This window comes from Lepeophtheirus salmonis, chromosome 6, assembly GCF_016086655.4.
Source record: "Lepeophtheirus salmonis chromosome 6, UVic_Lsal_1.4, whole genome shotgun sequence".
NCBI classification, from domain to species: Eukaryota; Metazoa; Arthropoda; class Copepoda; order Siphonostomatoida; family Caligidae; genus Lepeophtheirus; species Lepeophtheirus salmonis.
Genome location: NC_052136.2, coordinates 41,377,752 through 41,449,840, shown reverse-complemented (window position 1 = coordinate 41,449,840; position 72,089 = coordinate 41,377,752). Strand labels below are relative to the sequence as shown.

The 72,089-nt window shown below is 30.8% G+C and overlaps 1 protein-coding gene and 1 long non-coding RNA gene across 3 annotated transcripts; one reads left to right on the top strand and one right to left on the bottom strand.

Annotated features, from left to right (window-relative positions):
• Positions 1–29,984: 29,984 nt before the first annotated feature.
• On the top strand, positions 29,985–53,797 carry LOC121120390 (uncharacterized). 2 transcript variants are annotated; one of them, XM_040715259.2, is made up of 4 exons: positions 29,985–30,258; positions 37,333–37,596; positions 51,662–51,973; positions 52,047–53,797. In XM_040715259.2, exons 3-4 carry the CDS (start codon positions 51,707–51,709, stop codon positions 53,226–53,228), a joined length of 1,449 nt encoding a protein of 482 aa, XP_040571193.1. In that variant the 5' UTR covers positions 29,985–30,258; positions 37,333–37,596; positions 51,662–51,706; the 3' UTR covers positions 53,229–53,797. The 2 variants fall into 2 exon arrangements, with proteins under 2 accessions (XP_040571193.1, XP_040571192.1); XM_040715258.2 differs by lacking the exon at positions 37,333–37,596.
• Positions 51,120–51,711, bottom strand: LOC139905787 (uncharacterized). The gene is made up of 2 exons (XR_011780835.1): positions 51,575–51,711; positions 51,120–51,508 (listed from the first exon to the last, which is right to left on the bottom strand). It is a non-coding gene; the product is annotated as an uncharacterized lncRNA (long non-coding RNA).
• Positions 53,798–72,089: the final 18,292 nt, after the last annotated feature.

Here is a 72,089-nt window from a genome sequence, read left to right as displayed (position 1 = left end):
AAAAAAATGTATGACATCATTTTTATAAAACTGTTGATTTTTCTAGACATATGATGACGTCAAAAAAAAAAACTAAAAACTACATACTTCATCACTTATACTAGTAAAAAAAGTCTTTATTCATACAAAAAGAAAAAAGAACTATTATTATTTGTCTAAAAATAAATATTTAAAACTTTTTTAGACCTTTACCCGCTGATGAGTAATTATCCGCAGGATATTTGTTTTTTGCGCTTAATATGCACGTATTTTTTAAATTGATGTCCGAGTCCACAGGTACAAGTATTTCCTTGAACCATCTCAAGAGGCAATCCATTATTATTAACACATGGCCGATGACGTCATACCATATACAAATCATCATTGGTCAACTATAGTATGACAGCCATTATGAAAACACCCTCCACTAGATGGAGCATTTATAGTTTTACCTACATACATAAGATGGATGATATTTAAAAGCCTTCATGCTTTCATCGAGGATTTTTAGAGACTCAGTGTAAAATATAAAGAGGTTGTAGTAGGATTCATTGATCGAATAATCTAAAAAAAGAAGAAAACTCATACTTAAGAATGTATATCTGCATGAGAAAGCACAATTTACATTACATTTTCAATTAATACTCTTTTGTTTTATAATAAAATAAAAAATAGAGTGGATACAAGAGGTATTCCCCTATTTCTACCTATGTAAGTATAACGATATAAAATTCGTTAATTTTTGTTCTTTATTTTATAGACAAAAAAATATTACATGGATATATTATAAAGGTTTTTAAGGTACATGGACTCTATAGTCTAATAATAAAGATATTGTATCTATACATTGATAGGATTTGAGAGTCTGTTTGATGGTAATAACATCGAATCTACTAGTACGCACAGGGTTGAGACTTCTAACTTTCGCTTTAAGGAATCACTAATGTATGCATACTCCAAAGAAAATCCATGACAAAATTATATTTTTATTACATCACAAATACATTAATTTAGTTAGCTCGTCACCATCATGGAGTAACTATATGAGGAATTAGTAGATATTGTTTTGAGCCAGGAGGAGAGGAAGTGCACTGATGTACACACCTTTGTCAATACAAAGATACAAAGTGGGAGATAGAGTGATGGGTAAAAATCAGAGTTTATTTTCCAAGTTCTAAGAAAAAAGGCAGTATGTCGCACAGTTAGAGTTGACATGTTTGTAATGAATAAACTCTGTTTTAAATTTTTTGAGAGTTTTTTTTCTTCTTTTTTGTACATTATTTAATAGGTGGTTGTGCAGTTAACTTCTTCCTTTGAAGTAAGCATTATCCCCAATTTTTGATGTAAATTGTTTTAAAACTGCATAATAAGTCAAATTCGTATATCCGAATTTAAATATAATTACAATATTTTAACTGCACTAATACTATTTTAATATAAAAGGTACTCCTCTTTTTAGCAGTAACTCATTTTCTCCCCAAAAAAAGCATATAACAGGCAGCTCATACTAACAAGGGTCTCAGTTCAGTTGTAAAATATGTATCGCTCCCACCATGTCCTCACGCTCTTATTCTCTTTACAAAAATGTCAACTTTACTTACAGGTCATGGAATCAAAATTTTGCATCACCGTGAGGATGTCATGTCTCTTTCAGACTGTTTTTAGGCCATGATACTACCTTGGATGAAACAGATTGGTGGCTATCGATCCTGGGCGTGATGGTAATGTTTTAATATTTGTTCTCCCTCATTTTGAATTTTAGGCGAAAGTTAGAAGTCCCAACGTTGTATGATGTTATTACAACATACAATATAACCAATAACAACATATATTCAGGGAGGAGAAAAAATAACAGACTGAGGTGGAGAAGGGTAGACATAAGTTTAATTACTCATATCTGTAGCTTGGTAGGTTTTTTTTTTTTTTTTTTCATGTCTTTAAAAAAAATGACTCAAATAGTAATTTATTGGCAAAATAACCAGAAAACTATAATTAATTAACATTGTCTTAGGAGAAGAAGAATAAAAAAACAAATAACAGACATTTTATAAACATAAATCACACACACCCATATAAATATAAGATGGTTAAAAAACCAACATTAATAATAATAATATATACACAATAAAATTACGGAAGATTTTTATTTCATTTTAATGTTTATAAAGGCAAGTACCTATGTATATATATGTGTATGTATAGGTACATGATTATTATTTATTGATGATGTCACGAAGCAACAAGGAACAATTACTCCCTAATAAACATGTACCTACAGTGTACGTGATCCTCCAAAAGCAACCCTTGAATTAACACTTTAAAACAAACATTATATATTGGAGGCCATTATATCTAACATAGGTTGAAATCCCTTACCTCCGGCAATCATGGTTCTTTTAGCCGTATGCTCGTAATAAAAGATTTTACTATAATTCATAATTGACTCCTAATATCAAACGACCTGATTCTTTTTAACACTACAAAAAGCCTCTATACTACTAGGACTCAGTGTCGTGTCTCCTACGGAAATAAAACAAAGCTTAAAATTTCATGTTTATATAACTGCAGAATTGTTACTACATTATTCTGAATTAATGTGCTAAATAGCCGGTTGTTTTTTTTAATATCCACCTAGAAATGTGACTAAAAAGAGGTATGATAATATCATAAATGTAAAAAAAAAATGATCTATTATAAAATAAAAGATAATAAAGAAATTTTTAAAAAAAAAATTTTAAGCCTGTTAATCTGAAAAGAACAATCCTAGTTAGGCCCTGGTCCTTCCTAGAATCCTCAGTAACTTTCCTTGGATATAAGTTTGATTACATTACTACTATGGTTGTATCGGTCCTCAATACAGGACTTAAAATTGGTCTTGTTCTTCCTCTTGTCTTCCCTTTTATTGGTCAATAAAATACGTTTTAAATTTTATATCGCACTCTAGAATGCATCTTTCTCACTAATAGTATAGTAAGATATTATCTCATTTTACCAATTGAATTAGTTTATTAAAACTGTAAGTATCTTTTGTGCACAAGAAAAATTAGTATAATTCTTCGTATATGTAACCCTATTTGAAGTAGTAATAATTTCATAAAAATTGGATCATTGGTTTCTAGATTGACGGAGGATGACTTGAGCTCATATCTATGATAATGACGTAATTCAGCAAAAAATCTTCTGTGAGATTACTTTTAGGCCCGATTTAGAGACGTTTTTAGGATTGAGGACGGGACATCAAAACTTTGGTATCGCTATAAATATCCCTACTCTTTTCATAATTGTAAATGCCTACCTAAATACATATCATGAATTGAATTTAAATGAGTCTCAGATACGGTACTGCGATGATTTTGAGTACAAGGGCTCCTCTTATATGTATGTATGTACATTGAAGATATTGGTTGGTTAATTATATTCAGTACCCCTACCTATCAAATACAAACATAAATCAAAGGTTTGTAACGGTTGAGTATTTGTGTTTAACTATTTTTGTACCTATCTATGTATGTATAACGATATCCATGATAAATGATTTGTAATTAATTACATTATGAGAAGCATTGAATCCAAGAGGTAATGCCCATTGGTGTATAAGGGATAAAATGTTGAGGAAAATGGATGCTGTGTAAAATAAAAGTGATTTCTAAATATTTTGTCTGCATTTTGTTTTATTCATATTTAAAGCATCAATTATAAAACCTAATTTGACAAAAAATTTAATGATATGTTTTTTTGTTGTTGTTTTTTATAAATGCAATGTCATCCAATTTAGAAAAAAGTAAGATAAAGTTATCCTCCATTTTTGAATTTGTGGGATGCATCCACTGTATTATAACCATGCGTGATAATATGGACACAAGACATAATTATAAAAATATAATCATTTTACAGTCTATATCGAATGTTTAGATTAATTAAAATTTATTTACAAAATTGTAGTGTAATGTACTTTACGTTGCAGAATAAACAAACACTACATTTATAAATTAATATTTGCATAAGTTGTCTCATAGTCTGTACTCAAGATTAAACCGGAGCCTCGCAAAAAGTATTCTATCTGTTTTAAAAAATAATTTTTTTCAAGGTATGAATGATATTTTTAATTTGGGTAACGGTGAGATCTAAAATGAATGAAAGATTGATAGTTCAAAGGCTCTTACATATACTTAGAGGCTCTGTAGCGTAGTTTTCCTTGCTGATGCTCCCTATGCTACTGTTTATAGTGCACCATGATCTATTAAAGAAGGTAGACCAAGTATAACCAGGTTTTCGGCCATCTTTAAATTATCTGGTTGTTCAAGCTTGATGAAGGGACAATAGGCATAGATATAAAACTTATCCATCTGACCTAACCAAGATATTTGTGTTCTAATGTAGACACAAAAATTTTAATTAAAGATATTATGTCAAAGATTGAGATTAATATTGACATACTTGGATTTTTTCAACATTGATCAAAGTTAATTTAAAAAAATACTCTATTAGCTCTTATTTCATATCTCTCTGGTTATGGAACAGTATATGACTAGTGAAGGGATTTCAAACTGTTTTCAAATTAGTTCAATTACCGTATCACTTATTAATGTTTAGAAAGACCAATAAACAATATGACTGGTTTCAAAATGCTTTAAGAGGATATTTTATCCTGTCCATAATCTTATCATTTGCCCTTACAACCATTAGCATATCCTAAGTAGAATCACATCCTTCCATAAGGAAAGAAAATCCCCTGATCTGATGGTCATTTACAAGTTACATAATCTGACATTACAATCTCTTTGAATATTCTTCACAACTATATGTTAAAATAATAATAATAAGACGAAGAATGCTCTTCTCAAAGTTAGATGAAGGTCAAATTCTTAAAAACTATAAATTTATGATCTCATAGGTTATATTTTGACATTTTTTTTATTCTTAGTCTTTTTTTAAAACGTATCTTCTTCTTATCTCACAGATTTGCTCATTATCCTGATAGTTGAATGCTATAGAAAGAGAGAGAAGAACAAGTCGCTAGACACAAATGTTGTCTTGAGTCTTTTATTTTGGAAAAAAAAAAAAAAATGTTAATTATTTCTTGTTAAAATGTTGTTTGAAAATATCTATACATATATTTTATATGTCTATGTACATATTTATACTTCTAAAATTGAAAGGGGACTTAGATGATATTTACAATAATAAATCAGAGAGAATGAGAGACTCTTGGAGCCATAAAAGTTTTCATTATAGATAGATGGATATAAAATCTAGAATAGGTATAGAAACAACAACAAGGAGCATGTATGGCATTATGCACTTTAAATTCAAAGCGTCACGAATATAGAGAGAATCACAAAAATAATATATATTATAGGTACTTATAATGTATACATATCTTATTTTAATCAAATGGAATCATTTGTGTCTAGAAAATCGTGTAAAAAGAAAATTAAACGCTTTTCAGCACGCAAATATTTGAATTTGCAATTAAATTTGTCTCATTGTCGGTGGGTCGTCGTCGCTTACTTTGAGTAATACTCGGGCTTGTGATTGTTTACGTATCTACTACATCTGCAATCAACCATGATTAGACCCTTGAATATATGTGCATTTCTCAAGGCTTCCCTGAATATGAGAATATCTAAATGATTTGTTTTCGTAAATAAAGAAATAACCAAATGGGTTCAATGCACATCTTAAAAGTCCTACATGTATTTCATTTCTTCCAGGATAAAAAAATTAGGGAAAAGAAGAAAAGCCCGCATCAATTAATGTTCCTTAAATAGATACAATTAGTGTTAGGATTTAATCTGATAGTCCTGGACCAATCTGACACTTTGGTTGGACTGAATTAACTAAAAAATCTGTCTCATTTAAAATTATGTCGAGACCGATTTTATAGATAAATCGTCATGTGAGTTTCCAAGTTGCGAATATCAGTAAATTACCCCATGTGAAGTTTTAAGTGACTTATATATGCATAATACATTATCTATAACTGGGATAGGAGTTAAATTGGTCCATATAGTGAAACCGAAAAAATCAATAAAAAGATCTGAGACGGGGAAAAACGGGCTTGGATCGTGTCTCAAAATTCGGCAAAACATAACAATCTAAAAATCTCCCAAAAAAGAAATTATTTTATAGCTCTAGTATACATGCAATTAACCCTAGGATTGCAAATCACTCAGACTTGATGGAGTGGTAAGTTATGTCTTTGCTTAATCATTTTAAAAAGGTCAACCCATTTTATCTCAAAGTACAATGATGCAAAAACCCGTCAGCTTCTTGTGACTAGACATGTTGATATATGTAATTGGTATCGAATTAAACATTGGTAATTTATGCTTAAGAAGCAAGATTTTGGTTATCTTTTTTCTCGAGCATGTGGATTACAATTTGCAAAATATATATTCATACTCAAAATGTATATCGGGTGAAAATTTAATGATGGCACACTTTCTTAAATGATTTTTTAGAAGCACCTATAATTAATCGCAATACAAAAAGTCATTAAAATAATAGTTGTTCAGCTGTTATTGCTATGTGTTTATAAAAAGTTTTCAAGTATATCTACACATTTCTTGGATGACAAACGTAACCTGTAAACAGATTGATACATGGTATACACCCATGTGAAAGTGTATGATATTTTAAAGGAATTAAACATATCCATGTGAAGTTTATATTTATGTAATAAAACAAATGTATTATGGGAGTAAAGACCTTGGCCCCTATCATAATGCTAAAATCCCCTATAAATTTTATGAAGAAAGTGCTTTTGGTTGTCCGAAAAAGTTTTGACCCCCTACTCGCCTGACCTCAGCCAACTCGAAGAGGATGTGCCCTATCCTAAACTTGTACCGAATTCGAGTTTTTGAAGAAATTAATAACTTAATTTGAGTTATACTATGTTATTAAAGTCTGATTGTTCATAGTTTCATGAAATGTTGGAGTGGTCTTGTAATATACATTTAATACAAAAATGTGTCATTAATCTAAAATGTGCAGTTTGGAAAAATATATCAATGAACAAAGAAAAGGCCGAAAAGAAATGACCATAAAACAAATATATATAAAAACATTTTTAGGTAGCTTTCCTTTCAACTTTAAAATCTTGAAAAGTTTCTTTAAAATAATAATTTGTAAAAAACATATTTGTTTTTTTCTAAATATGTGTATGTATATAGAAACATGGACTTACAAATCATGGAACAAAAAATATTTCCCGGTTGATAAAATCTTTTTCACAAACCATTTTACATTTAGGTTTTGTATGTAGGTAGATAGCAATGAGAATTAAAAATACAACCCTTGAATAAACGATTGGCCTAATGTAACATCTTATATCCAAACAAAAACAAAAAAATTCTATCTTTACACCATCATATCTAATATTATCACGAGCAACATTCGTAGTGTAGTGGTGCTCACTAATCGAAAATGACCCAATCTTGTTGTTTTTAGTAATACTTATACTAAAATTTGTTGCAGTGGTCAATTATCATTACCAACGGTTTTAGTTACAAGAAGTTGAATGATTATTTTGTCAGGGTGTTCATAGGTTCATTTGAGCATTTGGAAGAGTGGTTAAAGCAAGGAGTAATCATCCAAATAAATAAAAAAACCAGTTAGGGTCGCACAAAACTCACCTACTATTTGAAAAAAAAAACACAAAAGTAATTGAAGGTTGTATGATTGTGTTGGGATCAATATGTGACGTCATTTTGATTATTTAATCTTGTTTTCTTTATGTTTTAGTAAGAGATTTCTCAATTTATTCCCCACTAATATATTACCTCATGTACAAAAAATGTATATCCCAATCTAAGGGCTTGCTGTATATGCAGAATAAGTAAAGTCAGGGGTCTCAGCGGGTGGTACACTGGAGGACTGTAGCCCCACTCCCAATCAAGAAATTTTTGCTTTTACAAAAAAAAAAAAAAATTCAAATCATTTTCCAAATAATTTAATATTAAAAAAAAATGTATATTTGAATTTTTTTTTTTAACAATTTAATTTTCTGTGAAAAGTTATGGATTTTTAAAATATTTCAAGGAAAAATTTTATATTTTACACTTTTTTTTCAAAAAAGTAATTTTCTGTAAATAAATATGGATTTTAGAAATTTTTTCTCTTTAAATTTTCTCTTTTGAAATTTTATATTTGATTTTTTTTTACAAAATTTATATCTTTTGTGAACAGATATAGATTTTTTTTAAATTTAATTTTATGTGAATGGGTGTAGATTTTGAATTTTTCTTCAAAAAAAAAATCCTAAAACCAAGTGTCCCTTCACCTACCAAAAAAAAAGAAAAAAGAAATGTGTACACCGTTATAAATATGAGAGAATTCAAACCCTTATAATTGAGAAACAGCTATGTATTTCACTATAATTAATCAATAGGAAAAACCCTTCTTTTTAGGTATTATTATTTGAGTTGATTTATTTTGGTGTGTCTTTTGTATCTTTCTTACTTTCTGTCTCCCTCTCTTGCTCATTGAGGCACGTTTTCCGTTTATTATAAAAAATAATCATAATCATATTTTTAAAGAAAGAAAATAAAAAAATTCGGCAAAATGAACCCCTAGAAAAGAAGAATTATTATTATGTACATACATATCTAGGTACATACTCCATACCATATCATACTATACAATGATGATATTATTTCCTCCATTTTTTAACGCACGTGCGATTTTTTCGTTCTAGTTTACTGAGGATCAGAGAAGCATGGATTATCTTTCGGTCCATTTCTTGGTTCAATAGTACTATAGTAATAAATATACAAATATATTTTATTTTATTTTGAAAACAAATCTAGCGTAGAATAAATTAAATATGTAAAACAATTACGTAAATCGTCGAATATTAACAATTCAAAAAGAAGGGAAGAGAAATAGCGTTTGATGGATATTAAATAATTAGTATAAAATCTGATGAAAACAAGAAGAAAAAGGCACATAACAGCAGGGGCCACTTGACTCTACTAGCTTTGCCCGCACTTTACTTCATTTATGAACGTATATAATAGACTTCAATATACATTATGTATTTATATAAATTTACAGAGAGCTATTTATGATGTTTCTTTATGGTTATCAATGATTCTGGAAGAAAAAGAGGAAGATAAATTTAATTGGTTATTTATGGTTAATCATGATATTTCTTTTCTTAATTTCTTTTTTGTGTGTTCACTTTTGCAAGGAGTAAAACAATAGTCACATCAAAGCACAAATGGCCTACCCATAATTGATGATGTCAAATCCTGTCTTTCTCTCACTTTTCCATTCATTCATTAAATAGATTACACTTTATGAGCATATCCAACATGTATTATGTTGGATAAATGGGTGCAAAGCTCTTTGCATATTCATAGAGTATATGTTGGTATGTTACCTGTTCCTTTATTAAGTAAATGATGTACATACATCATGAAAAAATAGAAAAAAGCATGAGACCGACAATCCCTTTCTTTCTTTTATAAATATTTCATTTCCTATCATCATCGTCATTATCATTACCGAGAATCAAAGCAAAGACATAAGAAATTGCTCATTAGATGTAGATCTCAAAACTAGGTTACAACCATTGAGAGGGTAATTTCTTTTGTGCACATACCTACATAATATATAACATACATTTTTCCGCATACAAGGATGGCGACTTTGCAAAATATATCTACTTGGTGTCAAGGCTATTACTCCCACCCCTTACATCGGGACTTCCACCTATGGTCACCTCTGGTATATGTTCTTTAACTTTTCACACTCTAAGCTCGTCAACTCAGATGACAACGCACTTGGGAGAAATCATTATTTTGAACCCAATGTGAGTAGGTAATGAACCAAGTCGTTACCTAGAAACGGAAATATACTTTCTTTATATGGGTTTTAAAGAAAATTCCTAGGTCAGATGGAGTAAATGTAATACTGCAGTGTTTACATATACTTAATCAGTGCAACTCCATCTCACCATTAAAGAAACATTTAAAAAAAATCGTCAAAGAATCTCTATAAAGACTCATTGTTGTACAACAGATATCAATACATTAAGTTAGATGACCCATTGCCCTCTTTGGCTAGAACGTAATCTTTTTTTGTACCTCTTGTCCCCAGATTTTTTTATTTATTCTTGAAAAATCCGGTTTTAAGGAAGAATCAATTAAAAATCGACATAAAATATAAATTAAATTATAAAATAAAGAAAAATAATATATTTAAAAAAATATTTTAAACCCATGAATCTATTCTGTATTGACATTATAAGAGGCTGAAAATATACTATATGTATTGCTATTACAATTTCTTTTAACTACCGAGTGGCCCATTAACATCTGACCACTTTGAAATTTAAACTTCAACAAGATATAATTTATTAATTAACAATATCATTTCTACAAAATAAATACTATTGATAGATGTGTGTCCGCCCTTGGCGGTAATGATGGCTTCTAGATGGCGGATGAAGTGACTGCACCCCCTGCAGATGTATTCATCTTTCATGGCGTTCTAGTGCTTGTTGACAGTGGCTTTGAGGCCTTGGTGTTTGGGTAAATGACTCTATAAGCCTTCTCCTCAACATCCACACATAAAGTGTAGTCTAAGGGGCTGGCATCAGAGCTGTAGGGGGCCAAAAGTGTTTAAAATAACTTAAAAGACTTATTCAAAAGAGTCTCGCAACAAAGAAGATAGGTTTCTTTCGTTGCTGGTGTGAAAAAAAGCCTCTCTACCCTATCAAGGTTCTTTCCAATCACTTATTTTTTATAGCTCTGTGGACCACTTGGTACGAACCCCTGATATTTTTACTGACATGGGCCCTTCTGGACTTGAAGAGATGGGCCCGGGTGGTTTTCTTTAACTCCTACGGCTCCAGTTTGGCCTTTTAGACAGAGCCCTTCTTTCTGTCTAACGTTTCGAACATGCTGACGGCATAAATAGTAGTACTAGAGACGATTAACTCCTTGAATTGCACAAATGGAAATTTTTCGATCACGTTCAAGTGTCATTTTCTCTATTGTACGTAAGTTAGAGAGCTCAGGTTAGTTGTATTTTGTAACTAATTGTCTATACTTTAATATATCAAAATATGAATTAATTTCAATCACTCAACTTTCCTTAATTATTGAATTAGTAAGTGTTCATATTTCAATAGACCATCCTGTAAAACTAGTCAGAAATGGAACTAAATTAATAAAAATTTAAGTTTTTTTTTATAACAAAACAAATATATATTTTTTTTGTAACGGCGTCAAACAGAAGGGAAAGTAGTCAAATAAGTTACGGAGATACTAAAAATGTAAGGACCTTAGTAACGCCTTTATTCCAAACTCTGTTCACATCCAACGTATATATATGTATTATACATACATATAGTCATGCTTAAGGAGTCCGCTTTTAGTTAGTTTTCAGCTGATAATCACTCTTTCTAAATAAATGTTGCTCGTTATCGAAGCTGTACTCCATACGAGTATATATATATATATAGATACGTAATACAATCACATTTCCCAAAACTTTTTTCTCAGAAAATTTGCTTATCTTAATCTAAAGTAATACCTTCATTTATGAGACAGACTTCATCAGTGAGTAATACGAACATCAATTTGTAACTATAACAAGAATTTGGATTTACAAATCTTTGGTTTAGTCCGAGCATTTTAACCATAGAATAGAAAACTGATTCAATAATCTTTTAACTTATTGCTTCATTAAATCCTTACTATTGAATAATCGATTAATTTATACATTTGAAGCAAGCCTTGGTTAATGAGCGTTTTTCTAACACTGACGTCGCACGCAAGGCAATATATAAGTGTATTCTTTTGTCATTTCCACAGATATTGTTAATTAAGGGGTCTTCTATTTGCTTACACATGAATGAAATACATATACATATCTATGTTTGTATTTACACTCCAATCCATGGGAAAATCCTAATTGGCTATAAAATGGAATGAAAAATGATGCTGTTTTCATATTATTTACGATCCTTTTTTTGCCTGTTTTTTATACATATTTATTTATTTAAGAGGAAATAAAATCTGAGATATTTTATGTACATACATTCATAGGTACTCCAAGTGTCTGAGGCAAATCAAGCAGTTGGGTATTATGAACATATGTGCAAATTTGCATTTGAAAAGGCCACGAATGAGGGAAAACAAAACAAAACAATCAAATAGAAATACTCAATGTATATATGCACAATATATAGACAAACCAAATAATGACGGAATGAGTAAGTGAATATATTTTTAATCATTTCTTGGGAAGGGATTTTACTTAGTACCTACAAATATAATATGTTTTCTCTTTCTTTAGCTCTACCTAAGTAATAAGATGGTTCTAATCGTTCCTCTTCTCCGTTCTAGGACTGGACATATCATTAACTTGCTTTTTTTGTCGTGAATAACATTAAGAGGATGAAAAATAAAGAAAGAAAGAAAAAAGAGGTTCTGAAGAGACTCTCACACTCCTCTTTTTTAACTTTCTAGATCCTTATTTATGACTCCTGGCTATTTGAATCCTGCTGACATTTCTTTATATATATATATATTATGTAGGAATGTTTCCACATATGTCAATGATGGAAGAGTCTCCCTCTACGAATAGGTATAAGTACAAGTAGCAAGTGCATAGAAGGCTCTTATTGACCTTCTTATTTGTAGGACTATAAACACAAAAACAAGTACTTCCAAAACTTGGACCGAGTTAGTTTGGTCTCAAAAAATTATAAGGATCCTGGTTTAAGATTTCCGGACTCAAACCCTACCTACTTACCTATAACATAGATGTAACAGTCACTAATTTACAAGTCCATGACAAAGTATCAAGTCATTGAAGCTCACTAAGTATACTCAATATGTCTAATCTCCCTATTATATCTTTAAGCAAATGTTTCTATTTGCTTAAAATACTATTTTCAAAGTAATCCAAATAATATTTTGGAGTAACGCAAGATTCTGCCGTTATCTTTAGTATTGATTTGATAACTAAAGAGTAACAGTTCCATCTTTTAAAAAGATTGCTTTAAAAATTGAATAAATTTTGACTCGATATTCGAATTAAAGACAATTTTACATCCGGAATTTTTTTTTTAATTGTCATGAATATAAGGAATTTGATATGAACTACAAACATCGGAAAAGAAAAATGGAAATTCTCGAAAATTTTGCTAACTAATCACACTATCCAACAAAATAACACTTTTTTTATGCACAAGAACAGCGTATGCTTGACTTAGAACAGTTTGATCCCTTGATTCCAAATATGGCCTTATTTTTTTCTCTCATAGCCTCGTGGCCTTCAGAAAAAGGGCATACATTTTATTTTTTTTGCTATTTTTTATGGTTCAAAGCAGTTTTAAGTCCTCAATGTTAAAGACAGGGATATATTATATTTATATATTCTAAAGCCCAATGTCAAAAAATTCTAGAATCATTTTTCAAATGTCTGCATCATACTTTTAACTCGAGTTATCGTTGTTTAAAGTGGAAAATAGTTGATTTTTATTCAGAGGCTCATAGCATCAAGACGAATAGATTCAATAAGCTTAAAAGTGAGTTAGTTTGAAAGCTGAAAGTATAATCTTTAATTTAAGAAAAAGAACCTCTCCAAAAACACTCTATATCGTTGTCAATTTAAGATAAGGGTACGGCAATATTTCAAGGCTAAAACGGATTTTGGAATTGATCTCATAATAAAAGTAAATAATTATTCGTATGCCCCAACTACAAGAGATAGAAACAAAGAGAGAGAAGAAAAATGAGATAGAAACAAAGAGAGGGAGAAAAAAAGAGGAAAAAGAAAAGAGGTATTATACAATTTGTTTTAACATTAAGCCTAATGTCTCAAACTGTATAAATAAATTACTTCAAGCTTCATGAATACAAGAGGACTCGTTGCATATCTGCAGTGAGTAAGGGATTCCTAAAACCTGATATGCAAGGGAGTCCCCGTAGCAAATCCATTTTCTTTTTCTCTCTCCGTGTTTCAATCTCATTTTTCTTCTCTCTTTTCTTCTATCTGTCAAATCATGCCATCAAATTATCGACTTCTGTCCCGAAGTATTTCTTTTCAATATTAATCCTAGTAATTATTGAGAAAATGTAAGTTTGTTAACAAAGATTATTAAATTATCTTATATGAAATTCATACATTGAAATGTCAAATTTATTTAAGTGATTTATTTCCTTTAATTCATTTGATACATCAATTACAAAGGAAGATGGCCAAAGAACTATAAAAGGAAAATTATGTTCTAGGGCTCTCAATAATGAACGAAGGGATGGAAATCATAACTCATGTACTTGAACTAGACTGAAGTTGTCATAAGGACCCTAGTCTTTTTTGAGTCCATAAACTTTCTTTCTTTCTAATATACGTAACGTTAATTGAATGCAAAAAATCTAAAAAAAAACGAAAAGAGAGACTCTCAAATACAATGTTTTGAAGATACGAATGTGCCAATCAATGGGTTGATGTAACCATGCTCATATATGTACAAAATATGGACCTATTATGTAGTTTTAAAAATGAGTATATGTGTGTATATAAAATTATAGCCCTCTTGGGTCTAAAATAGCTTACAAACTTTGTGCCTATTCTAATAACAAAGAGTAAATTTCACTTGATGAATTTCTCTGTATTTTTTTGTTAAATATTTTTCTCCTGTATATAATGATTATACTTTTTTTCTTCGTCAAATGACCAGGTAAGGGGCATCAATTATCTTCTTTTCTTTTCTTTTTTGCCTTAATTAATACATGGAGACGTCGTACGGGAACAGAAGAAAAAAAAAAGTGTACAAGCTGAATAGAATCTCAAAAATGCACAAATGGGTCAAATGATCTCCTTTTATAAGTGACTGACTACATAACGAGGGATCAACTTGAAAACATAATTGAATGAGTAAAAAGCACTTTTTTTTTTGGCAAATAATAGGGATTGCATGTCCTCCTTTTATGTACATTCATTAGGGATGTATCAGTCCCAAAAAAAATTGATGTCTCATCCTAAATCTTAAGAATCCGTTCAAAAGGGAGTTAAGAGCCGCGCATGGCTTTGCTCAATTATATCTGAAAAATACATAGGCATCCGCCAGTGACGTCATCATAAAACTATGTAGCCTAAATCTCGGTTATATTGAATATATTCAATATTCATAAAAATGATAAATACTTTAACTACCTAGTTGGCACTTTTTTCCCCATAAAATTCAGCTATTAGAATGGCTACTGAGATTTTTTTAGCAAATTTCATAGCAATACGCAACTTTTAGCAACATAGTTCATGGTACTTTAGCTATAACTTCAATTTTAATGTTCTGGTAATTTGTTTGCGCCAACTATCAATAATTATATTTTCATAAAATTGAAAGAGTAAATACTTGAGGTTCAGAAGAAAATTAATGGATAAAAAAATTTCTTCCAGGGAGTAAATTCACAAAATGAGTTCTGCTAATGCAACAATAATAAGGAGTTACTCCACAACTTGTAGAAAATTGCCAGAAATTAATGAGCGCCAACATCCCCCTGGTGCTAATTAACTCTACTCTTCAGTAATATCAAACCATTCTGCGGGATTTGTCTGTTCCAATAGCTATAATAATAAAAAAGACATTAAACATTTAACTAAACAAATTTCCATGCATTAACTAAAAATCTTTACTGCAATCCAAGTGAAAATTATGTTGTTGTGTATTACAATTAAGTAGCGTCCCTCCTTTCAACGCCCTTAATATTTTAAGCCGTTTTATAAATGAGTTACATAAAGTGTAATAATCACCTATAAATATCCTGGTAGGCGAGTAACTGCCAGGTAGTATATCTATGTATATAAATATATCGGTACACATATACTGAAGAAGAGAAGGTGCAGATGCTCTAGATCGCAATGGCATATTTGGGGTCTGTTTATAGATGAGAAGATTCCGGGAGTGTGGGGCGTGGTTCCTTGCGTTCCAACGAGCCGATGCTCCGGATTGAGATTTTTTTATTTATATTCTTGTATACTCTCGGTGTGATTTGGCTTCAAATTATGTTGTGCCACTCTAACAGTGACTCTCCGTCAACAGAGGTCTTACAATGTGCACATCAGGAATTTTTTCAAAAATTGATGATATTAATATACAGAGTACAACAAGGAAATTCTAAAATTAATTTTTTTGCGCTAATTAAGGTATCAAGCGACATCTCAAGCAATGTTCCGGTACATGTGTTGTTTTTCTTGCACATTGTTTTGATTTAATAAAATTCGGACGAAAAATGAGTGAACAGAAATCAAATAGGTAAAGGGTTTAAAATGTTATCGACACGAATGTTGATCCAAAAAGAATTTTGGAATGTGAGGACAGTTTGGAACATAAGGGTGGCCAAGAGAATGGGAGATAAGTCTCCAAGGCATCTTGTCACCGACAAGATAAAGGCCTTAAGGCTTGAGAGATGCAAAAAAGTCCTTAATTACTTGAAGAGTTATCTACTGACTCTGAAGATCTTCACAGTCGACTAGGTGTTGAACTGCAGAAACGATAGATTTATAGAAGCATCACCTGAGGAAGTCCAGGTACCTTAAGGAAAAAACATCCGGCCCAAAAAAATGTGCTTCGGATTCGTGGCCTCTGATGGGAAGAAAATGGAACCCTGTTTCTTCAAGCCCAATGAGAAAATCGTGGATGAGGCCTACCATAAGGTCCTGAGGTAGAAAATCTTGCCCTGACTGAAGTTTTAAACCTGAGAACAACTATTTGTAGCCCCAAGACGCTGCCCCCAGCCATACGGCCTTGAAGAGGCAGAACTTCTACAAGGAGGCATTTGATGACTTCTGGTCCTCTTCCAGTCCTGATCTCAATCCCTAGACTGCAGTGTGTAGAGTGTCTTAGAAAACAAGGTTGGGAAAACATCACTTATAAATGTGTTGGAGCTCAAGGCCAACATCAAGAAGTAATGGGCCAATATGTCTGCCGATTATATTGTGGCAACCTGCACCAAGTTCCGACCCCGTGTGGAGGCTATGATAGAGGCTGGAGGCCAAGATTGATTGCTAAAAGTTTATTTATATTATTTATCATAATAATTTTCTAATCAAAAGTTATTAAGGTTTTAGTTTTGCTTCCTGATCGCGGAAAATTTATTTGTCGCAATGGACTAAGTGGGAAGGAACCAATTTAAAGTCTCTGCAAATTAGATACCGATAACAATATGTATTCTGTACTTTTGGAGTTTAGGAATTACGTTTAATGAAAGGGGGGTTTATGAGGAGGGGGAGGGGAGGGGTGTAACATAAGTAAAGAGAGAGATTTCTTGTAGCTACATGCATAGTGTACAATGTACATACACGGCTACATAAGTTAATATTAGCTGTACTTGTACAGACATCATAGAACGTAAAAGAGAGCCTCCTTATTTCTACGTATTAATGGTTATTCGTGATGTAATATAAACGTGATTATCATTTAATAAAGTGGTGTTAATGGACTTTGAGAGAGAGGGGGTTGAAAATATTAGAAGAAAAAAACTTTATCCTCTTCATGATTAGACCTTGTGAAAATAACAACAACTTCTTACTAATAGTATTTAATATTTACTCGTACGTTCTATGAGTATGTATTTTCCCTCCATTCACGTCTAAATGATAATGTATGTAGTTGCAATTCTTTCTTTCTCTTCTTGAGATAAGGGGGATTGCGAGTGTGTCTTAAAAGCATCTCTCTTTTCTCTCTTTTTTTTGCAACAAAACTATTATTATCCCATAATATCTTAAGACGATGTCCACTTGATGGGCAACCCCTATCATTAAATTCTATACATATATATTTATGTAGTATGTATATTAGTGATGCATCGAATACTCGTATCCACATTCGTAATTTATCAGCATTTCATAAATAATTGTATACAAAATCCCACAGTTTCTCTATTCAAATGTTACCCTATGTTCCCTAATGTTCCCCTCTACAACTGGCTCTACTTGCATTCACAAATTTAAATTTTGATATTCGCTATAGACATTTTTAAATAATATATTTTCTTTTTTAAAAAACCTAAAATGCTTCCTGTATTAGAAATAACGGAAAAGTGAAAACGGATAAATACGTTCTCAAACATCAAGTTTTTACCATAATATTTTCTTTTTAAATAGGATTACAGAAAAATGTGCTTAGAATTAAATAGTGGTGAAGTCTGTTGCATCAAAATTATAAATTTTACTTCATATAAGCAATTTTCATTAACAAATTCTTTAAATTCCTTTCTTGCAGCTTCTTTATCAGCACTTCCTGTATCCCCATGTCGTACAGCACTATACTTACTCTTTTTTTCTTATATCTATGTATCAAACTATATTCTGGCTACTCTAGATCTTCAGTGCAACTAAAATATCTCCAGCAATTTGTTCTTCATTATACAAGGATGAATGAATTTTGGTTGGATTCCAAATTTTTGTTCTAACTTAGAGGCTGTTTATATTCGGAATGTAATTACATATAATATTAACGCAAGCTTAGGAACATTTCAGAAGTACAGTGTTCTTGTCATTTTACGTCAAACTCTAATTATGTCGAGTACTGAGACGGTCGAGTTCTGGGGATTACCAAAAATATATATACCTCCACATAAGATCCTTAAATATCAATGTGAATACTAACCATTCGCCTTTCCAAATTATCAACATTCTAGAAATATCTCCTACTGCAAAATTTTGAGTTTTACATACATTACCCCATACTACAGGTATTTTTAGATATTCCATACTTGGATCCGTGTATTATTTGAATTTGGAAAAAACGTTGACTTTACTACTCAAGGTGAAATTTTCTGAAAATTATTTGAAAACGCCCGAAATATTTTTTTGTAAAATTCGACTTTACTTGAACTTCATGAATTAATTCAAACTCGAAACGTGCAAGTAATAATAATGATTGGCCCAATTTCTAGTATCACTCAAAAAGACAGTAACAAACTAAATACAAACCTATTTTTTCTTATTAATAGAAGAAATGAATAGTAAACATTAAAAAGGAGAAACCATATTACATTTAACTTTAATACTGTTGTATCTCAGCCATAGATTAGCCAGCACAAAAACGTACTATTTATGTTGTTCTCAGCTGACGATGTTTCTGCTTCTTTCCTCCTATTCAGTGTTCTGGTCGTTGATTTGTTTAATTAGCTTTCTTAAAGTTGTGAACAACTCCCATCAATTATTGAATAATAATTACATATTTGGGATCGGATTTTGTGTCTTTTTTCTGTTTTATTTCGGATTAACGGTTGCGTGATACATTAAAGGTATGAAGTAAAGGGAAAATAAAGATTGAGTACTGTATATAAGGACGAAGGACTAAGAAGTCACGGATTCGGGATCCTGAGTCTATTTCAATAGGACTTATTGATTATTGGCATCTTATTAATAGTAAATATCTTGAGAGGCTTGAACAAATGCAAGGAACTACCTCGATAGAAAGAAAGTTATGTTTCAATGGGAAAGACTAAAGATAAAGTTCGAACTTATAGTATCAGAAAAATCGGCACATAACTTGTGGCAAAATTATTATGTAGAACCCCGTTAAATTGTATGTAGAAATTCTCAAAACTCGATTCGGAAATTGGTACATTTTCCTGATACGAACTCGAATCCAACACTAAACATAAGTAAGAACTATGGATCATGTCGGCCAACAAACAAGGATCCCCTATACGCATCATCTATTTAAAATTCATTAATGCGGTGGTTCTTTTTTTAGATGAAGAATGTGTAGGTGCATCTTTTCTTTTTCGTCATCATATAAGGAAACAGGGGCCTCTCTCTTTAACATTCATACACACAAACATAAAAACCAATTAAAAAACAATTGAACCGTATCTTCTTCATCAATATTATTAAACTATGTAGTATGTAAACAATAAGAGATAACCAACATATTCCGTGCTACATACATACATAGATAAACATATAGATAGTACATACTCCTACCATCCCACGCATCAGGATATTATTCACAACTTAACAAAAAAAAATAATAAAATTAAATTTCTCCTAGTTTTTAATAATAATAATTAAAAAGGCATGTCATTCCCTCTAGGCTACTTGAGAGGAACAACTTTTTTTTTCTTTTTTGGATGTACATTGTACATAAGTATGGATGGATATTCTAGAGGTGTGAAGGTATGGTGTGTTTTTTTTAAATATATTTTTGGCTTAGAAAATGAGTACAGATGTGCAATCATTTACGTTTAAATACTATTTCTTCTTAAATTAAAACAGTAATGACTAGAATATTGAGGTACTTGCTATGCAAATGAATTGGACGCCCTTTTTTAAATTTGAATCATAAATAGTGATTCATATGACATATGAGTCGCTATTAATAAAAAAGGCCAATCCGTCTCTACATTGAGAACACCGATGTGAGATCCCTAACCAGCATATGGTGCAGTGTATCTCGAATCAAGGGACACTTTTTTAAAGAGTGACAGAGAATACAGATTTCCAATTTGAATAACAAGTGGTTTTTTGGATCAGTCGATAGTTTCCTTAAATAACTACCACTATCAACTTATGACTTAGACTACATACGTCACTGATTCAAAAATAAACCTCTAACAATTAATCAGTACTAATATCATTTGAGCTACATTTATTATCTACTGTAGAAGTATTTGATTTTAGTATTTACAGTAAAACTCAGTATAAGTGTGAACGTATAAATCATTAATAGTGGGTATCTATAAAAATCTAATTAATTGGATAAGGTAATTTGTTTTATCCCTTAATATCCCGCTTAATCGGGTTCTTCTTTATAATATTCAAAACGTTTTAAAATGTTAGTAATCAAAATTGACATCTATAATTACGTCACAGACATGGTCACTCTCACAAAGAAGGAAGTATTCGCCAACAAGATGTCTTTGCTTTATCGGAATGAAGCTGATGATACTGAGATAAAATTATTTTAGTACTAGGAGTCATTGTTGTCGGTAGATACCTGCATATTACATGCCTATATGATACAGAGCGATTAATTACTATGCAAAACAAAGCTCAATTGATCCTCTTCAATTCTAAGGAAATGTATTCTAATTTATGCTAATCGATTACTTATTAAACATCAAAGAATATTTTCATAAGCATATACTTACCTACTTACATAGGTAGGTACATATTTACCTATATTATTAGATGTACATTACGTTACGTACACGGACTTTTTATAAGATATTTATCTTGTTGCCGGTAGGAAATTATATACACACAATCCTGATGGATCTACCTAAATATTTCACGTATTTATTAGTTTACTGTTATGTTATGTAGGTACAATATACAACCTATCGAATGTCCTAATTTTTCATGGGATTGTAAATAAATGACATTTTTTTTGTTATGACCATATCCACCTATGAAGTTGTTTACTCCTCTACCTGTGTTGTCCAGGAGTTCAATGAGTGAATAAATAAAAACAAACAAACAAAAGATATCTATTTTTTTTTTTTAAAGATTGACATGTAATTACGACAAAATATTAAGTCGTCATTATATGAGTAGGTTAGATTCTCGGCTAATAACCATGAGAGGAGATATGTACTATGTACTTTTGGTCATTATTCCAAGTGAACTCAACAAATTGAATGAAATGATTTTCAATGCAAAATCTCTCAATTACCGATGTGAAATGTAATTGTATTTTAGACCGCTTTAATAGTCGTCCTTCATGAGATATGAACAGTAAATGTTCAAATTTCTACATGTAATAACTTTAACTGAATTCAAACTTTTGCTTCAAAAGTTTACCATAAAAATGGCACAAATATAATATAGAGAAGTGTAAACAGTTTTTAAAATTTTCTAATTTTTGAGTCCTCACCCTGTATATATGTATTTACAAAAATGTATAATAAGCTTCAAATAACACCGTTTATACATGAAAAAATTTGTCGAGGTGAGAAGTTAATTTCTACAAACTTTATTTTATCTACAAATCCAATATTCCATCGTCTTTTTGCATTATTTTGCTACGGAAATAAATACCCTGCAATTTTCACCGACTTTTATTTTTTTTTAACCAATTACTTTTTTGATTTTGGATAAATTTAGAAAACGTTCTTATCTGTATGTTTGTTTATCGAGACGCCAGTTACTTTTTGATTTAACCCCTATATTGTCTTCTTGAGCTCCAAAAAACAATTTTTGTGTTTCGATTAATAAATAAGTCTCCAATATAAGACCACCCCCAACTGAAAATCGGCAACAACGTTTTAGCCTGACCAAGTTCAAAAGAGTTATTTGTGCAAAGTTTTAGCCAAGAGTATTTTAAGCTTAAACACTCATCAAAAACACAAGCACACAAACTGTTTATATATATAGAGAGAGAGGGGGGGGGGGCGAGAAACCTGTCCTCTTACTCCAATAATATATCATTTGCGTCTTTCTGCGAAGTGTTTTCCAAGTTGTTATTGAAAGGTTACAATCATTGAGCATCAACTTTCCACCATCGCTGTCTCCAATTCCAAGATAGAAAGATATAATATGACGAGCAGCAAAATTGTAAGCCATAACCTTTAACAAACAAAATGAGTGTACATTATTTTAAATCAATGTCAATTTTAAAATTTATTCAGCCTTGATCAAATATTTTTTTTAAAAATCTAATTTCATTTTTTGACAATTTATTTAGTAGCGTAGTTCGAAATTTGACAAAAAAGACAGTCAAGAATAATATCATTTCATTTTTGGACAAATTTATTAAAAGTTTGACTAGGACAATTGTCTTTTACACTAAATATTTTGAAACTTGACTACAAAATATTAGGTCGATTTTTGGTGGAGCAAGGGGCAAAGTAGAACAATATTCCTATTCTTGGTATGGTTGTTCCTTAATTTTGTGTAGTATCATTTCATAGTTCTATATTGCCTCTTGGCTCGATACTCTACTAATGATAGATCTTAAGTAGGCATAGTTTGACTTTGGCCATTGCTTTACCAAAAAGTGACCTTTTGTCCTCCCACATTCACACCTCCATATAGTACCGTGCCTGTTGACAGTCACAAGCACTCTTGGTTTTGCAATTTATTTACAATAAGATTTTTTTTTTGATCGTATATAGAGTCATACGTTCGGCTCATGTACCAAAAACTATAATTTAAAAAAAGACACATTTTTTTCATGGTATGCGATTATTGTAAATTCGAAAAAAAGTGGCAGAGCCATGACCTCCTTGCTCCTATCCCCTTCTTGCAAAGTCCCTGTGAATACGTTTACTATAAATATTTTCTGAATTAGGACACTCTGTTATTGGTAAAGAGGTAACATTTTTCCATGATGTCAATTCAAAGGAGAGAGAAGTTTGTCTCTTGATATAATAAATTGATCAAAAAGATGAAATTTGACATTTATATAGAGGTATGAGAACCTATTTACCTATAGCAGACATATGTAGACATACCTACTAGCATATTGATTATGTTACTACTCGACGTATCATATTTATTATTTTAATGCTATTCTTTTCTTTACCAAAAAAAAAAAAAAAAGTTCGACCTTTAAGAAAATAATCAAAAATAAAGCCGAAATTCAATGCACCACGAAATGACATTCTCTACCTCAATACCTACATATTACAAAAAGGATTGATGAAGAGCTGTATTCCAAGAGTATGGCATGTATATAGATTTGAGACTGGGTGAAATCGACTTGCCTATTGATTGATGGTCACATTCTGTACATGTCATGCCTATACATAGTAATTATGTTCTGTCTACTCAAATATGTTTTGGTTTTTTTTAAAGGGACAATTGTGTGCCTTAGAAGAATTGTACGTACAACTCTGCTTTTTCCTCGAATACATTTTATTTTGCCCAAAAACAAGCTTGAAATGATGCATGATAGGACTTAAATCCCTTTATTTTTGAATAATTGTTTTTTGCACTAATTAAGATTAATTTACTTATTGTTTCTTTGGGTTATTTACATATACATAATACAGGAAATCCCTTTAGAACGAACATTCATTAACAATATATATATTATAAGTACAATAGATTCTTCATTTTTTGTTGTAAAATTTATGTTGTAGTACGGTAGGTATTGAATACATTAATAAAATACCTTTTACAAAATTTCAGGCTCCTTATGCTATTTTCGGCAGGGCTTTGGTACTTTTAAATATGAGAAAAATACTATTTAGGATTAAAATATGAGCAGTTTAGACATCTTGTATCATTATCATTTTAAAACTAAAAAAATACAGTGCGCCTTGTCTTCAAAAATTTAAGGTGTCAGACATAGGCTCAACAATCAAGTATTTAAACTGCTAATTTGATAAAAATATATTAAAGATAAATCAGCTGAAAACATTATTTTTATATCATTTGAATCAACACATAATTTGAATGCTTTTATAACATTTAAGATTATATTTGAAGTCCAATTGAACTCCCAGCCTTAATTACGTTTGCATATAATGTACCATAAGCAAGTAGAAAACAAAGCAATTTTTGCTATGCAGTATTAGGTTAACACAGCGTTTTTATAGGTATATTCTAGCGTTACCATTTGTTGACTTTTATTATTTTTTATCGGTTCCACATTTAATTGAAAGCAGATTTTTTTACTCTTTTTTTTAATACTAACAAGCAGATATAAATAAACTACGAGGTACCTATTATGTGCTTTTTAAAAGCTGGGTATATTTCAATTAGCTATACCTGTACTAGCGTTTATCATTCAAATGTTTGTTGGGGTTTCGTTTTTTGTTTATTAAGACCTACATAACTGGTGATGCTAATCGGGAGCATTTTAGGCGTATTAAAAAAAGAAGCCAAAAATTAACATGACAATTTGAAGATCGTTTTGGAAAAGAGCAGCTTATGTATCATGACGTTTCATTAGATCAGCTATAAGCAGGTAAAACGAGCGGGAGGGGGCATAGAAATACAAAAAGACATAGGCAAGAATAACTCCGATGTCAATCCTCAACTCTACTCCGTATGAGCACTCGCTAATTTTCAATCCGTTTTCGTATTTATCAATGACAGCTTGTATGTAGTAGAAAAGGAAGTTTACTCCTCAGGAGTTCAATAAATAAGACAACAGCTTAGTCTCTCTTCAATTTGCCAACTACAAAACAAACGGGCGAGCTCAAAATGCACCTTTTGTTGTCATTATATATAACGATAAAATCATTATATTTTGGCCAAAGCTTCAAAATTGAATTGATACCAAATGTCTTAAATGGGCAATTTTAACGCACAAATACCTATTTCTCTCTTCAAAGTCCTCATTCCACTATTTATCATGTCAAAAATGTTAGAACCAATTCATTAGTGAGGGCAGTATTATAAAAAATGGCGTAATAAATTATTGACCTTTGACGCTGCACAAGCAAAGAAAAGATCATAGGTACGTCAACAAACATTTAGCCTCAAACATGGAATATTTCAATGCTACATTTTATGTATGTAGATTATAGATATCTACAAACATCAAAATCTCTTTTGGTGGTAGGAAGAAGGAGATTGATGTGAAGAGGGATGGATATTTAATTCGGGTTGTCTCCACAAGTATCAACAATTCATCAATGTCAAGAAACGTTTTCCCTATTTTTGACTCTTTTTTTTTAATATTATTTTTACATATTTGAGCAGACAAAAAGTAGAGAGATAGAGAAACTTGTCTTATCAACATTGGAGGGGATGATGCTTTGGAGAGAAATAAATGAAGAACAGAGCAATAAATATATTATTACTTTTTGTTATTTTTTGAGTGAATGTCTTAAAACAATTTAGAAGATCATTATTCATCCAGGATTGTTTTTTTATTGTTATTATTTTCTTGCCTTCTCTCTCCATCATCTACATACATAGGTACATTTATCTACTAATGGAGAAGAAAAACAAAGAATTAGTGCACCCCAAGTGTTAATAGCGTCTCTCTCTAGTGAAAAAAATATATTATTATTTATATATATTTTCTTATTTTCTATTCATATTTTTTGGACAAATTTTAATTGATTTTCTCAACTAATGTTGGTACATACATAGGGAAAATAATCATTCTTACTACAAAAAATTTTACGTGTCATTCATTAGGGAATATGAGCCAAGTTTCAAGTATATTGAGTCCAAGTTAGTTTAATTGCGAGTGTTTATTCAAAGTGTAAAACAAGTCGATTCAATGTTTAATCGATGTAAAATAAGATGTGGTTTAAACAAATACTCTTTTAGAATTTCGATTACGGATGGTGCAGAAAAACTGTCAAATGGTAAGAAGGTAAGGAAGGCTAAATTTCAGTGTTTTATGATGTTTCCTTTAGGTAGCTCATCTCATTCAAAGTTTGAAAAGAGATAAAAGTTATTCATTTAGTCAATTACATAAGATTAAAATAACGCATTAAACATTATTTTGCATTTATTTATTATTATAAAAATTATTATAATTAATGAAAAATATTATTAATGTATTTTTCTAAAGCTAACCTACAGATCAAAAAGAGGGAATAGCGTAAATAAATTTTGATTTTTCTTTTCTGGAAATGGAGAAAAAATATGCTCGCCATTCGCGGATCATCAAATGTTTTTTTTTCCATCTGATTTTGTTCTATAACAAATACTAAAATAAATACTTAAAAAAATATTTGAAATATATTTTATAGATAAGAAAAATACCTATCAAAATGAAATATTGCAAAATAACTAAAAAATATCTTCTTAGGCTTATATCTGACTGAAAATGCAGTTTTTGCCTATGTATGTACGACCTATAGATGACCTTGTAGGACAATGCAAATTGGGATAGGTACTTTTCGCTACTTTTAAGCTCTAGCCATAATCAAAATTTGGGAAAAGTTGATCAACTAACTACCCTAATGTACATTCTACAAATCGTAAATGAATCTACTGATTGCTAGTTAAGCAAAAAATACACCTGTATATCCCAAACAGAATCTCAATTTACTAATATAAAGAGTGGCCCACGAAACTTTTTCTTTTTGATATCGCTATAAAAAAAAGACGGATGGATATTTTTCAATAATTTTTTTTATTTGAAAGCCTCAACATTCCGGTTAATAATGGAACACCACTATATTCATATGGCCGCCGTCGCTGGCCTTACAGTAGCCCATTCTGTCGACCCAATTTTTCAATACATTTTCGATTGTGTGAGCTTCAATAGCTGCAATGGCGACTCCAATTTCGTGTTTCAAATCGTCAATCGTCTCTGGATGGTTGGTGTAACATTTATCCTTGACAGTTTCGAACAAAAATAGTCAAACGGAGTCAAAACGCAGCTACGAGGTGGCCAGTTGACGTTGCCGTTTCGGCTTATGATGCGATTGTCGAAGACAGTGTGCAAAAGATCCACTGTAACGTTGGCTGTGTTGCACGTAGCACCGTCCTGTTGGAACCAAATGTCGTCGATGTTTTCCTTTTCCATTTGGGGAAAGAAAAAAATTTCCAACATGGCCCAATAGCGCTCATTATTGACCGTAACGGCAGCTCCTTGCTCGTTTTATCGTTTTTTCGCATTCGGCAACAGTAGCAATATTTTCGATTGAGCGCACTGGACGAACGCGTTGTTTTATCCATTGAAGAACTAGTTTCGCGCACACGCTTTATAATTTTTTCCACAAACTGCCTGGAAGGTGCTTTATTTCGTCCGACGTACTTTTCTTGCAGTTTCGTTTGAATACTTTCCTTTTTGGAAGTAAGTCTTCAGTATTACTCAATTTTCTTCGAGCGTAAACTTAACCATTTCGTAAGCCGGATACCTTTTACAAAATATTAGACACAATGAAAATGTTACTACAGCTATCAGACGTCAAAAAAATAGTAGTTCAAAATGCAACCGCTAGATGGGCCACCCGTTATGTATGATATATATGCAAGGTTGTGCCTGGTTCAGGTTCAGCGGTTCTATAAGTCTTCATCTCGGTTGTTTTATTTCAACGGTTTCGGTCTCGGTTCCGGTCTTCAGTCTCGTTTTTTTTAAACACAGGCTCAGTTTGCTAACATGCACTTAAAACAGGGCCTTTGCAAGAAAATTTGTGCACAGGAAATGATTTTCGATACAAACAGCGTCGCAGCTACATTATACATAGAGTTCGTTGTGCCTCAAGTTTTTGCAGGGGCTCCGAATACTAAGGTTGCTTGAAACAATTGTTTTTAAAGGGGGGCTGTGAGGGGAAGCTAGAGGGAGGTGCAGTAAGATTTGGTATTGCTTTCAGTTTACAAATACTTATTATACATGTTTCGTATAAAGGGGGCCTGAGCTAAAAATGTGTTATTGTAGGAGGTGCTTGGCATTGTAAAGTTTGGGAAACCCTGGCTTAAGAAATATCATAATTATCATATTATAAGGCCCCGGCAAGTTTAGTAGCAGACCTGGATTCATAATCCACCCCCACCCCTTCCCTCTTTTATTTACACCATCTGGTGCCTAAAATCATTGGACAAAAAATTAATTAAAGCTAATTAATCTTTATATATAATATATATTAGCAAAAGCACAAGAACCGAGACCGATAAGCACTAAATTGTGGTCTATATTTTTGGTTTCGGTTCTAGCGGTTCAAGAACCGAAACTGCTTGAACTGCAAGGCCGATAAAGCACAACCTTGTGTACATATATGTACTATACACATACAAATATTTAATTCTTTACTGAGGAAAGAATGTATTAAGAATATAATGATGATGCAAAAGAAATGATTTATGTGTAGTTCAATACATACATACAATTCACAGAATGATGTTCAATGCGCCAACCATTGTTTTGACCAGAGCAGAGACCTGTTTGGTAGTCAGATATAGATATGTAGATATATGGGATTCGTTCAAATGCAGAATTGTAAAATTAATTTATGAACGATGGAAGGAAAAAGAGACATGTAAGGAATTTAAATGAGAAGGAGGAGTAATTAGAAAATAGAGTTTAGATGAAATACACTAAAATTAAACCCGTTCCGAACTTGTTTTAACAAAGTAACTACTAGAGCCCTGATATATGTACTCTTAAATATTGATTTGGAAAAAGTAACAATTTGATCAGGATCCTTCACTGTTTTAAGAAAAATGTAAAAGTCAGAACTCAATTGGATACATTAACAACTCAAATTTTTACATAAATACAAAAATGGATATAAATATAAGTTTAAAAAAAAAAAAAAAAAACGTATAGTTACAATCAGTCCAGATAACTATTCCACGAAAAATATAAATGCTATGTGTATAGGAGATTGGACCCAAAGAATAAAATCCGACTCAAACCCAAGAGCATTAATACCCAATCCCACCTACCACACTTTTTACTAGTGCCGAAAGAACAAGGATGCACCCAAACGACCCGAACAGAATAAATAAAACCACGTCCGTAATTAAAATGAATCATCAGAGATACGTTCCTATGTAGTTGATTATTAATTAAAACCTTTTCAATTAGGCCGACCACTACATTTTCTAATGGACTTTTGAGATATTATTAACAAACAGAATGCAAATATTATAATTTAGGTGCCTTGGGTGTGCTACAACACCTACGTGTCTTTGATGATGATTTAATAATTATGTATACCTATGGTTAAAGATACAATACATAGAATCAACTCCTGTTTAGCGATTTTCTTTCCTATTTTATAGTTGGTTTTGGGTGATTTTTTTCATAGTGTATGTAAATGGTTTGAGGGGTTATAAAATTTAAAACATTAAAAAAAAAGTGTTTTTTTGGATTTTTTGTATTGTTTTTTGGTTGTGGTGGTATTAAACGTTCCCTTCTTTTACCAACCATTACAACGTCAAGTCCTAATACTTCTACTACAACTCCTTACTACACAGAATCGGTGGTGAGTAGAGTATTACTATGTACAAGTATGTAGTAGTAAGTCACATTCCCGAACTCTCTTACATCGTATGTAGTCACTTATGTGTGTAGCACCTTCACGACGGCAGCGACGCGTAGCAGCAGCAAAGAGCCCTACTATGGTTGTAAGTATGAAGTACGCTATTTACCTTTTTTTATTTTGGTTTCTTATTTAGTTGATGTTGTAGAAGTGAAGTGAGGAGAGGTCAGTCAGGTTTCATTACAGACTTTTCATTAAATATAGTATTACTATCAATTTAGGAAAAAAAATAATTAATAAAATTAAGTGAATAATCTGTTTTGTGCCTCACAACAATAAGGCAATAAAAAAAAAGTGTACAAGAAGAACGAAAAATCCACCTCAATGGAAGTGACTTAAAAGGATACAATCTAAGTTCATCATCCACTTACTTCTTGCAGAAATTTTACTCTAATCTACGGTAAGATACTCCATATTTACTAAATGTCAACTTCCTTAAGTCAATAATTTTTTGATAGTCATGGCATGGATTCCATTATAAATGTTTCTTTTTTTTTTGTTTTGTTTTTTAACATGAGGGAGAAAATGCTATTTTAAAATCACTTTAGTTGAGCAACAGTGTGTGCAATGTCCTATTCTTCGAGGTACCATTCTTTATGACCATAGTCATGTCCCTTTTACTTAAAAAAAAAATAGGTATGAGTGAATTGTCTTCACTTTTTTTTTTTTTTTTTTGTCGTTCCTTGTCCGTCTTTTGAAGAAAAGGAAATAATATAAAAAAGAATAGAAATACTTTTTAAGGTGGAACATCAAAAAGATGAAATCTTCTTCCTTTTTCTAAAAGAAGCAACTAATAATGATAAAAAAGAATTCCATCATGGTTTTCGTTCGAAAGTCCCCTTATTATTTGTCAAATCTTTTGAATTTACAGTTACACTATTAAATATATTATCAATAATAACATGAATGACAAATTGCGTCAATAGACGGTGTCTTTAGTGGAAAAGTAGTACTTACCGCGTTGTCCATTGAAATCTGAACACTTACTAATTCAATAATTAATAAAGATTAAGTGATTGAAACTAATTTATATTTTGATATATTAAAGCATAAAAAATTAATTACAACTCAAAACAAATCTGAGCTGTCTAGCTTACGTACAAGTTGGTAAAATAATACTGATCTACAAATTTCGATTCATGCACTCCAAGCAGTTGGGTGTATACAAGACCACCGTCTATGCCGTTAAATTCAGAAGCTTTGGACAGGAATAAGGGTTCTATCAAAAAGTCCAAACTGAATCCGGAGGAGTGAAAGAAAACAGTCCAGGCCCATCTCCTCAAGCCTCTGAGGGCCTGTCCAAGAGATATCGTGTATTCACCACCATGTTGTCCAGAGAACTATAAAATAATAGGCGGAAAGAGCCTTGTGAGGGTGGAGAGGCCACTCTTGACTCCAGTAATGAAAGAACCCTATCTCCTTCGTTGCAAGACTCTTTTGAATTCTAATTTTTGAGCACCCTATATACAGGAGTGCTATTCACAACTTCAAGTCAAGTTGTAATTATTTTTAAATTGAGACTGAGTAAAGTCTGAAGTAGCAGTGATCATTACGGGCGATTCGAGTTCAAGTCCTCAGCTTTGATATATGTATGAATAAGATATTCAAGTTTATTTTTTAGCCAAAATGATTTGAAATATTAATTTACACAATTGTGTTATTTTTGCCTATCTCACACATTTTGTTTTATATTTTACAATGTCCTTTTAATCCATGTTCAAAATAAGGTTATAAAAGTCTTTATAGAGTATTATTTATGGCCCTTCAATATAGATTTTTTTTTTTTTTCAAATATCTTAAAAGACACTAGTGTGTGGAGTTTAGTTAGGAGCAATTACCTAAACAAAACTTTTTACAAAAAAAAACTAGGGCCTTCCTACTATTAAATAGCTACACATACTAATAACCTTTTTCCCCTAATTTTTTTTTTTTTTTTTTTTTTTTTTTTTTTCAATTATAGAGTTGAGACCCTCACATCAATTCGTGTGTTCTTTGTCTGAGGCCACCCAGAAAACGAATTAATATATATACAATTTATATAGTTATAAGATAGGTATACTCAATTCACCATGGTTCAGCCAAACCCATCACCTTGCCCCCTCCTCCCCATATAGACTTTTTTTTTACTTATACAGCAATAATATGCACCCTTGTTTTAGCTGTTAGCTTTTATCTCTTAAAGGCTTGACTTCTATTACTTTTGTCTTTTTTTCTATAAAACATTTCTTGTTAAAAAAGAGTAAAGCTTAAAGAAAGGAAAAATAAAAAAAAGTTTCACTCTACTCAATCAATTACTACTCTCTTCAATAAGGTTCTTTGATAATAATTTAGTTCTATTCTTTTGAGTACTACATATGTACCAGGAGGAGAAATGCATTTCTTCACGACGCCATCCATTACCCAATGATTCTTAGTTAGTATACATAGAGTTCATACCCTATAAGGCAGGTTGCGTGAATGTTTAGTCCAATTTGCACAATATTCCTCTTTATCGACTTATGTATTTACTTGTGTTTCCTATTCCACAAGATCCCGGAAAACCAATTTTATAAATAGATTCCTTACTTTAACCATACTTCCTAAAAGACCCAACCCTTTAGTCTCAGAAGACACGGATGACAACGAATAATTTTTTGCAATATAAGATCAGTGATAAGCACTGCCACTAAGGATTTCTCATTTACCGGGAAATTGTCCTTCAGTGAGATCCCATCAAATTTATAATAAAGCATAAATACTATGAAATTCAAGTTAATTATATTTTAACATATTATAACATTCGTGAAATATCCCCAATTAGTTAAGGCTCCTTGGTTGGAGGGTGAAGTTATAATTGAATTTTTTATTTGTTGATTTTTTATTTATAGGTACTTTGTTGGACATGGTTTTTTGCACTGTAACATAAATTTTTAAAAGCTTTATGTCAAATGAATCTTCCATATATATTTAATATTTCATTGATTGAATTACATAAGCGACCATGTATGTACGCAAGTTTTTCGCGTTTTTTAATCCCCCTTCTCTCCCCACTTTTGCATTTGGTACACATAATCAAAGTTCTTTATTATAGCTGGTGTTCCCAATTTTATAACCCTCTTTTCTGGGTGCCTACATTGTACATAGCCACTAAAGGGATCTTATATTTTATCAAATAATGACATGTGAGATTTCCCGGGAATTTATCGTTACGGTAAAATCCGAGATGTCCTTGGAGAGAAATCCTCTACTATGTATTTATCTATATATAATGACGTATTTGCGGCATAATTAGTACCCGACGAATATAAGGAGAGAGAAGATCTAGGAAAGTTGAGCTGTCGCTGTCGTCGTGAAGGGAAATTTTTATTTATTTCTTATAGATATTAATAAATAACAGGGATAACTCCGGGGTTCCCTGGTGAGAGGGACCCTTGTGTTGCAATACACACACACACATACCTAGTAGTTTAATGTCTATGAATATTTAACTAAGGAAAAGAAGAAATCTTTAGAGGAAAGAGAAGGAATAACCTTTCCTCCCTCGGTTATGGGTACATAATTTATATTATATACCCATACAATAGTAGGTACTCATTTAAATAATATATGTTTTGAAAGAAGACAAAAAATGTCTCTTTGGGGTTGTCAAATATTTAAAACGATGAAGGAAGTAGGAAACGACTTGCTCTGAAATGATGAAAGAAGGTCCTCTTATGAATAGTTGTGTTCGTACTATTATTTCTCTTCAGTCCAACGACCGAATAATAATATTTTGATTTTGTATTAAAATTATATAGATGTTTCATACATTAAATAACCGTTCCCCTTCAGGGCAACGACCAACCAACCAAGCAAAGCTGTAAAATCTACTTTATCAACAACAATAACTACTACCACTATGAGAAGGAGAAAAGCGATTGAAAAAATAAAAAATCTCATTTTTTATTTTTTTAGTACTTTTTTGACTATTCTATGTAAGTGAAAAAAACTCTACACCTATAGGAATGGCTGTTCATAAATTCAGTATTATTTTCTTTTTTTACTTCATCTTATATCATTTGAAATTAAGGCAATGGATATGTAGAATGCCATCTAGTGGCTTGATACCCTACTACTATACAACCACAAATTATAATTATCATAAATGTATATACATTTCCCCAATAATAAGAATAAAAATAATTGAATCTCTCATTAGAAAGTTGGGATTTTTGGCAAGTCTTATATTTGTTTTTTAACTCTCCAATGTGTGGAATGGCAATTATTATTATCATTATTCCTATTTTTTCATCAATAAACTTGCAATTATCAAAATAAAAAAGATAAAAAAATGAAAATTCAACTGATGAAGATTTGCTAAAAAAATATCTTCCGGACAAACTACATATAGCAAGCTCATACTTGTTATTTGAAAGCAGAGGTGAGGAAAAGTCCTCGTACTGCAGGTACAAGTTGAGTCTCAAGTGTTTGCCCATAAGTTCAAGTCCTCGAATATTTTCATCGAGTCGAGTTCCAGTCCTCAGATTTATTTTGAGCTAATTTCAAGTCAATAATTACAATATAGAGTCAATATGTTGTATTTCAACTTTTATTGAGTTTAGTTTAAAAAAGCTTTCAAGTCCAATTCTTGTTGCGAGTCCAAGCTATCGGTACTGAATGAAGTATCGATTTTTTGATCGTCATATCAAGTCGTGTTACAAGTCTTCAAAATATAGACTCAAGTCCATGTCGAGTCCAAGTCCCCGCCTATGGTTGAAAGAACATATAGAAAGCTCAAGGATCACATAGGTAGATTTAAACACTCATAAAAAGAAGATTGACTACATACAAATCTTTATTTTTATCACGAATTTCCACCATTTCAAAAGAAAAGTGGAATGAGTTGACAATTTTTTGATATGCGCTATTTGTATATTTATACTTTGGGCGTTAGGAGAAGGGTAGTATTGGATAACGCCCAAAAATAAATTTATTATTTGGTTCTTAAAAAAAGAATAAGATAATCATATACCCCCATTCACATTTTATTCGTATTTAATTCAACAAAATGAAAAAATGTCAAATCTGTTAGTCTCTTCTTTTTGATTTAAAGTACAACGTAGAAAGATGATTGTGCGTTTGAATCTGGATGAAGGTCTCTTCATTTTTATCACCACCTTTTCTTTTCCCTTTCTTTTTGAGAAGTTTATTTCATTTCTTTTTAGGAAAAAAAAAAAAATACTGCCAAAGATGTTTGTATTCAATTATTAATCGTGCAAAAATAAAAATCTTGTATAAACTCTTTCTTCATAAATATAAAGCTAAATGTATAAACATACATTTCCCTTTAATTCGTGATTCTTGAAACTGTGAATTTTACTTATTTATTTATTTAAGATGGTTTTCTCTCTTCTTGTTTTTTACTCTCTTACTGATAATGATTATTGTTTATGAAATGTATTTTATGTAGAATTTGGTTTTTTCATGAAAAACCACCAACTCCCCCCTCCCACCTTCCCAAGTGTGATGTTGATAATGGCCCTCCTCAAAAGATAGCTCTAAAGAAACAAACAAAAAATAATAATCTCATTCATTCCCCCATTACTCAGGATACCCACATATTAACTTATACAATGCTTGTACATAAAGCACTCTTTTTAAGTACATACTCTTTCCATTATGAAGGAGAATTTTCTTCTATATGTTCTGAGCTGGTTGATATTTGTATTATGAAATCATACATTGATACGCTCCTATGTTTGTAGTTCTATGGCAAAATAGCCTGAAGAAATACCGTAATACAGTATATGTATGTACATTGTACAGGGTGCCGTGAAATCATAATAAGTAAAAATATTATTTGATGATCTCATGCATAGATAGATTTACAATTGCCGCCTCAGGAATGAGTAAAAAAAAAAAAAGCAGTAAAGAAAAACAAGATACAATTTTCATGCTGTCCAGATATTATTGAAAGCATAGCCCACGTTCCTATATATTTGGCGTTATTTCCCACTTTAATATCAGTACCAAACATGTTATCTATATATCATTGAAATCGTGGCCCACGTACGTAGTAACCTCTGGCTGTTTATGAGAATGTTTGTAATCTTTCCCCATTTAATAAAAAGTATTATTTATATTAATCTTATGTGCCCCCCCGAACACAAAAGAAATCTATAAATAGTTTTCACATAATTGAATTTAATAATCATTCTGATTAATCTTTTGGAAATGACTCATAAAGTAGCAAAGATGTATCCTCACAATGAAATAAATTAGAAATTAATCAATTATATTTGAATCACTATATGATCAAGGCCAAATTAACCTTCTCATTAATCAAATGAAGGTATCTAAAATATAATTAACATTCTAGTGCACATCAATTTATCCCAAAAATTTAAAAACAAAGCTATTTTTTTTCTTGATTTTTGATCAAAAATGGTTTTGATTTGGTTAACTCGTTTCGTATTATTTACTTGAATAAGCCCAAAAGACAAAATATGATAAGTCAACAACCATATTTAATACACCGTTTCACACGCTCAGAAAATATATTTAGAACATACTTATAAAGGTGCTTTTCTTGAAAGGAGAAGGTGATATGTTGTTACCTTTGGTTGCGTACTATATACGTACCCACTAATAATATAATATGTAGTTAAGGGAGGGAAAAGGGTTGGGATTGTCTCTCATTCATTTTTTTATAATATTCAACACTACCAGCGCCTACTCATGCTTTTTTTTCTTCCTTATGTACTCAGTCCCCCTCATCATTTCCTTTTAAATCCTGACATAATTCAATTCTTCCTATAAATGAATGAATTACACCATGCAACAGAGTTTCCACACGTGTCTAAAACCCGCACTTATTATTGTTATTAAAGCCGTAGAACATCAAAATAAAAATTAAAGCTTTCAATCCCCATAGGGTTGGTCTTAAAACCCCTTTTTTTAAATCACGTTGTAGAGTATGATTTCAATTCAGAGCCATATTTCGAAATGATAGCGAATCGTACAGTAATTGATTCCCATGTACAATTTCGCCCAGATTTTTCGAAAATAAAAGATGCAGAGGATTGAAATTTTTACTGATTTATTGGGATGTAATTAGCTGTATCATTTTCATATTGGCCTCCCTTGACTGCCAGCCTGGCCTCGATCCTGGGTCTTTCTCACAAAGTACTCGCTGAAGTTCCCACAGCTTTCAGGGACTTCACATTGGGTTGAGAGGTCACATAAGCCTTCCTCTCAATTGTGCCCCACGCACAATATTTCAGGGGGTTCAAGTCAGGGATTGACGGGATCAAAAGTCCTTTGACCAGAATTCCTTCAGGAGTGTCTGCAGGATTATAATTTACGAGGGGCTTGCTTTTTGGATTTAAAAAAATAAAAATATAAAATTTTTTCAAAAAAAATTCAAAAATGATTTTTTGGATTTTTTTTTTAAATTCATAACTATTTACAGAAAATTATTATTTTTGTAAATAAAATTTCCAATATTAAATTTCAGAAATTGGCCATCTTTGGCATGCTCTTCATCGGGCTCCTGTCTATCTTCTCCTGCACCGAGTCCAAAAAGCCTGGAGACCAAATTTTGTTAAGAGTATCCCTGCCAGAACTCCATGTAAGGCTCAGGTCATCCTTTTTTAGCTTCTTCCCCTTGAAGACGAGCCTCTCCAAGCAGCCGAGGATCCTGACAATTCTTCCACCTTGAGATGGCCGTCGAGCAAGTTGGATATCCTTTTTCTTTGAACATCCATCATCGTTCTCAATCGTAATTCGAATGTTTTTTTTTGTTTTTTTTAAATTGTTCGAATTGGATTATAGAATTAGCCCATGAAACTTAAAATAGGTTAAAATAAGGGGTATGAGCTCTAAACAAGTTTAAATACTACTACATGATTCGTTGCCGCACACTCTAACAATATAGATGGCAATTAAAATAATAATAATTGATAAAAAACATTCCAGTATTTAAAAGATAAAATATGTATTAAGTTATCTTGAATACAGTTCCTACAAAATGGGTCTAATCATATAAGTAAAATGAAGGATCCTATTTGGAAGTTTTTCATTTGTTTTATATTATAGCTTAAAATAAAGAGTAAACATTATATTACAACTTCAAAAGATTTGCTGTCAAAAAAAGTTTGATTTTGATTTATGTTTTCAGTTTAAATTTTAATATTTTTATAGAATATTTAATAAATAAGCACTGTAATGTAGAGTGAAAATGTTTCAAAATTAAGTATTTAAGTCGATTATTTGATTAATTGTAATACGTTAATAACATTTTAGAGACAATTACATTAACTCTAATTTAAGTATTTAGTCATATCCAATTATTTGATTAGTATTTGTTGCAGATTTAGTCATCAAGTCTACTTCTTCTTCTTCTTTTTAAATTAGTATTTAGTATTTACTACTTTTTTGAGTGATACTAGAAATTTGACTGTCCAGGTAATAATCAAATCAAAAACAAATGAGTTATGATTAAAAGATGCTTTCATAGTCCTAGATATGTTTTCCCTTACTTCAGGAGGAATCTCGTACTCCTTAAAGAAATATATGAATTTCCGGTTCCGGCTATACTCCCTCTTATAAGTAGATAATATCAGAGTACTTAGAGAAAAGTCATCAATTTTAATTTATTATTATCCCTGCATGGAGTGTCTGATCGCGGGCGATATAGGTATATAGTCCTTTTGCGTAATTGTAAGATTTATACTTATTACGTCACAAAATTAGGCGTGCTTTTTAACCTTTTTTCGTTGAAAACAGTCTCTCTGATATACCTTGTCTCTAAATATCTTAGATATGATAAGGAGTAAGGACACAGGCCTTAGGTAGAAAAAAGAAAAAAAAGAAATGGAAGAAGGTGTCAGATTTTATTTCTATTTTTCTAACAGCTATAATTACATTGAAAAATAAAAATAAAAACATTATTTTCTCCTTCGTTTAAAATATCTTTTAAACGAAGGAGAAAAAATGTTTAAGTGTATTAGAAGACACAGAGATATATGTATTTTTTTAGGTGTATTTAGTTAATTAGTATACATTGTTTGTTTGTTTGTTTGCTTTTTTTTCTTCTTTTTGTATTCTCTAATTGTATGCTAAGATGATGAGAGTACAATATGTTTTTATAGTAGGTATATTATGTACCTACCTATAATACATAATAATATTTAGAAAGTGAAAATGGTATTAAATATCCATACTTCCATATCTAGGTATAGATGGAAGTAAAAAACATCAAACAGAATTGATGGGTCCATTCTCACTCCAGTCTATTGTTGTCGCTGTAAGGGATGTTATTGACTCTTTTTCCAAACAACAAAAACAGGAAATGAATAAAGGATTCGTTTCATTTTTAAAAAAAACATCTCTGCTCCTGATTTGAGTTATATTGTCCTTTATCTCTTTGTGAAAAAAGTGTGTTTCCATCTTATGTCAGTCATCTAAGAGGCATAAAAATCAAATTTTATATCACTAAAACCCCATTTTCCATTAAGATTCAGGAAGAAAATGATGAATTACTGTCGTGTATTTGGGTGGGAATAAAATTACTTAAACCATTAATGCCTATCATAAAAATATAAAATAATAAAATATATACTCATAAATGTGGCTTCTGTGATCTTGTTAGAGCGAAAGGTTATTGTAGAAGTCCAAAGAAAGTATTACTTTTAGAAATTTTGCTCCCTTTCTCAGATGCAATTAAATTCTTTATGAAAGAAGTGGGAAGATTTTTTTTTTTTTGAAATATGGGGTTTATTTAATTTCTCCCATCATTAGGCTAGGGTTTGATATCTGTATCCTTTAGAGATGAGGTTTAATTTTTGAAGAGTTTTTTGTATCGGTTTACTAAGAATTAGTATCTACCCCTTATTTTTGTTAGGAAGAAGTTCAAATCTAACGTCTAACTTTATCAATTCTCATACCTGATTATGTTTTAAAATATCTTATTCCAGTATAATAAATTCTTATACAATAAATTAACTATTACATATTATTCAGCAATGTTTAATTATGACAATCTAGTCATTTCATAGGTATTTTCAGTTCTTAAATATTGGATCTTATTCCATTATCACAGTTTTTATATGGAATCAAGTAGTGTTCAATACAGACAAACATCTATTTAGATATTTTTAAAGGTTTTTGATGCAGTTGTTAAATATTTTTTGGAAATTTGATCCTTTTTTAAATAAATAGAAAAGAAACACTAAATTCACTTTAACTCTACAATATATACATAAAGTTAAAATAACCCTATTTAAACACTACTACATATATGCCTACATAGTTTGCTATTCTTAATAAATAATGCAGAATTTTTATTTACATAGCATAGGTGTAATGTATATTATAGCATAACTACCTACAAACGTGTAGGCTGAGGAATGAATCCTCTCCTCACTTTCATGATTTATAACCTTTTTAAATGTACACTCACATATTACAATAATTGTAACTAATTGAATGATTTTTGTTTTGTTTTTTGTATTAAAGCAAATATGTTCAAGTTGTAATTTATATTGAGTGTAGTATATACATAGGTACAGACTGTTGCAATCAGAATTAATATGAGATGAAATATCGTTTTAAGTATATGAAGAATTTATAGTGAATAAAAAAAAAGATGAAGAATTTCAGTAATTATGTGATAACTATGGAATGCAATGTAATGATTCAAATTCCATTGAATCAGGGCTTGGCAACATTTTGAGTGAGACAGGGCAAATTAATTCATATAATGCAAATCAATTTTCTAAAACTCAAACCACTTTGTCAAAATGAATACAACAATTTTATTTGAAATGCTTCATGATAGATAAGGAATAAAATACTTAACCTACAAAAATTGTATCATATGCATAAGGAGCCACTGGACTATGCCGTTTCTAGGACTGTTCTTCTTTTCTTTTGGGGAGGGAGAGATATTGTTGGGTGACGAATATTTAACAATTTTAATTTAAACTTTTTTTTATATCAGACAAATTTTAAAAATGACCTTTTATATATAAAAAGAAAAAAAACTCAACAAAAGTTTCAAATTTTGTCATGCTTTCATGTTTTGAATACCTGCTGTTGATTATATGGGCAATAAGTTAATGAAGAAATACATCAATTCTCATACAACACTTGCTAAATATTCTATGAGACATCATAAAATGTCCGTCATTCCCATAGAGAATATATGAGTGATCAAGTTTAATTTGAGAGCGCTATTATTGCACTTTTTCTTATCAACTGTTGTTGAGTGAATAGTTCACTTACGAATTGAGTCATACAATTTTGAATAAGAGGAAGTCGAAAAGTTAAAAACGCTCTATCAATGCCGTTTTTTATTTCTTCAATAGAATGAATTCTGGAAGTTAACATCTTGAACATTTTAATTTCAAAAATACTTTAAAAATCACTTGACAATTCTTATATAATACGAAGCAATGTATCCTTTCTTTAAATTATATCATTTGATTGTAAATTTAGCAACACCTTTCAAGTGTTTTCAAGCAATTTATATGTATTGCTCCTCTATATATAGGACATTATAAATGAATTGATTTTAATAGATCAAAATAAATGTTAATATCTATTAATAGTTGATTATTTATATATAACTGGTGTTCATAGGTATGAGACGTTCAAATTGCAACTTGTACACAGCACACATACTAACATACAATTTATCAAAACGTGATAAAAAATTCACCCTTGTCATCTTCCATGTGTGAGTACATACTACAATATGATGACTGACTTAAAAATGACGATAAAATATATAATGTTCATTTGGCTTTGGCAAGAACCAACAACACCTTCATTATGATTATGTTTTTGAACATATGGTCTTTGTTTTCTATACATACACATATGTATATACATAGATTGTACAGGTCACGATATTATGTATGAAACATACGACCATCCAAGTTTGAAATGCAAACAGGAAGATACATAAATATACAAGCATTTATAATTGGGGTCAGAGTGGATAAATATATTGTACATATACCTGAATTTGTCAAGAGAAGATGATCATCTGAGAGTTTATAATAGTATTGTCACGATATTATTATTTTCATACAGGTTCCAATACTAAAATTGGTATCGTTTTTTTGATAACTTACGATGCTTATTCGGCTAAAAGAATATTTTGTAAAAATGTAAATACAAAAACACTAACGACCCTCTCTTCAGGATTTTTGGGGACTAGCTCTGAAATTTGATGAAGCTTATTTTTAGCCCCTCAACACAAAAGTAAGCTAGAAATATTTTTCTCCACATTAATATGAATTATTGTGATTTTTATACACAAATTATTCTGGTTACCCCTTTGAAGATGCTGCAAATTACGCTTAAAGTAGCCAAAATGGATCTTCACAATATAACAATAAGTAATTGATATATTTACTTTAAAAGGCCAGTCCCTTAAATCCTATAAAGGTTATAAACAATAGCTAAAACTCTTGGGTATTATCTCGGTACTTATCCCCCAAATTGGAACACAAGGCTTATAATAGACTCAAATATATTTATGATTGTGTTATATGCATATATAAAATAAAAATAAATTGGGAATTTCTCTTTTTCTTGATTTTTGTTCCAGATTGATTTTATGTTGACGCACAACATTTATGAACGACAATTTTCATTATTGTTTTTGTTTATACAAGACATTTGGGGGGCTGGGGAGGGAATATGCAGCCAGACAATTGTATTTGAGATTGTACCGATTTTAAAAACGAATAAGTATAGTACTGTTTCAAATGCGTCATTGGGCCGGCAGGATAATATTACCGGTATAGAAAATTATAACATGTACGAGGCTTACAAATGAGAGCATTTCCGTATAGAATTTGCCAATCTTGAAATATTTTAAAAAAGTTAAATAAAAGGCGATGGAATTTACTGTCGACTGAATTGTATACATATATTTTGCAAACACCTACGAATGACTTTGTTATCTCCTGACTTCAAAGTGATACATATCATATTTACATTATTATAGATACAAACAAACAGAGTAGTGGGTTGTTACTTACTTATGTTCTTACTTGGGATTCTCATATAGCTAAAAAAAGCACCTTGAACTTCCAAAGTCAGTCATACAAAAATACATAATCAAAATGCTTTGATATGGTTGTACAATGTACACACATATATATTATGTAGATTGTAGACGTCGCCTTACGTTGCTACGTACGTATATTATTATTAGTTTACAAATGTATAAAGAATGCCAAATTTCCCCTACTTTTTTTTGTAATTTCCTCAACTTAAATGCATGCTATATATTTATATATACCTATATTTTTACTCACCGCCCAGGTGATTAATCAAAAAATAAAGAACAAAATGACGACGTTTTTCTTGGGAACCTTTGCTATTTGTTTTTTGCGGATATGTTAAAATAATAACAATAAGAATTAAAAACTCCTGAATACGTGTTGTTCTATCATTATTATTGCCATTATCTCTCTTGGTGTATTCATTCTTAACAAATCATATTCACCTCCAAAAGATCATAAGTAATAGCTCACTCACTCCTGAGAAGGTCAGACATTTCCCACGTCTTTGCAGAGTCTTTGTCATTTTCAGATCTTTTTTATACATATACGTATATGAATATAGTTCAACTCTCAAAACACATTATACGAGGGGTAATTGGGGTTGGGTCTGGAAAACTTATACCGGTCTGAGGCCAGTATGATTATTAAATCCTTTAGAGAAGTTCTGTCAGGAAAGGTCATATGAAAAATTCCATCTAGATCAGTCACATACAAAAATCAGTCTAAACCGATTTTAACGATGAACGGCTAATAATGTCACTTGTATTTTCAAATTGTTAATATTTTGTCGGAACCAAAAAAATATGTCCTTTAAAGAAGTTAGGTCTGGACTGTTCACTAGAAAAAGAGAGTCTAGACCAATTTTATAAATTAATTCAAAATAGCGTAAAATGAATTGTTTTCAACTCGTATAACTTGGATGGGGAGAAAATTAAGACTGTGAAGTGAGACAGAATATATCAGTTTACGGTCTAACCCGGAGTTTCGATCGAAGTATCAGTCTTAATCGTTCTAGAAAAATAACTCACTTTAGACGGAATAAAAAAAAATCAATTTCTTGCCGAGTATCAACATTATTGCAACAAGTTTCATTTTTTTAAATCTCTATAGGACATGCATTGACGATAGATATAAATCATCATGGAACTCAGAATTCATACAAGCATATGATGTGATGCTACAGAGGTTCTAAAATGCGTTTTTTCTTCAAGCTTTAAAAACAGAATGAAATCCGACAAATGACTTATTTTTATAACTATTTATAAAAAGACAAATAAGCGCTCGCTGCCAATTTATCTTCGTCCGACTCTTTCTTGAATGATTTTTATCTTGATAACTACATACACACATATTACGTAGGGTTATATATCCCCTGATGGATCTCTTAAAAGACGACAATGAGTTGTAATAATAAGTACAGCTCTACAGAATTAAAAGAACAAATGCACATTTTTTTAATAATATATCTTAAAGGCATGGAAATTTTTCACCAAAAAAAAAAAAAAAGTAAATGCATGCATATTATAAGTATGTGGCGTTAAGCGGGAGTAATTGTAAACCTGTTTCCCCTTATAATAATTCCTAAAACCATAATATGTAGTACGTAGCATTGTTAGCAACTTCCATAATATAACATAATATATATAAAATCAAATTTATTTGTCAAGGGAGACAGAAGAGAGGAGGTTCCCATAATAATAATTGCTCTCTACAACTAAATAAGCCTATATGTATGTGGGTACTACATTCTACATAGATACCTTGTGGTTTATGTGGAACTATGGATAATTAACAATGAAGGAGGAAGACCGTATATTCTTATTTCTATCATTTGACCAAATTCTTGGGAACAAAATTGGGAAAGAATATGAAAGTACATTTCATGGGGTATATACAATGGTCTACTTACCCATATTACATACAATAGAACACGTGCGATCCAGAATCAAATCTGAAACCTTCGATGGTCCTACATATTTTTAGTAAAGAAGGGAGGGACACGCCCGATTCTCCTCATTTCATTTATAAATACATAATATTATATATTTATATAATACGTGAGAATCTACCATTTATCTATCCACTCATTTTTTGTTTTGTTTTTTGTATCATGATGTAAATCATATTGCTCGTACATCAAGGTTCCATGTAGAAGGGGTTCTACCTATACATACATATGTAGGTATACACACTTTAAGGATGATGACCTCATTACTTTATATTCTTTAAATAAGACTCCTCGTGTAATATTCTCGTTTAGATTAAACCTATCCATCCTAGCTATCTCATCAATAGACTGTTCTTCTTTCTTTCTCTCTTGTTCTCAATTAACAATCCATCAATTTCAAAAAAAATATATATATACTTCCATAGTCTCAACCCCTTTTTTGAACAACTTATTTAGTTATTAGTTCATTTTATTGCACGTTATGGAATCCCATATTAGCCATCTTCATTATAAATCCATCAACCAAATTTTCTTCGTCAAAAAGAGAAGAAAGAAAAAGGCAAAATCAGTTCATAACAGTTAATAATTTCTTTATTTGATAGTACGTAATTCTTTACTACTTAGCGAGAGATAAATGTGTGCCACCAATCAGAAAATGGACACCTATAAGAATGCATAGGAAACAGCAGCAGCTCGGTAAAATCCATATTTACACAGTTTTTTGTAGTTATCTATCAATTTTCCCTCTTCTTTACCCCTAATTACTGTTTTGAACGTTGATTGGTTAAATGTTAATGATCTTTTGTCAAACTGTGAACAGTTTTTTAGAATTATTAATCTATCATTCCATAGTTGGGAAGAATTGGCAAACTTCTACCAACTTTTTGCCTTTCTACTGTTTCTTTTTGGGAGTAAAGTAGGAAGATATAATAAAGGCAATCACGTGGGCTTAACAAGAAGTTATTCGAGTTCAAACAATCAGCATTAAAAATTCTAGAAAATTGAGAGCTGGGAAAAAACAACAATACTTAGGAGTTGTTGATGTTTTGGAGATACAACCATAGTGACACACCTTGGGGTGGAGATCCTCATCACATCTTATCTTTCCTCGTGTGTTGTATATTGGACAGTGACATAAATCACATTTTTTCAACAGGAGGCGGCTTATGGGACATTTAAAAAGGGACTCTGCAAATGGATATCCACATTTCTTCGTTTTTTCTTATCTTGCCTCCTCTTCCTCCATCATTGGGTGGTCCATCATTTTTCGAAGCAAAAAGTAAAATGTTTAAAAAAATAAACATCGAAGATGAGGAGACTCTCATCACGATTTTTCTTCATCTTCTTCAAACGATAACCACTACTACTGGTAGTAATGGTTATTTTTCTTCCATCTATCTGAGAAGAAGGGGGAGGGGGGAAATTAAATTCATAGTCACTAACTCATTGGGAAAAAATACAATATTATTACTACTAGTAAAGGCGCATATATTCATTACCACACATGAAGATTCAGAATAGAAGGAGGAATTGACGAAATAATGATTATATTATTATTACATCGTTTCGAAGAATCTAATTATCTACATATATTACAAAGCTTAAATAATAATTTTATCATTATTCACATACAACGGCATGATAAAATATATTTATCGTCATACGACATACGAAAAGAAAGAAAATAACTTTGTATTTATTCTTCGGCGGTCAAACATTTATATAAAAATATATATACATATATATTATGCCCCGAAAGATATAGAGTATATTATTTTATGAGTCTATAAACATTATACATAGACAGCTAGTGTTGAGAATTGGTCTGAAACTAATTTTATTTTTGGGTTAGGCCTCTTGTGATTTTTTATAGAGCTATTTAGACCAATAATTTATGAATCACTCCATGTATTGATTTTCTCTCCATTCCAGTTATACGAATTGTTGTACAGTAAGACCCTCTTTAAACTTTATATACTAAGTCATTGTACCAATGTTTTCAATTTAGAAACACACATGATGATGCTATCAACAATAAATTTAAAATTCGTTCCAGATCGCATTTTAAGTAAGATTGATTTTTTTCTTTGTAGAAATGATCTCCACCGAATTTAATTAAACGTCTGTTCCAGGAAAAACTTTCTTTCATCAAAGAATATAACAATCTCAGACCGGTCTAAGATTTTTAGACTGAATCTGAACACTAATAGGTAGTACACATATGAAACCCTTCATTCTAGTAATGTTCACAATTTAGAAGCTCACGTGATTCATCTATAAAATTGGTCTGGACATAATTTTTCAATGTGATTGATCCAGAATGAGTAGTTCGGTCCCAACCCAATCCCAACACAAGTAATGACTACTACACGTTCTATGTGGCTGCTATATAATATAAATACATGTTTAGAAAAGCATACTACTTTTGGTGTAATCATAAAATAAACTATTAACAACTACCTTACTTCTAAAAACAAAAACAAAAAAACAATGATATACCCACAATATATTAACGTACTCACAACGAGACGGATCACCTTTATAAATTATACCTTCTATGTACATAATAATGCAGAAAATAAAATTTGACTAAATAATTTTCAAAAGCCACAAAGTTGAAAATCATTAAAAATAAAAAAAATGAGTCAAATTCTGTCTCAGTAAGTAATAAAAAACGGGATTTATATATTTATAAAATATTTCACAACAAAGTAATGGAATAGTTAGTCAAAGCTGATCAATCAAACGTGTCGTTTTATACCACAAGTATACATTTGTATTTGTATGGTAAAAGAATTTTGTGATTATACGATATACAATATAAAAAGACAAAATCAAAATTTCATAAATAGTTTTTTCTTTTCATCATCAGTATGATGAAAATGCTTCTTTTTAATAATAATTAAAAAAAAGGTTTATATAGCAATAAAGCAATTTCATGGTATCATCATGTACTTTTTTACGAGTTGAGTCTTGAGATTCCATCAGTCTTCTCTTCTCCGGCCCTCGAGTATGTATTTATTTCTGAGGGTGATAATTTACAAATATTAAGGTTTATTATTATAAGCGTATAAAAGAAGAAAGGGGGGAAATCATACTTATACTCATAAAAAGTGAGTAAGGTATTATTAGCCAGGCGGAGTAGAAGGAATATGATTAACAACTTCTCTTCTCAAAAGCCTGAGTCATTTTTTGGATGTAGAGCCCTTTTTTTTTGTTCTCACTGCAGTAGCGAAATATTTAATTTATATTTCTAGATGCCTACTAAGTTGATTTCGTCACATTTGGTCCATTTTCGTCAAATTTATTTTCGCCTTTATTTTGTCAAAAAAAGACAGATAAAATAATGAAAAAATGTGTTTCGTTTCATCTATGTATCGTATTTATCATGCAAAAAACAGTATTTGACTAATACGTTTCGTCTAGTATTAGCTGATAAAATTAACACTAGCTACTATAGCATATTACATATATATATAATCAGACATAACTTATTGGGGAGCGTTTAAATTGGCTGATTTTGAGCCGTTTTAGATTAATGGGTAATTATTATTATTATATTCCGCCGTGATTTTTTTTAAAGTATGTTTTTTAACCATAATTAATCTTTTAGACCCACGACATCAATGTAATTTAGGGTAGCATTTTCAACTGTTACCTCTCATGGTTTTTTTAAAATATTATAATTATTTATTAAAAAACAACAAAAAACTCTTAGATTTAAAGCTTGGCCTTAAGTTAAATAAAACTGAGTCCACAGTTTAAAATTATAAGGCTAAAAATTCTGAGGGACAATTTCTCTAAATCATTTTGACAGAAAGCTTTTCTATATTGTTGATGATATATAGAATTTTCTTAAATGGCAGTACACGGGCATTAGTTTTATAGTTTTACTAAAATATTTAAGCAAATTTAAATTTCTTCTTTTGTAACCTACAGAGTGCAAGACTTCATATAAAGATTGATATTTTAGTATTTTTTCAAGTAACAAATCTTAAATACCTTTTAAAATGGAAAAAAAAAAGTTATGTATTAATGTTTTATAAATAAAGTTGTATTTTTGAGACGAAAAATACTACCACATCATATTAAAGTTGTGAAAAATAATTTTGAATAAAGATTTTGTACGCCATAAAAGCAGAAACTTCGACTTATACATATTATTTTCTTGTTTCTCTAAGTAATAGTCTAGAAGGACACCCCATTTCAATACAGAGGAAAAACAAACCTTTCAAACAATTAATCTGCCCAAAAAAATCAATATCTGCCGGTTGTTACATACCCCATCCAAAAAGGTAAATGATCTATTTATTATAGATAAGAAGTCACAATGAAAACGTGATTTTCGCAAAGCTTCGTCACGTATGAGAATAATAATGATGTGAAGGTTGATCAAATCACGTTTAATAGAGAGGGAGGGAGGAGGACTTTCAATCAAAATTGAAAAAAGAAGAAGATATAAATACTTGTAAATAGAACAATTGGTCCTTATATTTTATGTTCTATTATGTACCTAAGTATGTCGTTTATCAATGAATATTTATTTTATATGTTGGAAAGCGTTCCTTCATTTAAAATCGAGGTCCTGTATTTAGCTACTCTTATTTCCTTCCCTCTTCCTGTATAAATATTTAGTATTTCAATGTGGCATCTATAGAAAAGGGGTTTGTAATTTTGTCTGTTTATATTACTTCCTCTGGACTCGCATCTTTTCTTTTTTTTTACCCCCAAACCAATTTTTTTATAAAAAAAATTAATAAAAGGAAAATAAACCCAAAATAAGTAGGGTATCAAATCCATCATTCACAAAAAAAAAAAAAAAAAAAAAGATTTTTCACATTATACATCAACATAAATAACAATCCCATTCATCATATCTCTATACCACTGCTGCTCCTGCTCCTACCCTATGATCAAATTAAACACATGGTATGGTACTGTTATTTATATACTATTATTTTTCTCTTGACGAATAAAATTGTTTTTTATTTCCTTCTATGTAGGTATATTATTATAAATTTCCATGAATTAAATAATATATTATAATGCTTGTTATTTTACACATAAATAAAAATAGAAAATATGTTCCTATTTAGTGTGAGCTTTGCAAAAATAATAACAGTTTCTACACATTTGTCATCCTTGAAGATGATGATGATGTTGGAATTCTCCAAAAGGGGATAGAATTTTAAGTTTTTTTTCATTTTCATTTGACATTCGTCGCTAATGGTTGATAATGAAATGCTCCCAATCTGTACCTAAAATGTAGGCTCAAGGTTGGGGGGGGCTGTTTCGTATTTATAACTATGTATGTAAGTGATCTAGTACACAAAAAAAATTACACATTAATTATAACCAACTCGAATAAGAATTAATTTTTAACGGGAATGATTCTTGCTAAAAAAAATAAATAAATAAAATAACTCAAAGAAAACCATCTGATTTTAATTAGTATTCAGCATTTATCTTTTTTTTCCCCTAAATCAACGGCTGTCTATACGTATATTAATTAATTTTCACCTCATATATGGTAAATTCATGAATTATTATGAGTCTTTCCTTTTACGTTTGGTAGTCCTGTTTGAGTTATGGGATATTTGTCCAATCATATTGATTCTCCTTCTTTTTTCTTTTTTTTAATTAGAAAAAAAAAAATCCTGCGAAATTTTAATTAATATGTAAAAGGAAGGGGAAAATAAAAATCGAGGATGACTTTATATACATATGTATGTATATATATAGATCTGATTCAATGATATGTTCATAGTAGAAGTAGTTTCCTTATAATCTAATGTAAGGAAATTCAATTAGGCTTCCACTTCCCTCCTGTGCTATGTTATATGTACCTACAAGGACGTGCCCATTTTCATATCCTCCTTGAATCTACTGGTCTCATCAACTTCTTATTTTTTTCATGATTTGATGTTGTTATTATGTATAATGACGTACATAGTACGTTACATTTATAAAATGTGGTTATGAAATGTAATACTAATCCACTTTCATTTTTCTATGTATGTATGTACTTTAATCTCCCGGATTATTATTTTGATATACTTCCTCAAAGCCTTATATATTATATATAAAGGTATTCAATTAATAATTATTATCTTAAAGGTAAATAATAATAAAAAATCTGAGGCATTAATTTCCATCTCAGCATGTTCTAATTGTCTTCTTTTAATCTTAATATCTATAAATAATTTGAGGGCTAACCGTTTTTTCTCTTCTTTTCAATGTAAATAATATTCTGGAGCAATGTCAATAACTAAATCAATTTAACGAATTTTATTTTTAATTAAATCTCTTTTATGTATATATACATGCATGCTCTTATATAGGGCTTATACATACTTAATATAAAATAAGAAATGATAATATTTTTAAACGTTCTTCTTTTTAAATTCTCTCTCTCTTTCTCTTTTTTTTAATCATGATAACCATTTTAAAGAAAAGGGTGTAAAATTTCTTGTGTAAAGTGGAGTATTTTTTTTTCTTCCTTGGTTGGTTGTTTGTGAGAGTATTTGATTCTTCCATTTAAGGTGCTCCGGAGAAATTGTGATATTATTATTTTTTTGTTAATATTATAACATAGACTCTTACCAGAATGGATCCATCTTGACTAAGACAAGCCCAAATCATGCATAAATATATGTATATATCTAAAAAGAGTTGACATTTTGACAAATTAATAATTCATTTAATGTAAAAAGTAACGCCCATTTTACTTGATGTTTTATCATTTATAATACATATTTCATACTTTATAGCCCATTGAATCTTGTTAATATGACGTCACTTTCTCTTTTCTTTAGGGACCGGATGTGAAGGGGCAAGGGAAAAGAGCCCCGAGGTACATAATGTCCAATAGTTTCGACCCCTGTGAACAGACTGAGAGCGCAGAGATTCCTTTTTGGGTCGGAGGTAATCAAAAGTGGATATCTGGGATCCGGAACATCACTACGTGCGGAGACATCCTTAAGGCTCTCCTTAAATCCGATTCCAAATACGCTCATCACACAGATGTTCTCCTCAAGTTTGTTCTGGTTGAAAGATGGAGAAAAGTGGAAAAACCACTTCGGAGTGACTCAAAGATCCTCAAAATCTACCAGGCTTGGGGTCAAGAGGTATGTAGACTTCGTTCATTCATGATATCACAATAAGAATTGATTAATCATTACTAAAATGTATATACTATAGATATCAGATGTAAAATTTGTGGTCAAACGATTGCATTCATCCAGCCGTTCCTCCTCGGGTAATAATACCTCTTCTCGTGTGCGAAGATCCGATTCCAAACTATGGCGACAGAACAGGATCGGATGTTCAACAGACACCATTCATCCAAAATGCCTCAGCGAATCAGAGGACGACAGCAAACCTCTGAATCCTAGAGTTGAGAAACTCATAAAGACTATTTTAGCTCAAGGAGAGTCTATTCAAGCAGAGTTACTACGACTTACCTCAGTGGCCTCCAGTAATAAATCTGGTGACGACAAAGACTATTTACTACAACACTACCTGGGCTCTATTCCTGAGAAACCTGAAGACTCGGGTTGCACCTCTGAAGAAAGAGATGATAAATCCCAAAGTCCACATCTTCGCATTACTCGTCAAGGCGATGAGGACGAGGGAGACATTAATGAGGCAGACATAAGCTTTCTTAAAAGAGATGGGGAGGAGGAGGATCCAGGAAATACAACGACATCGAGCATCGATCCAGGAGCCATTCACTTGTGGACCGAGCTCTTTGAAAAAATATTTAATATGAATCAAAAACTCGCAGTTCAGGAAGATGAGCTTCATAACCTGAGCCGGAAGATGAAGTCCTACCTAGACGCACCACCTGAGTCCATAGTGGACTTGGAACTCCAATCGGCTTCTGCAGAACTTTCTCAGGCGACAGAATTGAATTCTGTTTTAGGAAGAGAGATCCGTAGGAACGAAATAGCTTTAGGCCATTTGGCCAAAAACTATGATGGCCGAAAAGTATTTGCTAATCGACTAGAAATCGACGTGAATCGAGCCGAGTCCTTTTCGATCAAACTCAAAAAGGAATTAGCAGAAAGATCCTCACCTCCTGGAGAATCAGGAGAGAGTCATCAAGTACCCACCAAAGTTTCACACATAGAAAAAACAGTACGATTTAATGATCGTGAACAAATCCTAGCTACTCCTGAGCCTCCTCCAAAGTCAGTCCAGACTTGTTCTTCGTCTTCGCCCGTGAAGAAATCAATTCTGAAAGTCGGGCCGGATGGGCATCCACTTGATGCGGGGGATTCCAATTCTGATACAGGATTGAGCTCAATGCATAGTTCCTCTAGTGAAGATGGATCTAGTCCAGTCACAACGGCAGGCTATGGTCTAGATACCCTGGTCTAAAGCACTCAACTACTCGCTTGCTGTCTCTCTAGTCTCGTCTTCCTCACTCTGCTCATACGTGTATCTGTGATATTACCTTCAATTACATACATACTCCATACTATTCACCATGGTTCATTTAGCGTCATTTAGCTTCAAGGAAGATTTGAATTGAAGCTAAAAAAAGAAATATTAATTATTCAAGGATGCGCAATGTTTAACAAAACAAACAAACAGCCAGAACCAGAAGAATTATAATAATTATTTTATTCCTCCATTTCTTTGAATATTTATTCAAACAAATATTGACGGAATACAAATTTAATTAATTTTTTTTAACCCATATTTTCCTTTTTTGAAAAAAATTATTTAAGAAGAAAAGCCCCCTATATTTTAAACGTGATCTTTTTCCTAATTTCTTTTATTATTAAATAATTTAGTATCACGTCTGTAATTTATGCACGATTTTAAATACACACCCAATTTATCTATCCCTCCATGTTTTCCACCAGATTTTTTATATTTTTATTATATTATATAATATATCAATACTGTTTTAAATACATGCGTACATAAATAGTTTTATAATATAATTATTTGCAAAAGATTTATCATTTAAATAAGGTGTTTAGGGATGGAGAAGGAGGAGGCTCCATGAATGTCGATGAAAAAAAAGATTACAATAGCTATAAATATAAATTACTACATAAGAGTATATATGTATTTGAATACTCGTTTGTCAAGTTTTATTATTTTAGACTTTTTATTGCTTACGATCATTCTCATTTTAAAAAAAAGTGTTTGAATACATTAGTTATTAGCGCAGAGACTCGGTCCGAAACGATACTTTTTTTTTTTTGTGTTAAGTGTTTTTTTCCATACTGATTTGAGCCAATATTTCTGCCCAGTCTGTACTATTAGACTATTGAACAAAATTTAATCCTTTTAAAACCGTAGAACGATTTTATCTTTCTCAAGATAAGGATGGATTATTATTATTATTTTTGTCTCATGACTAGAACCAATTTTCTCCCCTATCCTAATTTGTGAGTTCTACACATTAAAAAAACACGTTAAAATTCATATGAAGTCATTTTAGCGGTGATCCCAATTTGTAAACACACATCTCATCTTCAACAGTTCACCTTGTTAGAAGGACCGAATAAGTTTAATCCATCAAAATTTATAACGATGTCAGACAGGTCTTGGATTTACAGAGCGAACCCCAACACTAATATAAATTGAGTGTATGTATCTAGGTATATTTTAGTAGTCCAGGTGACATTAATCATGGGAGATTATAAGTAATCTCCCATGACTCAGATTCTTACGCACCCATCTATACAACTTATATACCAACATCATAATTTTATGCATTAGATAGGTAGAATCCATTATTGGAAGTTGCATTCCTTACAAAAATCAGGGATTTATCTACTTCTATAGAGAATGACATTATTATTCGTATGTTCATTGAGTTTTGACTTTGAGATGGAATTTGTACCTTGTGTACCTTCTAGTGTCAGTTTTAAAAAGGGCGCAATTGGAGGGCATGCCTAAATTATAAATTGGGAGGATATTTGACATAACAAACCATTGTACATTGCCACTTAAAAATAAAACAGATCTTAGCTGAACAAGGAAATGACACTTTCAGACTTTAAACTTTGTCCAAAAAGAAATGAGTATAATTTTTAAATTTACATAACAGTAAATAAATACAATGAAAATAAATATGGGTTTTTATGAACATAGTACATTAATAAATTAAGCTGCTATTGACATATATGAACAAATAAATTTACAACGTCATTCAAATTGTAACAACTACAAGTATATAGACATCAAGCAGACAGCAGATATTTTCTCAAACAGTCCCAGGTTCTAAGATAGTTAGATTGTTAGGTCGGAAACTTTTCAGACCACTCTCGTATCATTAATATTTTGTCTTTGAGGAGATAACGTATAAGTATTGAGTGTGTAGCTACGTGCTCATGAAAAATTGAGAGTAACACTAAGGATTTTGTTGGGGGAGTTATCTTCTACAACTTTTAGAACAAAATTTGTAAGTTCATCGACGCCTAATAATTCAGGTTAATGCCCGGCACTTCCGCTAATAAAAAAATTCATCACTATCCTCTAGTATCTAAGCAAACTACTTATAAGTAAACAAAGCTTATGTCCCATTCAAAATTACTTCCTCAAAGTAAAAATAATATGTCAGCCCAATAAGTAAAAATTTATGAGAATCTAGTCATCCCTCTATCCTTATAGCCTCAAGCCCCACTCACAGTACAGTCGGCCTTGATGTGGGGTGTATCTAGTCAGTTACTTAATTACAAATATTCTACTCACCTACTATACCTAGGACCCCTTTGGGAACCAGGGGTGTCGGAACCCAACCATAAATCAGGACCAGTTATATAAAATGACGTCACATATTGATGACAGTACTCTCACGCAACTTTTCATTGTTATTGTCTGAACCAAAGTCTTCAGCCGGATAAAGTAACTTAGGATAAGGCATATTTCTTTCTAAAAATAAAAGACACTAGTGAAAAGAAGATCATGCAGAAAATTTTACTTGACATTCAGTCAATTTTTTTATTATGGTTGTACTTGTAGACCAATATCTGTCTATACTTTCCTACTTTTCTCTAGCAATGGTATTCCAAAACTTATTTGATATTAACATCAGATCGTAGGACAGAAAGAATTTCAAACTATAATAAATAGGATATATAATTTCCAGATAAATATCATCATAGCCCAACCTTACCTTATTACACCCCTCTTCATAAAGGATTTTCTAATAGGGGGGGTAAAAATACTTTATATTAGGGTCATCTTAAGAGACTCTGAGAAAAAACAAAGGACACAATTGAAATAACAATGACACAAAAGACATTTGATGTTCAACCATTCACACAATCTCGATCAAATAGAATCAGATGGGACTTTAATGGAAACAATTATTTTTCTCTACAAAAATGGCATTCCTAAAAATGAAGCGACACAAAGGATCCTAGTAAAAAAAATTATACTGATCAGAATGAAATAAGATATGATTTTTCCGTTGATTTGCTTTTCATCTCTTTCCTAAAATTATTAGTAGGTCCATTCCCCCTACCTTAACGTTTCTTCTTATCATCATTGGAGAGGATTCCATAAATCTTTTTCAAGGAGAAGTCAAATATCAATAAATAAAATTGGGAAATTGAAAGTTTAAAAATAAATATGAAACTGTAATTATTATTATTTATGAGACTACTATATACAATACATTGAAAGTGGTTGAAGCTAAATGAAAAGCTCATCCTTATTTCAATTTTAGCATTTTTGATAGATCCATCTATTTCGATCTTTATTGAAGAAAAAATAACATCTTCTAATCAAAGGCTGCAAACTATGAACTAATATATATTTATTTTTTTACACATCCTTGTAATTGGTTCCCTGGGGATAAACCCCTTCCAACTATACAGAATATCTTTATTCCCATATAATATATTAGCTATGAATATTTAAAGAAGGCACAGCATGATAGCAAAAAACAAAAAAAAAAAAAAAAAAAAAAACCACAAGTATAACCAAGAAGTGCCCTCGAAGAGAGAGAGAAAGATTGATGGGACTATAGATGCCCAAATCCCATAAACAAAGGATGAGTCAATATCCGTATCTACATAAAAATATACAAGTTCAATGTTTCCTCTATAAAAAAAAACAATTGTTCACCACAGAGTCTATTTGAAAATAGGTTGAAATTATTTCAACCCAGCAGTCATAGCTTATGAACTATACTTAAAGGGTTTTTAAATAATCATTATTATTTTCAACCCATCTTCCTATTCTTCTCATTCAAGTGTCAATCTAGGAATAATTTCCATGCCTTTATTTGATGATGTGGACGACCCAACTAAAGTAATTTCACTCTAACTATATTCAATCACGACAAACAAATGAATAAAATTTTTGATAAGAACGCATGGTAGCTATGTGAAGTTGTACGTTACTTTCAGGCAAGTAAATATAAACTAACATTCTTTTTAATCAATAATACACTTAGAGTCTGGTGCTTTTAATCAGAAAGAGCTCACTTTTTTAAGAGAAAAAAAGATACATTGTATTTTCATTTCTGTTGTTTTCATTTTCTTTTTTATGTTTAAAACAGCTGACTACGCATAATGCATTAAAAATATATATTACATAGGATTTTTATTTTTATATTAATACAAACAAATCCAGGACTTTTGTTTAGAATTTGTGTCATTTCATTCTCAATCATTGATTTTTTTCCCTGGAATATGCAGAAAAGATAGAAGAAGTGAGTTAAGTACAGTAATGTCTCATAAGAAAAAGGAGTAAATACACAGGGAACACTGTATAAAAAGAATAAATATTGCAGGCATTTAGTTCAACTAAAATATTAAAAGTAAAAATAAAGAGTAATTGATTATAAATGAGGTTTAGTAACTAGCTAAAGTACTCCTTGTGTCATCAAATCATTTTTTTTTTTTTTCTGAAGCTTTTATTTTTTCATTTTTAAGGAGAGAACGTCTAAGTATTAAGTGAGTAACTACGTGTGAGTGTGCTCATGAAAAGCGGAGAGTAACGCCCAGGATTTCTTGGGGAGTTATCTTCTATATTGTTAAAGCAAAATTTGTATGTTCGTCGACCCCTTATGACTACGGGCAATGCAGGATACTACATGTAGTTCAAAATAAGACAGGGGCAACGTTATTGGACTAGTCAGTGATGGGAATTTACTAGAAGAAACTGAAAGGTGACTTTTATTCCTAAATTCAAATTCAAATCTTTTTTGAATAAGTTTCAGAACTTTAAGACTAAAATAAATTAACGAAAGTGTCACAATATCACCTAAACTCGAAAGAAACTTGTGCATGAAGATCACTATCAATCTCAGATTGACAAGGAAGGATCTCTCGAGTGGGTTGAACAAAATTGGAGTCCAAGTTTCATGATCAACAGCTGCTCGGTACTACGAAGATAATCTGTCTTTGAATAATTACTACAGTTTTTCTGAAGAGATATGTTATTTCTGTTCATTATGTGATGTGATATGACATAGTAAAGTTGTTTATTGACTATAAATTAAATAATAATCATTATTTTTGTTAAAAAAATGGTTCTTCTACGGAACTGGAATCAAGATAGATCGGATCATGAAAGCTAAGGATCCAAATTATTTAAGAAAAACAAACCTGATTTTCTCTTTTAGAAAATTAAAAACTATAACACAAATTTCAGCTTGATTATGATCACAATCCATCTCAAATCCCAGAATTTAATACGATCGAGAATACTAATTAACAAATTTTTGCCATTGGATTAAGGTTATGTGTTCCTGATTGCTTTTAACTTGATAAGTAAGGAAATGACCTATATAGCCAAGAAAATATACTTTTATGGTTTACAGAGAGCAAAATTTCATATACAATCAATAAGTGTTAATGGTTTAATAAATATACAAAAATATTTTTTCAAACAGCACACATCTACCTAGAAACTATATTCAATGCTTTTTTCTTTTATTTATATCGTTCAAGACGAGAAAAAAAAACAATAAATCATATATGTGTTTGGACTTTTCTTTCTTTCTTTTTAAGCTACTCTATAGGTTAGAAAACCCGTAATTCATGTGTTATAAAGATATTTTTTATGTTTCTCGAGATAAAAGCAATCCTGAACACACTATCTGAATCAAAGAGGCAAAAAAAGTTGATATTTTGTTCACTAGTGTAATTTATTACAAGAATCTTGGATTAAAAAAGAAAGCCATATTATGGGAGATTTATATGGATTTTGTCTGGATGGATAGAACATAATTTCATAGTAGACTTTTGATTGATTATTAATGCAGTCCTTTGATGATAAATTAAAAAATTTTTGGGAATAAATTAAATATGTGGCAGATTTAGATTCTTTAATACATGTTCAAGATGTACAATAGGCACATTTAAATTTGTAGGATTTTTTCTGATTATTTATATGTAATTATGAATATCTTAGTTTTGAAAACTTGATAAAATGTCCATACTTCAATTCTAGAATTATTACTCCGGGCTCACAAAATAATTTATACAGGTACAGCATTCATGCAGCTCAAATTTTTAACTATTTTTTTTTTTTTTTTTTTGTTAATACCAACTTTTTTTTGTTGAAATGTGGAATATCAAGGGTTTGTTTAGTAATTAGAGTTATTGAACTTTTATGTTCCTGTTTTTTGTTTTTGCCTTTTTATCAAGATTAGTAAAAAAAAAATAATAATGAAAAAAGGGACTGGGCTGGGCTAGTGGTTCTCAAACTGCAGTACACTGATATATCTTGATATTTTCTCAGGTGGTGCACAATGTAAAAAGTTTTTGAACCACTCAAACATATTGTACATTACACTTTACTTTATTGGCGATCCCTGTCTAGCATAATGTTTAATGACATCGATGATTTTAGTATAAATAGTATTTTATTAGTTATCACATTGTATGACATGTAATTATCAAATAAAAAGTCACATCTGGTCGAATTATTTTTGCCTTCTCTTTGAAGGAGGACCTTTTGATTATTAACAATATCTGAGTGTATAGACTGGCATAATAATGGGCACCTCATTTATCCAAGAATATAACTGTAATTAATCAAACAATTTTTGCATTTATGTATTATATCAATTTGTATATACATATTGTCAGTTATTTTTATCATCTGTCTACTCCGAAATCAACTTTTAATAAGAAGTCAATGGGTAGAAATAGTTAGAATACTTAAGAAAGGAAATACCAACTGAAAAAATAAATAAAATCGCTGATCAATTTATTTTTTAGAGTAAAATAGTCTTCTCTAATCTCTAATGTTTGTTTGAAGAAATGTTTGCAACGGGTGTATTCCTTTTGACTAAAGGAGCAATGATGAAACAAAGTATGTAGCTTTTTTTATAAGTACACCTTTTTTAATTTAGAATCAAAATTACATTCATATTTAATGCATTAGTAATTCCTTCTGGGCCCACATCCTGGACATAAATACGTGTGTGTACCTAATACATATCTAGTTAAATATGTATGTACATTTCATAAATATACACTGTTATATATTGTATACCAACCAAGTTCAACCTACATACAAATTATATTTTTCTTCTAGTCACAATGTTTGTACTACTACACGGCAAAGACACAAACGATCAAGATACATACGTAAATAAATTCTAATTCATAATAAATGAGCTTGAAATTCGGGGAATGGAAAATTTTAACATTCAATAAATGATATATAAGCTCCATTATTTATACTTTATATCATGTAATACATATATTGTATATACAATTCAATTAAAGTACATATGATATACCTACGAGTACACGTACAAAAATAAATGAGTTGGACACGTGATCAAATAGAGAAAACTAAACCAAAAAAGAGCTGAATTATTATCCTTATTATTAGAGTTTAATACTTGACTATCAAGAGCTTTGAAATGGGACCCTTGTTTTTGCATCTTAATTGATTGGATACTTACATATGTATATAAAATATCATTATATAATACTATGAAAACTAGCTAGTTTGATTGTTTTTTTAAAATAGTAATACGAGGGTCACGTCGTTACCCTTATTTTATCTTGCAGCCTTTCATTCAAAAAGAAATAGGGGGAGTGATCCAAAATCAGTTGGTAATAATTTACCAATTCTTTTCAACTATGGAATTATTATTTAATAATTGTTGGGAATTGTTCAGAACTGCTTAATAAGACCTAATTCGAATTCAACCAATCAACGTTCAGAAATTTGATAAAGGGGAAAAGAAGCTAGAAAAAGTTGATAGCTGACAACAAAATACAGACTGATATTTTGTACTAGCGAATGAACGCTGTGAGGTATAATTATTATAATTTATTTGAGGAAGATCAAGGTTAATTGAAATACAAGGTTATACCATAACGCGTGTATGACTAATGTTTGAATTCCACCACGCTTTTAATATTGACGTCATAGTAGCTGACGGGTTGTATGTTTTGTCAAAATCTGTTTTTCCTGCCCAGCAATCGGTACTATACATTAAATTGAAAATTCTAGCAATAGTGACGTCATAAACTATGAGTGGTTGCATGTTTTGTCCAAATCTGCCTATTTTGCCAAGCAGTCGGTACAATACATCAGATTGAAAATTATGGCAAGTCCGATTACATGATAATCTAACCTTGTATTTCTAATAACCTTGAGGAAGATCAGTGTGAGATACTCTGACGTTATTTATATAAAATGACGTCATGATTCTTTTTATCAACTATTGTTTATTTAAATTTATTCACATCTTATTATTATCTAGTATTCTTTATCAAATAATGGAATCTTCCCTTTTTTCATATTCTTCTTCTCTACTGATTCTGCTGATAAATAGATAAATAAACCAAAACCCCTCTAGTGATGGATCATGTAGGAATTTGAATCTCATTTCATATATAATACTTATTTCATTTCTTCGTTGTTGTTAGTTTTTACACATAGTAAGTAAGAGTTAAGTTATATTATATATATGGAATTGTGAAAATAGACTATTATGAATATTTCAAACAAAGAAATCTGTTTTTTCATTCTTCTCTTTCTCTTTTTTGTGGGAATTCATCTAAGTAAAATTATATGTATACAATATACATATGAACCAATTTTCTTTTTTTTAGCTAAGAAAAGTTTTTCTTCTTCTTTTTAAAAACGAAGAAAAACTCTTCGTGAGAAGTATAAAAATTAATTTATTCTTTCAACTTGCTTAATAGACGACCATATAAATCAATTTATTTTCGGGGGTAAGAGCATTTAAAATAACTATACCTCAATTCTCTCAGTAGTAGTGACAAAATCTCTTAAACAAAGCAACAGTTCTTGGAGCACACATAAATAAATAAAAAATATGTCAAAACAATCGCAACCGCAAAATTGAGTATAGTATATTTATGCTCCATTTTCCTATGGTGGTAGTAATAGTTGTTATAGCTCTCACAAAAAGGAGTAATTATGTACGAATTATACTTATAAAGTCATGAAGTAAACAACAGGCAGAAAAGAGAGATGTGTTATGTATGTGTAACCACATCAAAACGTCAATTTTGTATCCAAGTGCGGCTGTTTATCTACATTCTACATAGACTCCTCCTTAATATGTTATAATTGGTGTTGTAGCTAGCTCATGTAATGTGAGGTTAGATATTATTATAGTGTGTATGAAGGTCAATGAAGGTCATTGAAAAGATCCTTCTAGCATGTCATGACTTGATTGAGGGAATGTCGTTCCTAATTCTTAATTTCATATAATATATATCTCTTTCTTACGTGACTTCATCCTCTTGTAAACAGTTACGTTTAATGGGTCATACAGACAAATCAGCAATTGACAAAAATATGATCATAGGAATTGTTGATGTTAATAGCATAACACCGTGTAAAATACATACATAAACTGAAATCCCTTCCATTTGCTCTTCATGTCCGTATATAAATATGTAAATATTTCTTCTGTAGGATAGTAATCCAGTAGTCATATGCAAATATCTAAGGGTTTTTTAACCCAACGAATGATGGAGAATAGTTGAAAAGTATTAGAAGATAGGCCGAAGAATATTTGTCTTTCTAATAATTATTTTGATACATGAATATAGACAGCAAGTTAGTTACATGTGAAGGCTAAGTTTGGTTTGTTGGTCTACGTCTTTTTTTTTTTTTTTTTTTTTTTGGCTACATTGATGTTAAAAGTGCCTCATTGACCGTAGAATAACCAACCTTTCCTCCACTCTAAATCTATCATTGGTAGAATTCCTTCCCTTCAAAACATTTACATTCACTATTTAAGTTGGTGGAATCTAATAATTGAAATAGCTAAGAAATAAGCTTATCAAATGGATTATTTTTCTTCTTATGACTAGATCAATCAAGTTTTTTTTTGTTTTGTTTTTTTCGAATAAGAGCCCTAGAGGAGAGAGGGTAAATCAATAATTTCATTCCAAAACAATTATTTAACCATAATAAAAAGTTAAAAATCCTGTAGAGAAAAACCCGTGCAAGAAGAAGGGGGTGGGGAGAAAGACTTATGGTATCATTGTTTAAAATACTGATGTGTTTATCAGCTGTCTGCTTTATTATGATTTTTGAGGGTATAACGAAAGTATTTATTAGCAAAATGATAAACTACGTATAATTGACATAGACGTTTTTTATTCGTTACAGTAGATTTGAAAACGTCACACTCCATGAAATTGTAATTATTGTAATAGGAACCATATTCTCAGAATAATAACTAATGAAACGACAAAGTAGAGTATTTTGAAATACATTTGAAGTTCCAAGTTTAAAAAAGAAGACTTAAATTAAATATAATCTACATACTAAAAAAAAATCATCATACGTATGTTAAATATAAAAAATTAAACAATCATATAACTAATAATAACAATAAATTATAAATACAGAATATTGAAATAATAGATTGATCCAAATAATATTTTCTTCTTCTGACATCGAAATTCACTTAAATATGTCATATCTGTAGGTCAAAAAGATCATCACCTTTTTTTTTCATGTGGAAGCCGCTATTTGCAATTGTGCACAGGATAGATATATCTCTACCGATGAGATCTAAATAATTACTAATAATAAAGTAAATATCAAAATCATAAAATTAGACAATAAATATTAAAAAAATAATTTAAAAAATGTTAGAATTAAATCCGTCGTTAAGATTTAGTGCAAGAGCTAATTATGTAGTAATGTCCGACGATATTACTCCTTATTAAGAGCATCATAAAAGATTTTCCTCCCCCCTCCCGTTATTTATACTTGTATAACAACATACTATTATCATGAAGGATACACACAATTGCTAATTATAATTCCAATGCAACTACCCCCGTTGTTGTGACCATTTAAGCAGTTGTTTTTGCCTTTATGAGTTTTATGAGCACCATTTCTTGGAGCTTATCAACCATAGCTAATCCTTAAGTGATAAAAAAGTAATATTTATTAAATATGTAATATTATATCATTATATATCTAATATATATACCCAAGTCTTTTAGTGAAGAAACTAATGTCAGACAAACTAGTTGCGAACCATCCATAGTTACTACCCCCGTTGTTGTGACCATTTAAGCACTTGTTTTTGCCATTTAATGAGTTGTGTATCATAATTTTTGATATGTTTAGCTAAAATAGAATCATATTTTATGTTTAGATTTTTAAAAAATTGAATACTTACTGTTAGATAGTACAAAATTCAGAGTTCCATTTCGAAATTAATAAATATTTTATACTTTTTACTGATAACTTGATCGTAATTTGGTGTAGATGACTCAAGACATGCTGAAAATTATCTCAACTTCACAATTGACAATGGGGATATTTCTATAAATGACATCATTACCAACTTCCTCCATTAATTTAATGATGGTTCCTCAGGAATGGACGTGTTTACCCGTATATTTCTCCATAATTTTTTAAACATATAGTGATAAGCAATGGATAAGGGTATATTACATGCAATAAGCATCTTTGGGAGATCAGAGTTAAAGTCTGACTTGATGTATTCACCATTAACTTGATTTTTTAGATGAATTTCCAGACTCTTGATATGTGATGAAGATAATGCGTGGCGTTAATACTAGACGGGTAACTAAAATCACATTTATATCAACAAATCCGACAAGTCATCTGCTTATCGTCTGGTAAGTATTTCCAAATTCCTGGGCCTCAAATTTCAGAAATCCAGACAGAAGGATATGTTATTTTAGGCATTTTATTCAGTTCTCTATCGACTATCAGTATCTAATATTATATTAATATTGAATAATAATGGCGGGAATGATAACGTTCTTGATAGATGTATATTATTTAATCAATTATGCCATAAGTATATCTTTCCTTCTCCTCGCACGGTTTTTTATCCTTATCAAAATTATCAACCTTATCCATAATATTAATAATTTTTATCCTATCTTGCCGTAGAATAATTTGACAATTTGTTAGCATCTGACCAATATTTGAACGTTGATCAACCATTAGAATATTAAGGTCCCTTTATGGCTTCGAAAAAGAAGGAAGATTTGTCTACCAAATTGATAACATTTATTATCGTTTGCACAAAAAATAATTATATTTTCAAATACATACAGGGTAGGGCATCAATGTGTGGACTGTTAATTAATTATTATTTTCTCATTACTGCGAAAAGGTTTAATGATTATTTTTTGGCATTCTGTTTTCGTCGTCCTTTTTACATAAGCAAGCTCCTAATCATTGAGTCATTTCATCATCATGAGCGAACAACAAGCAAAAAGGTATCGCATTTCAGATGTCCTAGATGCTGGAGTTGATGTGATGAATTTTACAGACATTTCGAAGTGTCGTAGGAGCCTAGTTTTTAAGTTGGCTAAGTTGAAATAAATGGAAAAGAACCTCTCCAGGATGTCAGAAGTGAAGGGCATAATTTTATAGAGGGATACGAAACTTTTGTTTAGTTTGGAGAAGAATATAAAGGAGGATCTCACTAAGTCGATGAATTGCCTCATCAACAACTATTCTGTGGCTCCTTGAGCCATCAGGAGGGCTATAAAGCACAACTTGAGATTAGTTTCTTTCACAAGTACTCCACGCTACCTTCTGGCGGAAAACATGAAAGCCAGGAGGTTCTAGAGGTGCAAGAAAATCCTCACATGGATTAAGGCAAATGGTTCAATTCTATAAAATTTCTTGGACAAGAAAATTTTCGCAGTTTATCAATTACACAACTGCTGAAACTACGACTGGTTTGCGTAAACAAAAGAAGAGGTCCAAGGGGTTTACAACACCAAATATCCGGCCCGAACAATGGTCCTTGAAGTTGCTCCAAGAAAACTATGGTTTTCGGAGGAACGGAAGGACAGAAGAAGCAATTTTAACTTGTATTGTAAGTCAAAAAAATAGAATTCAACATATATCAAAAATCAATTATGAGCTAAATCAAAATGGAAAATGTAATACATACTTTTGTAAGTCCTATTCTCCCTTTACTTTTTTCTTCATTAGAGTGCAAAAGAATTAATAAATCAAAGTATGAATGTACATACATATACCTTATTTATTATGGTTGCTTCACTTTTTGCATTCTCTTTCTTAATAGAAAAATAAAACCCAGACGTATAAATACATTCATTCCAAGAAACCAATCTATTTATTTGTACATTCTCGCAAAAAAAGGGGAAGAAAAAACAACTACACAAATCACTGCTAATATTATAATGTATAGATATATATTACACAAAGATTTATTTTATATATTTATTTCTTAGTAAATCTCTCTGAATTCACTCTTGCAAGTTTATGTATTGCTATAAAAATCAAAGAAAGGAGGCTCCAAAATCCACTAGACACCCATTATATACTTGTACATACATTCGTAAATGTTTTTCATGCAAAACTCAACTTTATATTATTATTTAAATTATATTTCCAAGCAAGTAATTGATTATGTTTCTCCATGTACCTTTATGCCTATTTCAACATAGCTGCAACAAGAACAACTTGATGAACAGATTTGCATTAGTATAAAAAGAAAAAACAACCAGGGAGACTCTACAAAAAATGATGGATGACTCGAATTTAATTAACCCCTTCTCCTCCCTTGTGTATACATATGTACATGGTTTGATTTATGTGATTCAAAGTTTGCATACTTTCATAAGCCTATGTACCTATATTACATGCATAATATACTCACTCACAGGTGTCATGATTCCTTGAAGATCCTTCAGGAACAATTTATTTTTAGGGATTCTGCAAAAAATATATATATATATATATATGAAGGGAAAGATTTTGCATATGAAGAAAGAAGTGGGGGAAAAACAATTAATGTTTTCCGCTTTGGAATCACCTGTGGTTTCCTTCGATCCGTTCGTGGTGATGAAGGTTCATTGCAAATTGATGATGGCATATTATGAGGTGGTGAGGGAGAAGAAAGATATTTCCAAGAATCCTTAAGCCGTATGTTAGACGACAGTTCATTGGCATATTGAACTTTTCATTTTGTATTATTACCCAAAATGTTCTCCTCAGTAGATATACATTTTTTTGTTTTTATAAGTTTTGTTCCAGGAAGCGTTCATTAATGTTTCAATTTCCTTTTTGTGGTTTGGCTAAATGGACAGTATAATATTATATATTGTCAATTTGATATATGTTTAATTAAATACCATAATGACGGATATATGTAAATGATCTAACCACGATATTCTCATGGTGTTTAGAAGGAACGACTGAATGATCATAGATCATTGCACAGTCTTCCTTTATTTGAAGAGTTAATATATTATGAAGGAATACATTCTGTTAGTCTGATAATCATAAATTTCAATCAGTGATATACACACTTTTAAAGAGTCTAGTAAAATAATTAAACTTATCTTTTTGTACAATTACAGAGTTATAATTTTGTATTTTGCTTTTGGTAAACTAATGTTTGTTTGCTTGAAGGAATTTCAAATGATGTAGTTTAAAACAAGCTCTGATACATCATTAAAAATTTTTACAAAAGGGGAGTGTTAGACGATGGTAGTAAGATAATTGGTCTTCCTAAAACACATAGCAATCATGATTGTGGCTGTCATCGCACTAAGACCAAAGTGTGCCTTGAATTTTGTTCTCTGCAGTCAGTTTATTTGCTTTTTTTCCCCTTATCAGTGTTCTAAACGTTGAGTTGAACGATTGAGTTTGAATGCGGAAATCCCAATGTTATTTTTTTAGTTGGGAAGAAATGACTAACTAATATCACCTGATTTTGGCCCTATGTTTGAAGGAAAGGTTGGAAGGAAAGATACATTAAGGTAACTACGTTCTTAACCTTTCCTCCAAAAAGATGGGCCTAAATTATATGAGAGTTTTTCAATGTTGTCCTTCTTCTCGTCTGTTGGACTACTCTATTGTAGATCAACAATCAGAAAACTAAAATGTAGACAAATTGATAGCTCACAAAAAATACATATGAGTTGTTGATGTTTTGAGGATATCTTTGTGAAAGCCCATTGAATCAGTATCATAACTACGGAGGACACTAGGAGCCAGCATACACGTCCTTCCAAAAAAACAATATAAGTGCCTCCAACTGAAACACAAATAGTAACATAATTTAAATTTGATCATGCTAAAACTGCATAATTGTGACCACATCCTGAGTTATTGTGCTTAAGTTTATTTTTAGAAGTGCCCTAGATCTGTCACTACAGGGGAGTGAAATAATATCATAAATATTAAACAAATTTCTTCTAAAAACAAGTCATGAAAATTCTCAAAACCTCAAATTTTGGTCTTTAATGAACAAAAAGATCATTGTAAAAAATTTCAATAAATAGTATATAAAAATGTAATCTCAAGTTAAGCAAACACCTTAGAAAAATATTAGTTACGACCTTGCCCCTATTGAATATGGAGTGACCCTGTTTCGATATATATCTGTCTCAAGGAAAAAGAAGATTTTCGGGAAACCAAAGATATTTCTATTGGTTTGGGAATCATTGACTTAAAAATCATGTGATTTTCCTTTTCATGAAAAATATCCTTCTAAATAGATCCTTCATGTTGAAGTATATGTCTTTGAATCATAATGTTACCAAATTAGGGCAGATACATTAATATAATATACATAGGTACATGGAGTCATGACACACACTTACACAAATCAAGACAAAAACTCTATTCCCACATGAATATACCATAAAAGCACAAGAAGAATAGATCAAAAAACGGAAGCTTCGACACAAATTCTCCCATATAAGGGGAATGGTCAAAGACATTGTTATATTATCTATGTTCATAATGTGGTTTTGTTACTGTTCAAGGCTAGGTAGACAAGTATTCACTTCGTTCTCTCTATCTACAAACCTATTGTGTTCATATGTAAAAGATCGTTTCTTGATTATTATTATTATTATTCAAACCACTAATTTCTTAACAAAAAAAATATGTATTTTTTGGTCATTTTTTTTTCGTTATTCCACTGATGATGACTAGGTATTATGTTAGTATTAAAAGTTAAATTCTCATTATATTTCTCGTATGTCTCTTTCTTTCTTCCCTTTCTCATAACTGTTTCCTGTTGTTGTTCTCCTTCTTCTGGTTGATCGTATTCCCCCAAGGCTACAGGCAGTCTAAGTACCTACTAGTCACATTCATATTTTATCCAGCTTAATTATGTACATTGTATGGATCTTATTACGCATATTTAAAACAAACCATGTTGTTTCTTTCATTTTTGCAAAATATAAAACAAATAGGAATAAAAAAATGATGACCTTTGTATTCTTGTGCTCCAATTAGAAGTTATAATAAATCAGAATTGGCCACCCAGGTCAACATGATTAGGGATTTGAGTTTTTTATTGAGTATGTTCTCTCATTTTATATACCTATGTACCTATAATATATAGGTATATTATAGGTACATAATATGTTTATGCTAATGTTGCCTCTATCTATAATTCACAGAACAGGATGCCCCACCTAGTCATTAGCTAAATAATATTTGTGGTTCTTCATCATATGGCTCATACAGCAATCTGAGAGAAATTTCTATAGGTGCAATTAGATAGTAGACTTGAGAAAATGCTTTATTCAAGGTAAACCAAAATTTAACTGGCAAGGGAAAATCCAGTTGTTCACTATTTCTGCTTTCAAAACCACTTTAATCGAGACTAAGAGAAAAAATGGATTTTGCTTTTATTTTATTAGAAATTGAACATTTTGATACAATTACTTTCGTCTGGCTTAAGTCATATCAACGAGATCAAGACCTTGAGAGGTCGTTACTTTTTAAACAAATTGGGTCCGAGACTAATACTAGAGTAGATGTAGTACTAAATTCATTTTTTCAATAAAATTTGACTTGTGTGCTAAACATATGGACTTGCACTTGATCCAACTTTGAATTATATGAACTAAGACTGGCAGTAATTTCGGGTTTAGGCTCATAGTTGTTTTTGAATAGTTCTTATTTCGGCTCAGCTATATTGTAAATTATTTAGGGTGACTTGGATTTACGTATTTTTCACTTATTAATAATGTACCACATGTTCCAAATAAGTTATTCTAAGAAAATATACTTCATATGGACCAGGGACTAATTAATGAAATATCTCTGGGTTTTTTTAACTTTGTTGGAATCAAAATTAAATATACTTGTACTTAATATTTTATCTAATCGTGAATTGGACTTGAATATAGCTTTGAAGAGTTGTATTGAGCCCCACACCACTGCCATTCCCTTACTTTGATCTTTTGGGCTCTGAAAACCTAACTTAATCAATAATCATGTGTCAAAACCTTATATCCTCCTTGCAAGACCCATTCATTCATTCCTTATTAAACCTATTATTATTGATTATTAGTTACCTATATATTCCTACCTAAAGAAAAAAAAAAGTATAATTTATATTAGATTTTATGTTAAAGAGTATAATACATAATATTTTAAGTTGAAGGTGAAAGAGCACCTATAAAATATTGACCTATGTATGTATGCATTATTTTATTTTATAAGAGCTTATATTGTTCAGCTAGGTTTAAATATATGTATTTCAAAAAAAATTGTAAAGTGGATTTGTATAATTTGTTTCTTTTTTTGAATATAAATAGACCCAATTGCTGCTTTGGTACTATAAATACATACATACATATATATGTACACATGTATATTCATAAATATGGTTTTAAAGCACTGTAATTAATTATAATCATGTTTATATATTTATCTGCCATTGCTATAAGTTTTAATGAGGTAGTTAACAGCTAGTCTACACATCAGTTTTGGAATTGATTTTCTACCATTTTATTCGTTGTAGATCGTGTCATAGGATATGACTGCTCATTGGTCAGTTGCATATTGAAATATATCTTTTTCAAATGGTTGATAGATGTTATATCATTATAACACCTCAAACTATGGCATATGCTCATAAACCAAAACGTATTAATAAATTGACTATCAGTGAGTGGTAGTAAGGGATCTCTCCCTGGATCAAAAAATGATAGCTAACGAAGCTGTTCTAGGTAACAAACCAACAAATGGATTTTTTAAATTCTAACTTATTAGGAATCTTTCGCCTTAAAATTTCTTGAAAAATTAAATAAATTACTATAATTTCCCAGTATTTATTATTAACTATCTCATCTCGTAATTTTTTTAGGAATCATACTGAAGGACACTCTCCTGGGAAATGAGAAACCATAGTGGCAGTTTAAAGTGAAGTGAAAATCACATGACAAATATAATTTCGGGTGAATAAAAATTACTTCAGTGGTATAATCTCCTTTCAAACAAGAAACGTAGTAGATCACATAACCTCTTCATTTTGAAAGGGAGAATTGTTAAGGTTAAAAATTATAATATGCAAAGTGCTTATAAATAATTTTGTATACACGCAAGATAGATGTGATACCCCATATTTAGTTCGTTCCAACAAAAATTTTAAAGATCTAATAACGCTCTGAGGGGTTTTAGACTGAAACTACCAAATGATTTTTGGTCTTTTCTTCTGTTCCTTTTTGAAAAAGAGGTTTCAAGATACCATGTGAAAATGTAACAATGTACAGAAACTAAAGGTTTGACAAATTCAGACGATGCATCTCTAACTCTCTCTCTCTCTCTTTCAAAAGATGAAAAATAAACCCTCAAAAATCAGGTGGTAGAAAGAAATTTATCTTTATTGAAGAGTATTATTTCAAAATTTAAGTTATTCTTTGTTTAATAGGTCCTATGCCCAGAGGTTAGTAATGATAATTATTTGAGTTAAAAAGATAAAGAATAGCAAAAAACTCCATACCTAAGAATTTTAATTTTTAGATGAATCCA

What these genes read in the sequence shown, in the direction of transcription:
- LOC121120390 (XM_040715258.2), top strand. Translation starts at nt 51,707, where the DNA reads ATGTCCAATAGTTTCGACCCCTGTGAACAGACTGAGAGCGCAGAGATT. An exon ending in ACCAGGCTTGGGGTCAAGAG is followed by an intron (nt 51,974 to 52,046) that starts GTATGTAGACTT and finishes TATATACTATAG; the next exon opens with ATATCAGATGTAAAATTTGT.